The 71,168-nt window shown below is 48.0% G+C and overlaps 2 long non-coding RNA genes across 2 annotated transcripts; one reads left to right on the top strand and one right to left on the bottom strand.

The window, feature by feature from the left end:
* The first annotated feature begins 41,962 nt into the window (after positions 1-41,962).
* Positions 41,963-60,908, top strand: LOC114805468. Its single transcript, XR_003753444.2, has 3 exons — positions 41,963-42,064; positions 47,629-47,753; positions 60,398-60,908. It is a non-coding gene; the product is annotated as an uncharacterized LOC114805468 (long non-coding RNA).
* LOC114805467 lies at positions 45,570-46,522 on the bottom strand. The gene is made up of 2 exons (XR_003753443.2): positions 46,349-46,522; positions 45,570-45,729 (listed from the first exon to the last, which is right to left on the bottom strand). It is a non-coding gene; the product is annotated as an uncharacterized LOC114805467 (long non-coding RNA).
* Positions 60,909-71,168: the final 10,260 nt, after the last annotated feature.

The raw sequence follows: 71,168 nt of genomic DNA, 5'->3' as shown, positions 1-71,168 counted from the left end.
CTAGGGGAACGTATCAGTCCCTGCAAAAAGGTTAGCTCAGGGAAAAAGGTTAGGTTAGGGGTAAGGGTTAGCTTGAGGAAAACAATAGACTAGGGGAAAGGTTAGAGTAGGAGAAAACATTAGGCTAGGGGAAAAAGTTAGGCTAGGGGAAAAGGTTAAGCTAAGGCAAAAGGTTAGACCTGGGGAAAAGGCTAGGCCAGGAAAAAGCTCAGGCTAGGAGAAAGTGTTTGACCAGAGAAAGGTTTAGGCTAGGGAAAAAAATTAGGCTAGGCAAAAAGGCTAAACTAGGGGAAACATTTTGGCTAGGGGAATAGGTTAGGCCATTGGAAAAGTTTTATCCGGGGAAAAGGATATGCTAGGGGTAAAGGTTTGGCCAGGGAAAAGGTGAGACCAAAGGAATAGTTAGGCTATGGGAAAAGTTTAGGCTAAGTGCAAAGGTTAGGATTGGAGAGAAGCTTAAGCTTGGGGAAAGGGTTAGACTAGGGGAAAAGGTTTGGCAAAGGGTAAAGTTTAGGCCAGAAAAAAGGTTAGGCTAGGCAAAAAGTTTTAGCATAGGGGAAAGGTTGAGCTACGGAAAAGGTTATGCTAGGGGAAAAGGTTAGAATGGGGGAAAAGGTTAGGCTGGGGAAACGGTTCGACCTCAGGAAAAGGTTAAGCTTTGGGAAAAGGTAGGTGAGGAGAAAGGTTAGGATAAAGGAAAAGGTTAGGCTAGGGGAAAAGTTAAGGGTAGGTGAAAAGGTTAGGGTAGGCAAAAAGGTTATGCTAGCAGAAAAAGGTAGGGTATGGGAAAAGGTTAGGCCAGGGGAAAGGTTTGGACAAGGGGAAATGTTAAGGTTAGGGGAAAAGGCTAGGGTAGGGGAAAAGGCTATGCTAGTGGAAAATGTTAGGCCAGGGAGAAAGGTTAGGCTAGGGGAAAAGGTTAGGGTAAAGGAAAAGGTTAGGCCAGAGAAAAGCTTAGGCCTTGGGAAAAGATTAGACTCAGGGAAAAGTTTAGGCCAGGGGAAGAGGTTAGGCCAGAGGACAAGGGTAGCCTATGGGAAATGCTTAGGCACGGGAAAAGGTTGGGCAAGGAGCAAAGGTTAGGCCGGGGAAAAGGTTAGGCTATGGTAAATGATTAGGCTAGGGGAAACAGTTAGGCTAGGTGAAAAGGTTAGGCCAGGTAGAAGTTTAAGCCAGGAAAAATGTCATGCTAGTTGTAAAGGTTAGGTAAGGGGAAAAGGTTAGGCTACAGGAAAGGCTTAGGCTAGGGGAAGTGGTTAGGTTGGGAGAAAAGGTTAGGCTAGGGAAAAAGGTTATGCTATGGGAAAAGGTTAGGCTAGGTGTAAATTTTAGGCCGGGGAAAAGTTTAAGTCGGGGAAAAAGTTAGGCTAGGGGAAAAGGTTAGGCCAGGAGAAGAGATTAAGCTAGGTTTACAGTTTAGTTTAGGGGAAAAGGTTAGGCTAGGGGAAAGGTTAGGCCAAGGAAAAGGTTAAGCTAGGAGAAAAGGTAAGGCTAGGGGAAAAGGTTAGGCTAGGGGAAAGGGTTAGCTTGAGGAAAAGAATAGGCTGGGGGAAAGGTTAGGGTAGGGGAAAAGATTAGGAAAAGTTTAGGCCTTGGGAAAAGATTAAGCTCAGGGAAAGGTTTAAGTCAGGGGAAAAGGTTAGGCCAGGGGAAAAGGTTACTTATAGGACAAGGTTAGGCTAGTGAAGAAGATTAGGCCAGGGAAAAGGGTAGGCTGTCGTAAAAGGTTAGGCTAGGGGAAATGGTTAGGCTAGGTGAAAAGGTTAGGCCCCTGAGAAGATTAGGCCAAGTAGAAGTTTAAGCCAGGAAAAACTAGTTGTAAAGGTTAGGTTAGGGGAAAAGCTTAGGCTATGGGAAACCCTTAGACTAGTAGACATAGGCTAGCAGAAAAGGTTAGGCTAGGGAAAAAGTTTAGGTTAGTGAAAATGTTTAGGCTATGGTAAATGGTTACATTAGGGAAAAAGGTTAGAATAGAGGAAAAGCTTAAGCAAGGGGAAAAGACTTGGTTAGGGGAGAAGGTTAGGCCAGGGAAAAGCTTAGGCCATTGGAAAAGGTTAGGCTAGGTGAAATATTTAGGCCCGGGGAAAAGGTTAGGCGAGAGGAAAGGTCATGCTATGGGAAAAGGTTAGGTTAGGTGGAAAAGTTTAGGCCAGGGGAAAAGTTAAGCTAGGAGAAAACGTTAGGCTATGGAAAAGGTTTGGCCAAGGGTAAAGTTTAGGCCAGGGAAAAGGTTAGGCTAGGCGAAAAAGTGTAGGGTAGGGGAAAAGGTTAGGGTAGGGGAAAAGGTTAGGGTAGGGGAATAGGTTAGGTTAGCCCAAACTTTTCCCATACCCTAACCATTCCTTTGGTCTCACCTTTTCCCTGGCCAAACCTTTACCCCTAGCATATCCTTTTCCCCAGATTAAACTTTTCCAATAGGTTAGGTTAGAGTAAAGCTTAACCTTTTCCTGGCTTAAACTGCTACCAGGCCTAATATTCTCAGGGGCCTAACCTTTTCATCTAGCCTAAACGTTTCCCCAGCCTAAATGTTTCCCCTAGCCTAACCATTTACCATAGCCTAACCATTTACCATAGCCTAACCTTTGGACAAGGGGAAAAGATAAGCCTAGGGGAAAAGGCTAGGGTAGGGGAAAGGGCTATGCTAGTGGAAAATGTTATGCCGGGGGAAAGTTTAGGCTAGGGGAAAAGGTTAGGGTAAAGAACAAGGTTAGGCCAGACAACAGCTTAATCCTTGGGAAAAGATTAGGCTCAGGGAAAGGTTTAGGCCAGGGGAGAAGGTTAGGCCAGGGAAAAGGTTAGGCTAGGGGAAATGGTTAGGTTAGGTGAAAGGGTTAGGCCCCCAAGAAGATTAGGCCTGGTAGACATTTAAACTAGGAAATATGTCATACTAGTTGTAAAGTTTAAGTTAGGGGGAAAGCTTAGACTACGGGAAAGGGTTATACTAGGGGAAATGGTTAGGCTAGGAGAAAAGTTTAGGCTAGGGAAAAAGATTAGGCTAAGGGAAACAGTTAGGCTATGGTAAATGTTTAAGCTAGGGGAAAAGGTTAGAATAGTGGAAAAACTTAAGAAAGGGGAAAAGGCTAGGTTAGGGGAAAAGGTTAGGCCAGGGAAAAGCTTAGGCCATGGGTAAAGATTAGGCTAGGTGAAATATTTAAGCCAGGGGAAAAGGTTAGCCTAGGGGAAAAGTTTAGGCCAGGGGAAAGGTTATGCTGTGGGAAAAGGTTAGGCTAGGTGTAAATTTTAGGCCGGGGAACAGTTTAAATAGGCGAAAACATGCTAGTGGAAAAGGTTAGGCCAGGGGAAATGGTTAGGCCAGGGGAAATGGTTAGGCTAGAGGAATAGGTTAGCCTGAGGGAAAGAATAGGCTAGGGGAAAGGTTATAGTAGGGGAAAACATTAGGCTAGAGGAAAGGTTAGGCTAAGGGAAAAGGTTAGGCCTAGGGAAAAGGCTAGGCCGGGAAAAAGCTGAGGCCAGGAGAAAAGGCTTGACCAGAGGAAAAGTTTAGGCCAGGAGAAAAGTTTAGGCTAGGGGAAAAGATTAAGCTAGGCAAAAAGACTAGATGAGGGGAAAGTATTAGGCTAGGGGAATGGGTTAGACCATTGGAAAAGTTTAATCTGGGGAAAAGGATATGCTGGGTGTAAAGGTTTGGCCAGGGAAAAGGTGAGACCAAAGGAATGATTAGGGTATGGGAAAAGTTTAGGCTAGGTGTAAAAGTTAGGATTGGAGAAAAGCTTAAGCTTGGGGAAAGGGTTAGACTAGGGGAAAAGGTTTGGCCAAGGGTAAAGGTTAAGCCAGGGAAAAGGTAAGGCTAGGAGAAAAAGTTTAGGGTAGGGGAAAAGGTTCGGCTAGGGGAATACGTTAGGTTACGGGAAAGGTTAGGCTATGGAAAAGGTCGGGCTAGGGGAAAAGTTTGGAATAGGGGAAAAGGTTAGGCTAGGGGAAAAGGTTAGATGAGGGGAAAAGGATAAGCCAGGGAAAAGGTTAAGCTAGGGGAAAAGTTTTGACTACAGAAAAAGGTTAGTGTAGGGGAATGTTAGATGAGGAGAAAGGTTAGGATAAGGGGAAAGGTTAGGCTAGGGGGAAAGGGTAGGTTATGGGAAAAGCTTAGGCCAGGAGAAAAGGTTAGCCCAGGGGAAATGGTTAGGCCAAGGGAAACGTTTAGGCCAGGGGAAAAGGTTAGGCCACGGAAAAAGGTTAGACTAGTGGAATAGGTAAGCCTGAGTGAAAAAATAGGTTAGGGGAAAGGTTAATGTAGGTTAGGCTAGGTGAAACAGGCTAGAGGAAAAAGTTAGGCCCGGGGAAAAGGTTAGGCCAGGGGAAAGATTAGCCAAGGGAAAGATCAGTCTAGGGGAAAAAGGCTAGGAGAAAAGGTTTTCCTATGGGAAATGGTCAGGCCAGAGGAAAACTTTAAGCTTGGGAAAAAGTTATGCTAGGGTAAAAGTTCAGGCTAGGGAAAAACGGTTGGGTTAGGGGAAATGGTTAGGCTAGGGGAAAAGATTAGGCTAGGGGAAAAGGTTAGACCAGGGAAAAGGTTTAGCTACAGGAATAGGTTCGGGTAGGGTAAAAGGTTCAGCAGGGGAAAAGTTTAAGCCATGGAAAAATTTAGGATAGTGTTAAAAGTTAGGACAGGGCAAAGTTTAGGACAGGAGAAAATATTAGGACAGGGGAAATGGTTAGCTCGGGAAAAGGTTATGCAAACTGAAAACTTTAGGTTAGGGGAAAAGGTTAGGATAGGGGAAAAGGTTAGTTTAGGGAAAAGTTTAGGCTATGGGTAAAGTTCAATCCAGGGAAAAAGGTGTGCAAGGGGAAACGGTTAGGCTAGGGGGAAAGGTTAGGCCAGGGGAAAAGATAAGACCAGGGGAAAAAATAGGCTAGGCAAAGGTTAAGCCAGGGGGAAAAGGCTAGGGGAAATGGTTAGGTTAGGGGAAAGGTTAGGTTATGGTAAAGGTTGGGCTATGGGAAATGGTTACAATAGGGGATAAGTTAAGGCTAGAGGAAAAGCTTAGGCTAGAGGAAAGTTTAGGCGAGGCAAAAGGTTAGTTTACGGGAAAAGGTCAGGCTTAGTGTAAGGTTAGGTTAGGAGAAAAGCTTAGGCTAGGGGATACGGTTAGGCCAGGGTAAACGGTTAGGCTAGGGGGTAAGATTAGGCTGGGGAAAAGCTTAGGCCGGGGACAAGGTTAGGCCAGGGGAAAAGGTTAGCCTAGAGAAAAGGTTAGTCCAGAGGAAATGGTTAGGCTCTGGGAAAAGGTTAGGCCAGGGAAAAGTTTAAGTTAGGAGGAAAGGTTAACCTATGCGAAATGGTTAGGTTAGGGCAAAAGTTAGAATAGGGGAAACGTTTAAGGCTAGAGAAAAGGTTAGGCTAGGGGAAAAGGTTAGGCCAGGGAAAATGTTAGGCTAAGGAAAAGGAGAGACCAAGGGAATGGTTAAGGCATGGGAAAAGGTTAGGCTAGGTGTAAAGCTTAGGATAGAGGGAAAGCTTAGGCTAGGGGAAAGGGGTAGGCCAGGGGAAAAGTTTAGGCTATGGGAAAGGTTATGCTAGGGAAAAGGTAAGCCAGGGAAAAGTTTAGGCTGGGGAAAAGGTTCGGCCAGAGGACAAGATTAGGCTGGGGAAAAGGTTAGGCCAAGGACAAAGGTTAGTGTATGGGAAATGGTTAGGTCAGGGGAAGAGGTTAGGTTAGGGTAAAGGTTAGGCCAGGGAAAAGTTTAAGTTAGGGGGAAAGGTTAAGCTATGCGAAATGGTTAGGTTAGGGCATAGGTTAGAATAGGGGAAAAGCTTAGGGCTAGAGGAAAAGATTAGGCTACACGTTAGGCTAGGGGAAAAGCTCAGGTGTAAAGGTTAGGCCAAGGGAAAAGGTTAGGTAAGGGGAAAAGGTTAGGCCAAAGGCAAAGTTAGTCTATGAGAAATGGTTAAGCTAGGGAAAAAGGTTAGGCTATGGGAAAAACCTGGAACCAGAAGAGTTTGGGGCCAGTCCGAGGAGGCAAAGGTGGAATGGGGGGGCAGAAAACTGGAACTAGAAGGGTTCAGGCCAGGACTGGAAGGCAAAGGAGGAGGCGAGGTGAACCTGGAACGAGAAGGGTTCAGGGCCAGGTCTGGAAGGTAAAGGCGGGGTGCCCAAAATGGAAAGAGAAGGTTTCCGGGCCAGGCCTGGAAGGCAAAGGCAGGGGGGCCCAACCTAGAACGATAAGAGTTCAGGGCCAGTAAGGAAGGCAAAGGCCAGAGGGTCAGGCCGGGAAGTGAAAGGCGGAGGGGCCCAACTAGGAAGAAGAAGGGCCAGGGCCAGGGCCAGGGCCAGGCCTGCAAGGCATAAGGGTGGGGATGGGGGGAAGGGGACCTAGAACAAGAAGGGTTCAAGCCAGGCCTGGAAGGCAAAGGCGGGGGGCCCAAACTGGAATGAGAAGAGTTCAGAGCCAGGCATGAAAGGCAAGGCGGGGAGGGGGGGCAGGCAAACTGGAATGAGAAGGGTGTTCAGGGCCAGGCCTGGAAGGCAAAAACTAGGGGGCCCAAACTGGAAAGAGAAGGGTTCGGGGCCAAGCCTGGAAAGCAAAAACTGGGGGGCCCAAACTGGAACGAGAAGGGTTCAGGACCAGGCCTGGAGGGCACAGGAAGAGGGGGCCCAATCTGGTATGAGAAGTTTTCGGGGCCAGACATGGAAGACAAATGTGGGGAGGCCCAAACTGGAACGTGAAGGGTTCGGGCCAGGCCTAGAAGGCACAGGCCAGGGGGCCCAAACTAGAACGAGAAGGGTTTGGGGTCAAGCTTGGAGGGCAAAGGTGGGAAGGCCCAAACAGGAACGAGGAGGGTATGGGGCCAGACATGCAAGGCAAAGTCCGGGGAGCCCAAACTGGAAGGCAAAGGCGGGGTGGCCCAAACTGGAACAAGAAGAGTTCAGGGCCAGGCCTAGAACGCCAAGGTGGGGGGCCCAAACTGGAAGGAAAAGGGTTCAGGCCAGGCCTGGAAGGCAAAGGCAGCGGGTCCAAACTGGAAAGAGAAGGGCCCAGGGCCAGACTTGGAAGGAAAAGGTGGGGAGATCCAAAATGGAATGAGAAGGGTTCAGGGCCAGGTCTGGAAGGCAAAGACGGGGAGGCCCGAACTGGGAAGAGAAGGGTGTCAGGGCCAAGCCTGGAAGGCCAAGGGTGTGGGTGTGGGCGGGGGGGGGGCAAACTGGAAGGTAAAGGTTGGGGGGCCCACACTAGAATGAGAAGTGTTCGGGGCCAGGACTGGAAGGCAAAGGCGGGGTGGTCCCAAACTGGAAGGAGAAGCGTTCAGTCCAAAACCTGTAGGACAAAGACTGGGTGGGGGGCAAAACTGAAACAAGATGAATTTGGGGCAAAGCCTGCAAGGCAAAGGCCGGGGGCCCAAACTAGAACAAGGTGGGTTCGGAGCCAGGCCCGGAACAAGGGTTTGGGGCCAGGTCTGGAAGGCAAATGCAGGGGGACCCAAGCTGGAATGAGAAGAATTCAGGGCCAGGCCTGGAAGGCAAAGGTGCGGGGGTGGGGGCGGGGGGGCGCAAGGGGAGAACCCAAATTGCAATGTGAAGCATTCAGAGCCAGACCTGGAAGGCAAAAACTGGGGGGGCCCAAACTGGAATGAGAAGGGTTCGGGGCCAGGCCTGGAAGGGAAGGGCACGGGAGAGGGGGGCAAACTGGAACAAGAAGGGTTCGGAGCCAGGACTGGAATGAGAAGAGTTCGGGGCAAGGACTGCAAGGCAAAGGCAGGGGAGCCCAAACTGGAATGAGAAGGTTTCGAAGTCGAGTATTACATCAGCACTCAACCAATGTATCAGAACTCTTTAGTATTTTGTCCTCGTCTAAGACCTCCTCATAGCTGGAATAAATTTTTTGTCCCTCCTTCCATCTATATTGTCCAGTTCCCTGGGACAGGGACCAAGTGTCCTGTTTCCCACCAACACCTCAACCCAACATGTCCAAAACAGAACTCCTCTTCCCACTATATCCCTGACATGGTACCTCGTTTTTTTTCCTCTACTGGTATATGTTTATAAATACTTGCTACATGCCACACACTGTACTAAGATTGGGGGTCAATTCATTAATTGGTTCATCGATTCACTCATATTTATTGAGCATTTACTGTGTGCAAAGCATTGTCCTCAGCGCTTGGGTGAGTACAATATAACAATGAACAAACACATCCCCTGCCTACAAAGAGCTCACAGTCCAGAGGAAGATTGAGACATTAATATATGTAAATAAATAGAGAAAAAATGAATAAAAAAGTATCCACTAGACCATGTTGCTTCTCTGTCCCATCACTGTAGACATTACCACTTTTCTTCCTGTCTCACAAGACTGAATGCTTGGTGTAAGCAGATAGAATGCACACAAGAACTATACCTGAAGAATAGCAGGATGCAAGAAGTATCTGAAGAAGTTCCTTATGAATTAGAACTACTAATCATGAAACCGAAGTTAGATCAGCTTTTCACTGTCTTGCCAAAAATAAGTCACCTGGTTTTGAAAGGCTTCCTACTGAGGTGTTTCAGGCAGCTGGAGAGGAATCAGTTAAAGTCCTTACCATATTATGTCAGCAGATATGGTTAACCACTCAATCGCCTTCTGATTGGAAGAGATCAGTTTATGTTCCAAAACTAAAGAGAAGAGATACAACTAAACATGACAATTATTGTACAATTTCCTTTATCTCACACTCCATCGTGGTACTGCTAAAGATTACACAGAATCAAATGGAGACCTACATGGAATGTGAATTACCCCGATGTTCAAGCAGGATTCTGAAAAGATGAGGGACACAAGATATTATTGCAGGTGCCAGTTGGATACTGGAAAGGGAAGGGAATATCAAAAGGAAGTCAGCGTGTGCTTTAATGATTATAGTATGGCCTTTGACTAGGGATCATGAGAAGCTCTGGAGCACATTAAGGAAAATGGACATGCCAGAATATTTAATTGTATTAATACGGAACCTGTATGCTAGACCAGAGGCTACATTAAGAAGAGAATATGGTCAAACTGAGATTGGTTTCCCAGTAGTAAGGGGATAAAACAAGGATATTTTAAGGATAGGGTTAAGCTTATTGTTAAGGTTACTGTGAGGTTTATGGTTGGGGTTTGGGTTACACCTAAGCTCGGGGCCAGGGAAGGTTTTAGGGTTAGAATTAGGGTTAGGGTTAAGGATAGGTTTAAGAATTGGTCATGGGTTACGGTCACGGTTAAGGTTAGTGTTAGGATTAGTTTTAGTGTAAGTGGTAGAATTAAGGCTAAAACTAAGGATAAAATTCGTGTTAGGGTTAGAATTAAGGCTATGGGTGTATTGAGGTTTAGGTTTAAGGTAAGGGTTAGGGTTAGAAATTAGGTTCAGTGCTAGGATTAGTGTTAGTGCTAGGGTGAGGGCTAAAGTTGGGGTAGGGTTAGGATTAGGGTTAGGGTGATGGTTGGGGTTATGGTAACATTTAGAATTAAGTTTAGTTTTAGGTTAAGTTAGGGTTAGGGTTAGACTTATGTTTCAGTTTAGGGTTAGGTTTAGGTCTAGGATCTGGCTAGGGTAGAGTTAGTGTTCGGGCCAAGTTTAGTGTTATATTTGGATTAGATCTAGGTTTATGGCTATGGTTTTGGGTAGGATCGGGTTAGGGTTGGGGCTAGGGCTACTCCTATGGTTATGGTTAGGGTTAGGGTGAGGGTTAGAGTTTGGGGTAGACCTAGGGTTAAGATTAACAGTTAAGGTTAGGGTTAGAGTTAGTGTTAAGTTTAGAGTTAGATTTTTAGTTAAGGTTGAGATGTGTGCAAGAGTTCATCAGGATTAAAGTTAGGTTAGGGTTAGGGGTAGGGTTGATTTAGGGTTAGATATACAGCTGGACAAAGGTTAAGTTTAGAGCTTGTGCCACTAATAGGGCTAAGGTTAAGGTTAGATTTAGGTTACATATCTGTAAGTTATTTATTTATTCATTCATTTACAATGATGCCTGTGCCTGTCTCCTCCCTCTAAACTACAAGGTCACTGAGGGCAGGGAGTTTGTCTATTATTATATGGAACTCTCCCTAGCACTTAATATAGTACTTTGTACAGAGTAAAACTCTTAATAAATATGACTGACTGAATGAATAAAGTTTAGGTTATAAGGCCTTGGGTAAGGGTTAGGAGTAGAGCTAGGGTTAGGGTTAAGGTTAGGTTGAGGGTTAAGGTAAGTGTTAGGATAAGGTTTAGGATTAGAGTTAGGTTTAGGGTTAGAGTTGGGGTTAGGATTATGGGTAGGGCTAGGGCTAGGTTTGGGGTTAGGGTTAAGGTTAGGGTTAGGGGCAAGGCTAGGATTAGAGTCAGAGATAGAGTTAGGATTGGGTTTAGGGTAGGGTTAGTGTCAGGGTTGTGGGGAAGTTAGGGTTAGGGTTAGAGTTAGCATTTCGGTGAGGTATAGGGATAGGGTTAGGACTATGCCTAGGGTTAGGCTAAGGTTAGTTTTGGGTTAGGGTAGGGTGTCATCCTTTTCCTGGGAATGAGTTAGAGAACTGGCTCAGCGAGAGAGAGAGAGAGAGAGAGGGAGAGAGAGACTGGGGTCAGAAAATATTTATACAAATTTTACTAAACACTCAACGGAACTTTCCTTTCAGAAAGGATATTATTGAATTATTATGGATATGGCAAATTCCTTTTGGGAGGAATATGATTATTTAATTATATTGGAGCTTCCCATTTGGGAGGAATATACTTATATGTTACTAATGCAGGGCAAAACACCTAGCTCCCACCCACGAGCGCTTCCCACCCAGGAATCTTATGCCTTGTTTGCACATGGCAAAACACCTAGCTCTCACTCACAGACACTTCTCATTCAGGAAAAACTCCCTTTTGTGTTATTCGCATGTGGTGAAGCACCTAACTCTCCCCTCTCTCCCGTCCCCCAACACTTTCTACTTGGGAGGGAAATATTTATGTCTTACATGTATGTGGCAAAGCACCCTAGCTTCTAGCCCCACAAGTGTTTGACGGGACACTCACCTATGCCATGGTTCCTCAACTGGTGCACACAGAGCAGACATCCCATATTTTGGGTAGAGGTTACATGCAACCAGTTGCTGCAAGTCCCATTCTGCTACTCAGAAGGTCAAAGGCCTCAACCTGTATCTCTGGGCCATTCCAGCTTTTGGCTTCCGCTTGTCCAATATCCACCCTCCCACCTCCTCAGTAACTTTTGGGATTGGCTTGGGGGCAAGGGACACCTTCTGTATTCCTGACCTGAGATGACAATCTAGCAGTTTCAGTTGTGGGGGACCTGTGATTCCAAATTCTGCTTTGCTGACTTGGGCAGTCATAAGATAGCCTTTGACTTTGACATGGTAGTTACCTTGGGATGTACGGTGTGAGATATGGCTAGACCTTGGGCTAGGTTTAGGGTTAGGGTTATGGCTTAGTCTAGGACTGGATTAGGGTTAGGTGTACTGTAGGGCTACAGTGAGGGTTAGAGATAAGATTAGAAATATTATTCATTCATTCAATAGTATTTATTGAGCGCTTACTATGTGCAGAGCACTGTACTAAGCGCTTGGAATGAACAAGTCGGCAACAGATAGAGACAGTCCCTGCCGTTTGACAGGCTTACAGTCTAATCGGGGGAGATGGACAGACAAGAACAATGGCAATAAATAGAGTCAAGGGGAAGAACATCTCATAAAAACAATGGCAACTAAATAGAATCAAGTATACTAAATATTATTAGGGTTAGTGTTAGATTCAGGAATAGGGTTAGGGTTACCTTTAGAGTTAAGGGTAGGGTTAGGCTTTAGGAGCTCATAAAGGAAAAGAATGGGCTAAAGTTCAGGGTTAGGATTCAGGTTAAGACTAAAGTTAGGTTTAAGGCTAAAGTTAACATTACTGTTAAGGGTTAGTGTCAGGACTAGGCTTGGGGTTAGGGTGAAGGTTAAGGTTAGAATTAGGGTTAAGGCTAGACTTAAGCCTCGAATTTGAGTTATGGTTAGGGCTAGGGTTAGGTCTAAGGTTAAGGTCATTCCTTGGACAAGGGTTAGTGTTAGTGTCAGGGTTAAAGTTAGGGCTATGTTAAAGTCAAGATTATGACTAGGTCTAGGCCTTGGGCTAGGTATAATATCATAGTTAGGGTCATGGCTACAGTTAAGGTTAGGGTTAGGGTTAGTTTTACTGTTAGGGTTAGCACTTTGGCTATGGGAAGGTTTAGGGTTAGCAGTAGGGTCAAGGCTAGGGTAAGGGTTAGAGCTATGGTTAGGTTTTATGAAGGATTAGGGCTGTATAGGGTTAGGGTTAGGGTTAGACCTAGGGTTTGGTTGAGATTAGGGTTAGGGCTAGGGTTTGATTTGTTAGTGTTAGGGTGAGTGTTGGGGCTAGGGCTAGGGTTAAATTTAAGGTTAGGGTTCTTGTTACCATATCCCTAAATCTAAATACCATAATTATTTACGATTAGGGATTTGGTGAGAGTAGTATCAATTTTGGGGCTCTGGTCAGAGTTACAGCTAGAGTTAGGTTGAGATTTAGGGATAGGGTCAGAGGATTAGGGTTATGACTAAGACTAGGCTTTAGGATTAAGTTCAGAGTTAGCTTGTGGATTATGATTCAGGTTGGGGTTAGGGTTTGGGCAACTGTAAGAAATAAATATAGGGTTAGGGTTAAGGGTAGGTCTAGGGCTAGGCCTAGGGCTAAGGTTAGGGTTAAGTTTAGCGTTAGGGTCATGGTTAGGGTTAGGGTTTGGATTAGAGTTGGAACTGGGCTAAATTTAGAGTTAGGGTTAGGTTTAAGTTTAAAGTTAAGGATAGTGTTAGTGTTAGGGCTAGTCCCACGGCTCGCATTAGGGTTGGTTTTAGTCTCAGGGTTAGTGTTAGGGGCAGTGTTAGGGATAACATTAGGGTTACAGTTAGGGTTAGGCCTAGGGTTAGATTTAGCACTTTGGTTAAGAGAGGGGTTAGGGTTAGTATTTGGGTTAGGGTTAAGTTTAGGTTTTGGGATAAGGCTACGGTTAGGTTTGGGGCTAGGATTAGGGTTGGGGCTAGGATTAGGGTTAGAGCTATGTTTAGAGTTTAGGATAATAGGGTGGGTTTTAGGGTAAAGGCTAGGGTTATTGTTAGTGTTTGGTTAAGGGTTAGAGCAACGCCTTTTGCTAAATTTAGGTTTAGTGTTAAGGTTAAGTGTAGGACTGGAACTAGGCCTAGTAGTGTTAAATTTAGAGTAAAGTTTATGATTGGGTTAGGCTAGATTTACATGTAGGGTTGAGATTAAGGTTAGAATTGGGGTTAGGATTATGTTTAGTGTTGGGGGTTAGGTTTAGGATTAAGTTTAGGGTTAGGACTAGAGTTAAATTTAGGTTTAGCATTAGGATTCAGGATGGAGCTAAGGTTAGGATTAGGGTTATGATTTTAGAATAGGGTCAGGTTAAGGATTTATTTTGGGGTTAGATTTAGTGTTAGTGGTAGGATTAGTGTTAAAGCTAGGACTAGAGCTGGAGCTAGGGTTAGGGTTTGGTTTAGAGTTAGGGTTAGGGTTAGGTATAGGTTACTATAGGTAATGAGTTATGGTTATTATTAGTGCTAGTGGTAGGGTAATGGTTAGAGTTAGCGTAGAAGCTAGGGTTAGGGTTAAGGTTAGGATTAGTTTTAGGGTTCCTGTGAGGTTTAGCAATAAGGCTAGGGTTAGCTATAGGATTAGAGTTATGTTAGGGTTGGACTAGTCCTAGAGCTAGGCCTAGGGTTAGGGTTAGAGCTAGAGTTAGATTAAGGGATAGAGTTAGGGATTGGACTAGGGTAGCGATAAGGTTACTATTAGGACTAGGACTAGGGTAAGGATTATGGTTACTGCTAGTGCTAGGGCTAGGGTTAGGTTTAAGGTTAGGGTTAAGTATAGAGCAAGAAATAGTGCCAGGTTTAGATTTTGATTAGGTTTAGCAATAGAGCTAGGGCTAGAGTTAAGGGAAGGTTAGGCTTAGGGTTAGAGCTAGGTTTGGGTTTAGATTTCATGTTAGGCTTAGAGTTAGAGTTAGAGGTAGACTTAAGACTAGACTTAATGATAGGGTTAGGGATATGAATAGGATTATTCATTCATTCATTCACTCAATAGTATTTATTGAGCACTTACTATGTGCAGAGCACTGTACTAAGAGCTTGAGTGTACAATTCAGCAACAGATAGAGACAGTCCTGCCCAATAATGGGCTCACAGTCTAAATGGGGGAGACAGACAGCAAAGCAAAACAGAACAAAACAAAACAAGCAGTCTAGCGCAGACATCATCAAGATAAATAGAAACATAGAGCTACACACATCATTAACAAAATAAATAGGGTAACAAATAATATATACAAATATGTGCAGTGCTGAGGGGAGGGGAGAGGGTTAGGTTTAGGGTTTGAGTTAGAGTTAGTGTTAGGAGCCACTGCCTGTGGCTCCACCAATGATTAGGTCCAGGGAGTGGTGGTGGGCATGGGTTTGGCCTGGTCGCTGTTATTCTTGGGACAGGTACAACTTTCATTTCAAAGGTATTTAAGCAGTTTCCATGTTCAGATAAGCAAAACAACTAGAAAATGATGCATAAAAAGAAGATGAACAAATAATTGGGCCCATTTTGTCAGGTCCGCAGGCCATCCAGCAATTCTGGAGAGGAGGTTCCCACTCAATTCTTCTTGGGTGTGTTTCAGGGAAAGAGTTGACCTTCCCTCCAACTCTGACTGAATTGATCAGTGTTCGAAGTCACTCTCCCAGTTTGGTCAACGTACATGCAACATGGCTGGTTTAGGAAAACGTACACACTTCCCTGTCTGGCTAGGAATTGTCCAGAGCAAGCTTATTCTGGAAGGACATCCACTATAGTCACTTACACTTCCTCTTAGAGGTCAGTGACCACATCCTTGGTCACACTGACCATCTACATCAGGGTTCAACAGGGTTATGTCTAACTCATTCTGCCCAGTTATTAGGGAGGCAACTCCCAGGAAAAGGACCCTTAGGACACCATCACTGTGTCTTTGGAAAAAGCACCTGTGGAGCATTGGCCTTGTGCTAGATTCCAGGGGAGCGGCCGATACAGAGTGAGAGTAGTATAGGTGGAAGAAACCAGGTAGGCGAGGGTGCATATGCCTGCTGCGTTGCTGGGGTGGATGGAGTATGTACGGGTTTCACACACTAGGAGTAGGCCAGGAGGTTGGGTCCATCTCGGATCCTCCGTCTTCCCAGGAAAGGTAGTCGTGAGGGCATCCTCAACCACAAATGCCAACATTGAGGTCAACATCCCTAAACTGCTGACTTGGACTAGGCTGTTGATTGAGAGTCCCTAAGTCACAGCTGGTCACGTTTGAAAAAATCCCATCAATTTGCATACATACTATGAGGTTGCCCTGGACAATCTCAAAAGTCTCTTTTGGGCTCTGACAGCCTCCCCTGCTTCCAGCACAGGGGTGCTGTGGGAGGTGCTTCAACATTTGAGTATATTTTGCCAGTTACATAATGTGATGATGAAACGGCACTCATCATACTGTCTCACTGAACAGTTACACCTTATGATGTTATAACAAAGGGGTACATCTAGAGGGGTTGTTACCTCCCAACCCCACCAAGCATCCCCCTGCAAAGTCCAATAAGATACCATAATGTTGCTCAACCGTTGTCCATTCCTCCAATGTAAAGGGAACAGCCAGAAACTGTGCACACTGCTCATGGTGATTTGAAAGGAGCAGGAAGACCAAGCAGGCTGTGTTGTTGTTGATATTACTGGGGTAAGCTTGCCTGGTGATTGTCTCAGTCAGTGACAGGGTGAGGTTCTATGTCAATGCATCGGTGTTACCCAGGCATGCCAGCCATACCAGCAGGGATCCAAGGTTGGTGAGGTCCCATTCTTGCTCCGCAGTGAATTGTCAGATTCCTGTGGAGAAGAAACAAGACCCAGCATGACCCATCCCTAATCCTACTCCGCCCTCTCAGGGTTTAAATCCATTCTGAACTGACCACACGATCAGGGTACCCCCTCCCCCAGACTCTCTGTGTTCCTTTGGAGAGGGCCTGGAGTAAGACCCCCTCAAACTTAACCCTGGGATGGATGACTGATGACTACCTGCATCCCTACCTACAGGGAGTTCTCTCATGTCCACAGGGGTGGCTCTTGCCCAGCCATACTACTAATCACTTAACCATCTGTCTCAAAGGCAGTCCATATCGGGCTCCCCTGCTACATCTCCCAGTGTTGAGTGCCCAAACTGCTCTATGCAACCTGGGTCCCCAAACCCGTTTGCCTGGCTTGGCCTGGGCCACCCCCAACTTGCCTTTAAGCATACCTTTCCACCATTCCACTGGACTGAGGGTGATAGGGGACTTGGAGGACTCACCTAATTCCCCTAACTTTGTACTTTGTACTACTACACAATTGGCAAAATGTGAGCTGTTGTCTGAATGCACTTTACTTGGCATGGATAAGTATGAAAACCAGGCATCCAATGCAACGATGACTTTCTCAGTGGTGGTGTTCGCACAAGGGTGCTAAACCATGAATAAACCAGTGACGATTTCTACACTGGTAAGGATATCGTGCCATCTTTTCTTACTCTGGGGAAGGGGTCCTATGAAGTCCAGCTGCCCTGCTGACCAGAGAGGCTTCCTTTCCCTGTGGCTCCACCACACATGACCTTGGCCAACCATCTTCTGCTTAGTTTGATGTAGTGTGCAGGATCGGACAATTGGATCATTTTTCCAAAAAAAAGTTTTGGTCACCACACCCCGCTCCTCAAAAAACTCCAGTGGTTGCCCATCCACCTTTGTGTCAAACAAAAAACTCCTCTCCATTGGTTTTAAAGCACTCCATCATCTTGCTACCTCTTACCTGAGAAGCAGGGTGGCTTAGTGGCAAGAGCATGGGCTTGGGAGTCAGAGGTCATAGGTTCTAATCCCAGCACCACAACTTGTCATCTGTGTGACTTTGGGCAAGTCACTTAACTTCTCTGTGTCTCAATTACCTCATCTGTAAAATGGGGAGCAAGACTGTGAGCCCCACATGGGGTAACCTGAAAACTTTGTATCTACCCCATTGTTTAGAACAGTGTTTAAATACCATCATCATCATTATTATTATTATCTCACCTTATTTCTCTCCTTCTACAACCCATCCAGCACACTTCGCTCCTCTAGTGCTAGCCTTCTCACTGTGCCTTGATCTCACCTGCCTCGCTGCTAACCCCTAACCCTCATCCTGCCTCTGGCCTGGAATGCCGTTCCTCCTCTAACCCATCAGACAACCACTCTCCCCTACTTCAAAGCTTTACTGAAGGCACATCTCCTCCAAGAGACTTTGCCAGATTAAGCCTTACTTTTCCTCATTTCCCACTCCCTTCTGGGTCACCCTGATTTGGTCCCTTGTCTCTTCCCTCTTCCCAGCCCTAAAGCACTTTATGTATATATCTTAAATTTTATTTATCCCTTTTGCTCTTCTCTCCTCCCAGCCCCAAAGCACTTATGTACATATCGGTAATTTTATTTATCTAGACTGTGAGCAGGGACTGTCACCGTTTGTTGTTGTATTGTACTCTCCCAAATGCTTCATACAGTGCTCTGCATACAGTAAGCACTCCATGAATACGATTGAATGAATGAATGAATATGCTTGCTTTCATGTGACTTGCTTTCATGTGACTGGCCAACTCATACACTGGCTCCAACCAACCAGGCCCTCCACTCCATCATGCCCATTCTCTTGGTTGATCCAGTCCAGCAATTTCTGGTCTGGGGTCTGGACCACCCTAGTTCAGGTCAGGAGATCCACTTCCTTATTCCACTAAGTCACTGTGAGATCAGAACCCCTGCAATGTTTTTGACCTGAAAAGACTGCTGAAATGTGATTTCCAGTAACTCTCGCTATAGCTCCTTTCCCCAGATCTCCTGACCTTGGGCTTTTCACTAGTGGGCCTCCTAGGCAGGGGTCCACGTGGTTGCACCTTTAAAAGAGGGCCATGAATCCGTGTAAATAACCTCCACACCAGCTCTGGCTGCTAACAGGGGAGCCAATAACTTGGCCATGAGGGTGGACCCTTCGACCTCCTCGGTGACCCCCTGTCCCATGACTGGGCACAAGGCTACTGCTCATGCCATCCACTGGCCATTTTCCCTGTGAGCCCTGCTATCAGTGAACCAGGTTTGGTTCCACGTCTGGGTATCTCGAAGCTGCGTGACTGTTGGTGCCTCCTTGATCACCGGATCCAGGGAAACCACAGGTGGTCCGCTAGGGTACAGAACAGCCATCTTAGTGAGGCATCCTTGCAACATGGGCCTGCTCTCTTTCCAGTCTCTATAGGTTACATATCCAACCATCCTCTGGATGGTGTAGGTGTTGACGACCCCTGGGGACACAGGAATGGCCCTCCCAATCTTCTTTGGGATATGGCAGGGTTATTTCCCATTCTCCCATAATGTCTTCAGTAGCCCAAAGAGCCTCTTACAAGGCAGTGATCATCATCTCCCAAGGAGAATAGTGACTCTAGCCTCCCTTCCATCCCGCCGATTCCAACATGAAGCGGTTCTATCCCTGACATGTAAGACAAGTGTTTTTTTTTCCTATTGAGAGGTCTGAGGGCTCAGTATTGCTTCATGGCTTGGTTGATCTCATGCAGGGCAGCCTCTCACATCTCTGTCCACTCCACTGGGCACCTTTCTTGAGCAAGGAGAACAAGAGCCAGACCCAAATCGTGAATCCTGGGTGATGGCACCTCCAAAATCCCAACATTCCCAGGACTGACCGGACATTGTCCTTAGAGATGGGGCTTGGAACTGTGGCTAGGATGGCCATATTGGTGTCTTGTCCTACTCTTTCCCATAATATTCCCATGAAAATGACAAATTGGGATAGTACCTGGCTCGTCCTGGGGGCGGGGATGAGGGTTGGGGGAGAGAGTATGTCCAGGTCCTACAAGTGTTTGATTGCCTCTGGTTCTTTGTCATGCCCCCAACTAAGATATCATCTATGCACTAGAGAATGGTAACTCTGGCTAGCAGGTTGACCTGATCCATCTCTTGTGCCAGAGTTTGGTGTGCGATGTTAGGTTCGGAATTATGGTTATAGTTAAGGTTAGGGTTAGGGTTAGGATTATGGATAAATTTAGGGTTAAGGTTAGAATTACAGTTAGGGTTAGTGTCAGGTTTAGTGCTAGTGTTAGGATTAGTGTTAAGGTTTACCCTGGGGTTAGTGTTAAGGACTTGATGAGAGGTAAGGTTAAGTTCAGAGTTATGGTTATGGTTAGGTTTAGGCTTAGGTTTAGGGTTAGGGTGGGGGCTGTGGCTAGGGATAGGGTTAAGGCGTGGCTTATGTCTAGGGTTAGGATTAGGGTTAAAGATTGGGTTTGGGGTAGGGTTAGGGCTACAGTGAGGTTGAGGGTTAGAGTTGGGGTCAGGGCATGTTTTGGGGCTAGGATTAGGGTTGGGGCTACTGACAGGGATAGGGTTAGGTTTAGATATAGGGTTAAATTTAGGACTAAGGTTAAGGTTAGTTTGAGGGTACATTTAAGATTAGGATTAGGGTTTTAGGATTAGGGTTATAGTTATGACTAGTACAAGGTTAGGATTTGGTTTGTTTGGTTGTAGGGTTATGGCCAGGGTTAGGGTGAGGTTTAGGTTTAGGATTAGCCTTATGGTTAGACACAGGCATACAGCTGGGCCTAGGGCTAGGCTTTGGGATAGGGTGGGTGTTAGGGTTATGGTGAGGTTTAGTGTTACTCTTAGGGATAACACTAGGGCAAGGTTAGAGGTAGGCCTTTGAGTAGGGATTGGGTTAGCATTAGGTCTCAGCTTCAGCTTCCTTAGGTGAACACTAAGGCTAGGCCTGGGACTAGGGCTAAGGTTGGGCTTAGTTCTAGGCCTAGGGCAATTTTTAGGAATAGGTGTAGAGATAGGGTTAGGGTTGGGGTTTGGCTTATGGTAAGGTTAGGGTTAGGGTTAGCAGTTGGGCTAGGGGTAGGGATAGGGTTAGCTTTAGCTTAAGTTTGGACCAAGGGCTAGGGTTAGAGCTTAGGGTTAGCATTTGGAGTTAGGGCTAGGGATAGTTTTAAGGTTAATGTTCAGATTGATTGTAGACTTAAGGCTAGGGCTAGGGCTAGGGTTATGCTGACGGTTAGGGCTAGGTCTAGGGTTAACTTTGGGATTAGGTGTAGAGATGGGGTTAGGGTTGCGGTTGGGGTTGGTTGGTGAGGTTTAGTGTTATGGTCAGGGTTAGCAATTGGGCTAGAGCTGGGGGTAGAGATAGGGTTAACATTAGGTATAAGTTTGGACCTTGGGTTAGGGTTAAGGTTAAGGTTAGAACTAAGGTTAGGGTTAGGGTCAGGCATATGGCTAGGCTTAATTTTAGCATTAGGACTAGAGGCAGGGCAATGGCTAATGCTAGAAATAGGGGTAGAGTTAGTCTTAAGGTTGGGGTTAAAGGCTGAACTAGGTTTAGAGTTATGGATAGGATTATAGGGTTGGGGCTAGTGTTCGGGCTTGAGCTGGCAGTATTTCTTTCAGTTTGTGGTTGTTTTATGGCTAGTGCTAGAGATAGGGGGAGGTGTTAGCCTTAAGGTTGGGTTTAGGGCTGAGCTAGGGTTAGGGTTATAGATAAGACTGGGATTAGAGCTAGGGCTGGGATTAGAATTCAGACTAGGACTAGCAGTAGTGTTAGGGATAGTGTTAGTTTTATGGTTAAGGTTATGGCTAGGCCTAGGGGTAGGCCACAGGTTAGGGTTAGGGTTTTGTTAGAGTTACAGTTACTGGTAGAATTTGGATTAAGGCTAGGGTTTGAGTTAGAATGAGGGTTAGGGATAGTGTAAGTGATAATTATTGGTTTGGTAGAGTTGCAAGATGAGTGAAATACTAGAGGATAGAAAGGCCTACCTACACGGGCTCCCAGAAATGTTTCCAGAACCTGGGGGAGTTAGGGTTGGGTTATTGTTTGCATGAAGGTTAGGGATAGGGTTAGGGTTGGATTAGTGTTAGATTTAGGGTTTGGGTTAGATTTAGAGTTAGGGCTAGGCCTAGTGTTAGGGTTAGGGCTAGCACTATGGGCTAGGGTTAGGGTTAGGTTTAACGCTGGAGTTAGGATTAGGATTAAGATTAGCAATAGTGTTAGGTGTAGGTTAGGGTTAGTGGTAGGTTTAAGGATAGTACTAGGGCTATGGCTAGGGTTCAGGTTTAGGCTAAACCCAGTATTACCATTAAAGGGAAGTGCAGAGATAGTGTTAGAGTTTGGGATTAGGTGTTATGGTGAGGTTTAGGGTTATTGTTAAGGTTAACACTAGTGTTAGGGACTGGGTTAGGTTTAGGATTAGGTTTAGGTTTAGCATTAGTACTGGTTTGGAGTTTGGTTAGTATTAGTGTTAGTGTTAATCTAGCTAGTGTTAATCAGTTTAATCACTAACACTAAACAAAGTTAGTGTTCATTCATTCAATCGCATTTACTGAGAGCTTACTTTGTACAGAGCACTGTACTAAACTCTTGGAAAGTACAATTCAGCAACAAATAGAGACAATCCCTGCCCACAACAGGCTCGCAGTCTACAGGGGGTGGGGGGTGGGGGAGGGGGGAGACAGACAGGAAAACAAGTAAAAAGGCATTAATAACATCAATATAAATAGAATTATAGATACATTACATATTAATAAAATAAAGAATTATAAATATGTACATATATACACACAGGTGCTGTGGGGCAGGGAGGGTGGTAGAGCAGAGGGAGTTGGTGGGGGTGTTGGGGAAGGGAGGGGGAGCAGAGGAAAAGGGGGGTTTAGTCTGGGAAGGCTGCCTGGAGTAGGTGAGATTTCAGTAGTGCTTTGAAGGGGGAAGTGTGCTAATTTGGTGGATTTGACGAAGAAGGACTCCAGGCCAGAGGCCTGAGTTAGTGTTAATCTAGTGTTAATGTTAGTGCTAATCTCAGGGTTATGGTTTGGTTTAGTCAGAGAATTGAGTCTACGCCAAGGCTACGGTTAGTGTTGGGGTTGGGGCTAGGGCTAGGATTTGGGTTAAGATTAGGTATATAAAGAGGTTTAGGGTTAGTGTTAGGGTTAAGATTAGGGTTATATTTAGGGGTGAGGTTATATTTAGGGTTAGAGTTAGGGTAAATGGTAGGCGTAAGAATAGGTCTGGGGTAGGGTTAATGTTAGGGATGAGGCTAAGAATAGGATTAGCTTTAGGATTAGGTTTAGAGAGAGGGTTAGGGTTTATAATTATTATTATCATTATTGTTATTATTATGTGCCGTTGAGTCGATTCCAATTCATAGCGACTCCATAGATAAACTTTTGCCAGAATGTCCAGTCCTCTGTCATAACCTTTCTAATGGTTCTTCCGGTATCGTTGTTTTGGTCTCGATCTAGCTGCTGGTCTGCCTCTTCCACGTTTTCCCTGGACCTTTCATAGCATTAGTGTCTTCTCCAGAGAAATAGTCCTCCTGATTATGTGTCCAAAATATGCTAACCTAAGTTGAGTCATTTGGCCTTCTAAAGACCACTTAGGGGTAATTTGCTCTAAAATCCATTTATTTGTCTTTTGGGCAGTCCATGGTATTTGCAAAAGCCTTCTCCAACACCACTTTTCAAAAGAATAGATGTTCTTTCTATCCTGTTTTTTCATTGTCCAGCTATCGGATCCACACATTGTCACTGGAAATACCATAGAGTTGACAATTTGTATTTTTGTGGCAACTGTTACATCAGCACATTTCAAGACTTTTTCCAGGCTCTTCATAGCTAGTCTTCCTAACATTAATCTTCTGCATATTTCTTGGCTACTATTTCCTTTATTATTGATTATCCATCCCAGGAGAGAAGAAAATCAGCTTGTGCTTTATTGATTATAGTAAGGCCTTTGACTACGTAGATCACGAGAATCTATGGAGCACATTAAGGAAAATGGGCTTACTGGACTATTTAATTGCATTAATATGGATCCTGTATGACAATAAGAGGCTACAATCAGAATAGAATATGGAGAAACAGATTGGTTTCCCATTAGTAAAGGAGTAAGACAAGGATGTATCTCACCGCCTTATCTATTCATCCTTTACACCAAATACCTAATAAGAGAAGCTGGATTGGATGAAGATGAACAGGGAGTAAAGATCAAAGGGAAGAATATAAACAACCTTTGTTATGCTGATGAAACAACCCTACTAGCAGAAAGTGAAGAAAACTTGAAGGGTTTATTTTCATAAATTGAGGAACAGAGCAAAAAGATAGGCCTATATTTGAACGTCAAGAAAACAAAAATCATGACAACTGGGTTAGGGTTGAGGTTAGGATTTTGGTGAGATTTAGGGTTATGGTCAGGGTTGTGGTTAGGGTTAGAGATAGACTTAGGGTCAGGGTTAAATTTAGGGTTAGGGATTGGTTTAGGGTTAGGGTTTGGGATAGGGTTAGGGTTAAGGTAATGCAAGATTTAGGGACCCATCCCGGGGTTAGGGTTACAGTTAGGGTTAGGGTTAGGGATTGCATGAGGGTTAGGATTAGGGGTAGGACTAAGTCTTTGGGTTAGGGTTATGGTTGGGGTTAGGGTTATGGCTAGGCTCATGCTTAGGTTTAGGATTACGACTCATCCTAGTGTTAGGGTTACAGTTAGGGCTAGGGCTAGTCCTAGGTTTATGATTAAGGTTAGGTTTAGGATTTGGAACAGTCGTAAGGCTTGGGCTAAATTTAAGGTTAGGATTAGTGTTAGTATTAGTGTTTGGCCTAGGTAGGGTTAGGGTTAAGATTAGGATTAGGATTACTGTTAGCACTAGGGCTAGGGCTAGAGCTAGGGGTAGTATAGGAATAAAGTTAGGGTTTGGTTTGGGTTTAAGGATTAGCATTATGATTAGATTTAGGGTTAGGATTACAGTTAGGCTGAGGGTTAGGGTTAGTGTTAGGTTTAGGGCTAGGGTTAGGATTAGGATTAGTGTTAGGGTTTGCCCTAGAGTTAGTGTTAAGGATTTGGTTAGTGGTAGGGTTAAGTTTAGGGTTATGGTTAGGTTTAGAGCTAGGTTTGGGTTTAGGATTGGGGTTAGGTTTAGGGTTAGCCTTATGATTAGCTACAGGCTGGGCCTAGGGCTAGGTTTTGGGATAGGGTTAGGGTTAGGGCTAGGTTTTGGGATAGGGTTGGTGTTAGGGTTACGGTGAGGTTTAGTGTCACACTGGGGGTTAACACTAGGGCCAGGGCTAAAGTTAGGTCTTTGGGTATGGAAAGGGTTAGCATTAGGTCTCAGCTTGGGCTTACTTTAAGGGTATGGGTTAATGTTAGGGTTAGGGATAGGTGTAGACTAAGGTTAGGCATGGGGCTAGGGTTTTGGTTAAGTTTAGGGATAGGCCTAGGGCTAGTTTTAAGATTAGGTGTAGAGATAGGGCTAGGGTTGAGGTCTTGTTTATGGTAAGGTTAAGTGTTATGGTTAGGATTAGCAGTTGGGCTTGGGCTAGGGGTTCGGTTAGGGTTAGTTTCATGTCTAGGTTTGGGTTTAGGGTTAGGGTTAGAGTTTAGGGTTCTGGTTAGGGTTAGAGCTAGGTATAGTTTTAAAATTAGTGTTCTGATTAGCTGTAAATTTAAGGCTAGGCCTAGGGCTAGGTTTAAACTGAAGGTTAGGGCTAGGCTTAGGGTTAGCTTTAGGATTAGGTGTAGAGATCGGGTTAGGGTTGGGAGTTGGGTTATGGTGAGATTCATTGTTATGTTTAGGGTTAGCAATGGGGCTGAAGTTAAGTGATCAGGTTAGCGTTAGGTCTAGGTTTGGGCCTAGGGTTAGGGTTAAAGTTAGGGTTAGAGCTCAGGTTAGGGTTAGGGTTAGGTATACAGTTAGGCTTAAAGTTAGCATTAGGACTAGGGGCAAGAGACAGGGGAAGAGTTAGCCCTAGGGTTGGATTTAGGTCTGAGCTAGGGTTAGGGTTACGGATAGGATTGGGGTTACAGCTAGGGTTGGGATTAGTGTTCGGGCTAGGGCTAGCAGTAGCGTTAGGGCTGGTGTTAGTTTTATAGCTAAGGTTATGGCTAGGGCTAGCTAGAGCTAGGGCTAGACCCCAGGTTAGGGTTAGGGTTTTGTATTAGAGTTACAATTAGTGATAGAATTAGGGTTAGGGCTAGGGTTTGATTTAGAATGAGGGTTAGGGATAGTGTTAGAGCTACCTATTGGTTTGGGAGAGTTGCAGAGTTGGTAGAGTTGCAGAGTTACTATCCACACAGGCTCCCAGAAATGTTTCCACAACCTGGGGGAGTTAGGGATAGGGTTAGTGTTTGCATGAAGACTAGGGCTAGCCCTAGGGATAGGGTTAGGGTTAGTATTAGCTTTGAGGTTTGTGTTAAGGTTAGTTTTAAAGATAGACTTGGTGCTTAGAGTTAGGGCTGGGGTTAGGGTTAGAGCTAGATTTGGGGTTGGGTTTAGGATTAGTCTTAGGGTTAACTTTATGGATAGGCACAGGTGTAAGGCCGGGCCTAGGGCTAGGTTTTGGGATAGGGTTATGGGAAGACTAAGTGTTATAGTTAGGGTTAACACTAGGGCTAGGACTAGGGTTAGGTCTTGGGGTAGGGATAGGGTTAGCATTAGGTCTCAGCTTGGGTTTACTTTTAGGTTAGGGTTAGTGTTAGGGTTAGGTGTAGACTGATGCTAAACCTGGGGCTAGGGTTATGGTTAGGTTTAGGGCCTGGTTTAGGGCTAGTTTTAGGATAAGGGGTGGAGATAGGGCTAGGGTTGGGGTTTGGTTTATGGTAAAGTTTAGTGTTATGGTTGGGATTAGCAGTTGGGCTAGGGCTAGGGGTAGGGATAGGGTTAGTGTTAAATCTAGGTTTGGGCTTAGGGTTAGGTTAGGGCTAGGGATTGCTTTAAAGTTAATGTCCTGATTAGTTGTAGATTTAAGGCTAGGCCTAGGGCTAGGGTTATGGTAAGGATTAGAGCTAGGCCTAGGGTTAGTTTTAGGATTAGGTGTAGAGTTCGGGTTAGGGTTGGGATTTGAATTAAGGTGACGTTTAGTGTTAGTCAGGGCTAGCAATTGGGCTAGAGCTAAAATTAGAGATAGGGTTAGCATTGGGTCTAAATTTGGGCCTAAACTCAGGGTTAAATTTAAGGTTAGAGCTAAAATTAGGGTTAGAGTTAGGGATATGGTTAGACTTAATGTTAGCATTAGGACTAGGCCCAGGGAAATGGCTAGTGTCAGATATAGAGGTAGAGTTAGCCTTAAGGTTGGGGTTAGGGCTGAGCTAGGATTAGGGTTATGGATAGGATTGGGGTTGGAGTTGGGGTTGGGGTTAGGGTTAGGGTTGGAGTTAGTGTTCAGGCTAGGGCTACCAGTTATGTTAGTGCTAATGGTTGTTTTATGGCTAAGGTTATGGCTAGGGCTAGGGGAAGGGTTAGGGTTAAGATTAGGATTAGTGTTAACAGTAGGGCTAAGGCTAGCCATAAATTATTGTTTGATTTTGGGTTAGTATTAAATTTGAGAATAGGGTTATGGTTAGGGTTAGTAATGGGATTAGGTTTAGGGTTGAGATTATGGTTAGGCTGAGGATTAGGGTTACTGTTAGGCATAGGGCTAGGGTTAGGGTTAATTTTAGGGTTTTCCTTAGGGTTAGTGCTAAGAATTTGTTTAGAGGTAGGGTTATATTTATGGTTATTGTTAGGGTCAAGTTTAGCCTTCAGTTTAGGGTTAGGATTAGGGTGAGGGTTGTGGAAAAGGCTGGGCCCAATAGTACCAGCACTATCATTAAAAGGAAGTTCAGAGATAGGGTTAGGTTTGAGGATTAGAGTTATTTATGGTAAGGTTTAGGTTTATTGTTTGGGTTAGCATCTGAGTTAGGACCTGGGAGTTTTAGGATTAGGTTTAGGTTTAGCATTAGGGCTCAGTTTGGGGTTAGGTTAAGGTTAGGGTTAGTGTTAATTTTAAGGTTATGGTTTGGTTTAGTGGTAGGGTTAAGGTTACGCCTAGGGCTAAGATTAGGGTTTGGGTTGGGGCTAGGCCTAGGATTTGGGTTAGGATTAGGTATATGGAAAGGATTAAGGTTAATGTTAGGGTTAGGATTAGGGTTATATTTAGTGTTGAAGTTAGGGTTAGAGTTAGTTGAGTTAGTGGTAGGTAGATGTAAGACCTACCTAAGGGTAAGGGTAGTGTTAGGGATAGGGCTAGAAATAGGACTAAGGTTGGGATTAGGTTTAGATAGAGGATTAGAGTTAGGATAAGGATTTTGGTGAGGGATTTTGGTGAGGTTTAGGGTCAGGGTTAGGGTTCGGGTTAAGGTTAAGGTTAGAATTAGAGTTAAGGTTAGAATTAGGGATCAGCTAAGGCTAGGACTCATGTTAGGTTTTAGGGGTAGGGTTGGGGTTTGTTGTAGTGTTAGTGTTAGTGCTGAGGCTAAACATAAGGTTATGAATAGATCCGGGGGTTGGTTTAGGGTCAGAACTAGGGTTAGAGCTAGAGTTAAGATAAGGGATGGGCTAGCGTTAGGCTTAAGGCTAGGGTTGTGGTTAAGGGTAAAGCACAGGGCTAGAATTAGGGTTAAGGTTAGGTCTAGAATTAGGTTAGATTTGGGAAGTGTTTGCATTACAGCTAGGCTTAGAGCTAGGCCTTGGTTTAGGATTAGGGCTATGGACAGATTTAGGATTTGGAGTTAGGTGAGAGTTATGGTTATGGTTAGTTTTAGCATTAGGGTTGCAGTTAGAGTTGGGGTTAGGGTTAGTATTAAGGTGTTAGGATTAGGGTTAGGATTAGGGTTAAGATTAGATTTTGAGTTAAGGCTTAGGTTAGGGGCGGGGTTAGTGTTAGGGCTAGTGTTTAGATTATGGTTAGTTTTTCAGGTAAATATAGCATCAGGTTTAGGGTTAGGGTTAGGCATAAATTGGGGTTAGGTTTATGGGTAGATTCAAGGTTAGGGCAATATGGTGCCCTGGAAGAGTTACAGGGTGATTGACACTCTTGGGGCTGAAAACATCCCCCTTACAGATCTCCAGACATACATTTGCAGCCCTGAGGATGTGGGGTTAGTTAAATGTTACGGCAAAGGTGAGATTTAGTTTTAAGGTTAAACCAGGGTTAGGTTTAGGGTTAAGATTAAGGTTAGGGTTAGGATTAGGGGTAGATTTGGGGTCAAGTTTAGGGCCAAGGTTAGGGTTAGGGCACTTTGTAGCTCTGAGTTACAGGATGAGTGACATTCTTGGGGTGGAAAATTTTCTCCCATAAAGGCACCCAGATACATCTCTGGGAGTTAGGGTTAGGGTAGATTTAGTGTTAGGGATTGGGCTAGCTAGGTCAATTTGCTACCCTAGTAAATTTACAGGGTAAATGTCATTTTCAAGGTTGGAAGAGACCACTCACATAGACTCCCAGACTCACTTCCACAGCCCTGGGAAATTACAATTAGGGTACTGGTGGGGTCAGGGTTAGGTTTAGGACCCATGTGCCAGGACTAAGGTTAAGGTGAAGGTTAGAGTTAGGACTAGGGTTATGGTTAGGTAGTTAGGATTATGGTTAGGATTAGAAGTAGCATTAGGGTTATGGCTAGGCCTAGAGCTAGTGTTAGGGAAAGAGTTAGGGCTAGGCCCAGGGCTAAAATTAATGGTGGACTTGGGGTTAGGACTAGGACTAGACTAGGGCTAGGGTTAGGTTTAGAGTTAAGAGGTTGATTGGGGGTTACAGTTAGGGCTAGACCTCTCAAAGGTCTCCAAGGATCTCTTTCATGTTAAATCCAATGGCCTCTACTCCATCCCAGTCCTCCTTGACCTCTCAGTTGCCTTCGAAACAGTCGACTATCCCCTTCTCCTGGAAATATTATCCAACCTTGGCCTCGCTGACACTACCCTCTCCAAATTCTCCTCTTAGCTCTCTGGCCATACTTTGTTAGGGGACTCCTTCTCCACCTTCTACCCTCTAGCTGTGTGAGTCCCTCAAGGTTCTGTTCTGGGTCCCCTTCTATTCTCCATCTACACCCACTTTTTTGGAGAACTCATTCGCTAGCATAGCTTCAACAACCACCTTTATGCAGATGATACCCAAATCTACATCTCCAGCCCTGATCTCTCTCCCTCTCTGCAATCTCACATTTACTCCTGCCTTCAAGACATCTCTACTTGGATGTCCTTCCATCACCTCAAACTTAACATCTCCAAAACAAAACTTATTTTCGCACCCAAACCCTGTCCTCCCCATGACTTTCCCATCACTGTAGACTGCAGCACCATCCTTCCTGTCTGGCAAGCCCATAACCTTGGCATTATCCTTGACTCCTCTTTCTCATTCAACCCACATATTCAATTCATCACTAAATCCTGTTGGCCCCACCTTCATGAAATTGCTAAACTCTGATCTTTCCTCTCTATCCAAACTGTTACCATGTTAATACAGTAACTCATCTTATCTCACCAGTATTACTGCGTCAGCCTCCTTGCTGGCCTGCCAGCCCCCTGTCTCTCCCCACTCCAGTCCATACTTCACTCTGCTGCACAGATCATTTTTCTACAAAAACGTTCAGGACATGTTTCTCCACTCCTCAGAAAACTCCAGTGGTTGCCCACCCCCCCTTGCAGCAAACAAAAACTACTCACCTTTAACTTTAAAGCACTCAATCACCTTGACCCTTCTACCTCACCTTGCTACTCTCCTGCTACAACCCAGTCCACACTCCGTTCCTCTAATGTTAACCTTCACACTGTACGTCAATCTCGTCTATTTCATGGCAGACCCCTCACTCACATCCTGCCTCTGGCCTGGAACTCCCTCCCTCCTCAAATCTGACAGAACACTGCTGTTCCCCACTTCAAAGCTTTATTAAAGGTGCACCTCCTCCAAGAGGTCTTCTCTGACTAAACCACCTCTCCTCTTCCCTCAGTCCCTCTGTGTCACCCTGACTTGCTCCCTTTGTTGTCCCCCTCCACAGCCTCACAGCACTTACATAGATATCTGTCACTTATTTATTTATATTACTGTCTGTCTCTCCCCTCTCTAGACTGTCAGATCATTGTGGGTAGGGAATATGATGTCTGTTTATTGTTATCTTGTATTCTCCTAAGTGCTTAGTACAGTGCTTGGCACACAGTAAGCACTCAATAAATATGATTGATTGAATGAATGAATGAAAGAATAGTTAGGATTATGGTTAGATGTGGTTAAATTTATGGTTTGAGTTAGAATAAGAGTTATGGCTAGAGTTAGAGTTAGGTTTAGCTATAGGGCTAGTTTCCAGGGATAGGGTTAGGGTTAGAGTTAGGGCTATTTTCCAGGGATAGGGTTAGGGTTAGAGTTAGGGCTAATAGTAAGGTTACAGTTATGGTCAAGGTTAGTGTTGGGTACAGGATTAGGTTTAGGGTTAGGAGAAAGGGGGCAAGGACTGGGGGAAGGAAGAGGTCCAGAACCAGGAGGCAGAGGAGAACTGGATTTGGGGGAGGAAGTGGGCCAGGGCAGGGCAGATGAGGAGGGCCAGCATCAGGGGGAGGAGGGAAAGGACCAGGCAGAGGAGGTAGGCCAGGATCAGACAGAGGAGAAAGCCCTTGAACAACCAAAGGAGGAAGGCCACTAGCAAGCAGAGGAGAAGTGTCAAGACTGGATGGTGCAGAGAATCCAGTGCCAGGCGAATGAGGAGGGCCAGGACCAGACAAAGGAGGAGGACCATTAGCAGGCAGAGGAAGTGGGCTAGGACCAGGTAGTGGAGGGTGGATCAAGACAATCTGAAGGAGGAATACAAAGACCAGACGGAGAGGAAAGCCAGGATCAAGGGCAGGAGGAGTATTAGGACCACGGTGAGAGGTGGGCCAGGACCAGGAGGAGGTGAAGGGCCAAGTAGAGGCAGAGGAAGAGGGCCAGGACCAGGCATAGGACTTGGGCCAGGATCAGGTGGAGGTGGAGGACCAGGAACAGATGGAGGAGGATGGCCAGGACCAGGTGGAGGAGGAGGGGCAGGACCAGGTGGAGGAGGAGGGGCAGGACCAGGCAGAAGAGGAGAGCCAGGACCAGGTCGATTAGGAAGGCCAGGACCAGGTGGAAGAAGGGGGCCAGGAAGAGGGGGGCCAGGACCAAGTGGAGGAGGAGGACCAGAACTGAGTGGAGGAGGGCCAGGACTGGGTGGAGGAGGGCCAGGACCAGGCAGAGGAGGAGAGCCAGGACCAGGTGGAGGAGGAGGAGGTCTAGGACCAAGATGAGGAGGTGGTCCAGGAAGAGGGGGAGGAGGACCAGAACCAGGGAGAGGTGGAGGGCCAGAATGAGGTTGTTCTGGCCGTTTTCCTATTAATAATGATGGTAATTATGGTATTTCTTAAGTACTTGTTACCACTCCCCATGAGGTGTAGTATGAAGAACACTGATATCCCAAACTCACAATTAATCAGACACCTTTGAATCACACTCCCTCCCCAGAGTGCTTAGCACACAACCGCCAGTCCAGGCACTGAGCCGGACCACATACCAAGTGCTGGTCGCTTCCCCTGGCGTGGTGAGAACACCCCTTCAAAGCCTGAGAGCTCACCTCCACCAGGAAGCCTTCCCAGATTAAACCCCCCTCTTCCTCTGCTCCTCCTCCCCTCCCCATCGCCCCTACTCCCTCCCTCTGCTCTACCCCCCCCGCCCCACAGCACTTGTGTATATATGTACACATTTATTATTCTATTTATTTTATTAATGGTGTGTATATATCTATAAATCTATTGATTTATATTGATGCTATCGAAGCCTATCTGCTTGTTTTGTTTTGTTGTCTGTCTCCCCCCTTATAGACTGAGACCATCCCTAGCCAACAATGGGCTCAATCTGTTGCCAAATTGTACTTTCCAATCACTTAGGACAGTGCTCTGCGCACACTAAGCGCTCAATAAATTGAGCCAACTCATTAACCAACTCAAAGCTGACCCATGCAGATCTGCATTAGCTCTCCCGAAGATGCTCCCGCAGGAATGAACCTTCATTAGTCCCCACACTGTCCGTCTGTTTCCCATGGAGCCCAGCCCAGGTACCCATCCTGTACCTCAGCCAAGTGGACCCTGTTGCGAGGGGAGGGCGGTTCCGTGAATCTTAGGGCACCAAGACTTCTGGGAGTCTGTAGCTCGCTCTTGACAGCGTTCGCCTCCACCTCCCAAACTACCAGTCCCGTCGCATCCCGCGGGCTCAGTAAATACGATTGAATAATTGAATGAATGAGTAAGTACGATTGAATAAATGAATGAATGATCTGGTCCTCCGTTACATCATCTGTAAAAGAGAAGTTTAAGCCCGTGAACCCCATGAGGGACAGGATTGTATACACCTAGATTAGCTTGAATCTACCCCAGCACTTTGTAAAGTGCCTGGCATGGAACAAGCATTTATGAAAACATACCAGGAGAATATGCAAACAGATAAGAATTATTATTTTTTAAAAAAAGCAGGTGCCAGGCAGGGTTTGAGTGGGACAGAAGGAATTCTGATTTGGACAACTAGATATGTTGGAGCTGTCGGCAGGATGTAGTAAACGTGGTCCCTGCCCCAAGGAACCGGACAATGTAGATGGGAGGAGGTACAAAAGATATATTCACGGTAGATGGATGTCATAGATGCGGATGAAATACTAGAGTACTGATAAATAATGATGGTATTTGTTAAGGGCTTCCCCCAGACTCACCGGGAAAGAAGGTGTCGGCTTCCTTCTCGCACCCCAATGCCGCTTCCGCACTATCCCTCCCCACCCTTCTTCTCCTTCCCCTTCTTTGAAGCCCATATCATTCGCCTCTACCACCCCCTCCAGATTCTTATAGCTGTCATCTACCGCTCCCCTGGTCCCACCTCCAACTTCTTTAACCACCTTGAACCCTTTCTCACCTTCCTTCTCTTCTTCTCTCTTTCCACTCTGATCTTTGGAGACTTCAACATCCACATTGATGTACCAGATGACTCCTCTGCCGCCCGACTGCTATCACTCCTTGACTCTGCCAACCTCCTGCTCCACCACACCTCGCCCACTCACCAACTTGGTCACACCCTCGATCTCATCACCTCTTACCAATGCACTATCTCCACCCTCACCAACTCTGAAATCCCTCTTTCTGACCATAACCTTCTCACTTGCCTCCTCTCTCACACTCTCTCCCCCTGCAAATCTATATTACTCCTCCACAGAGACCTCTGTTCTCTTGATCCCATCTGTCTCTCCCAAAGCATCTCACCCCTCCTTGCCTCCCTATCCTCTCTTCTCACTTTCAATGATCAGGTTATTGCTCTCAACTCCACCCTCTCTACTCATCTCAATTCACTTGCCCCCCTTTCCCTCCGCCGGTCTCACTCCACTAACCCACAGCCCTGGATCCTGCCTCTGCCCGCTTCTTCCACTCTTATGCTTGAGCTGCTGAGCGCTGCTGGCGAAGGTTCAAGCACCAAGCCAACCTTATTCACCTCAAGTTTGTCCTTTCCTGCCTTAACTCTGCCCTCTCCTCTGCCAGGCAAAACTACTTTTCTTCCCTCATTGACGCCCATGTCCATCATCCCCGCCAATTGTTCCAGATTGTTCTGGACTTTTAACTCTCTCCCCAGGCCCCCTGTTCTTCCCCCTCCCCCATCCCTCACCCCCAATGATCTGGCCACCTACTTCATCACAAAAATTAACACAATCAGGTCTTAGCTCCCCAAAGTCACCCCTCCCCCTCCCCCCCAACCCTCCCCTACTTTCCCATCCTTCCCTGCAGTATTCTCAGAGGTCTCCTCCCTCCTTGCAAGTGCAACACCCTCCACCTGTGTTTTGGACCCCAATCCCGCTCACCTTATAAAATCTATCACCCCTTCCCTCCTTAACTTCTATCTTTCTATCTTTAACCACTCATTCTCCAATGGTTTCTTCCCCTCTACCTTCAAACATGCCCATGTCTCCCCCATGTCTCCATCCTAAAAAAATCCTCTCTCGACTCCACTTCCCCTTCCAGTTATTGTCCTATCTCCCTTCTACCCTTCCTTTCCAAACTCCTAGAACGAGTCATCTACACTCGCTGCCTTGAATTTCTCAACTCCAACTCTCTTCGGGCCCCCTCCAATCTGGCTTCTGAGCCTTCCACTCCACCGAGACTGCTCTCTCAAAGGTCACCCATGACCTCCCTCTTGCCAAATCCAATGGCTTCTACTCTATCCTAATCCTTCTCGACCTCTCAGCTGCCTTTAACACTGTCGACCATCCCTTTCTCCTCCACACCTTATCTCACCTTGGCTTCACGGACTCTGTCCTCTCCTGGTTTTCCTCTTACCTTTCTGGACATTCATTCTTGGTCTCCTTCGCGGGTTCCTCCTCCCCCTTCCATCAGCTAACTGTAGGGGTTCCTCAAGGGTCAGTTGGCCCTCTTCTGTTCTCCATCTATACTCACTCCCTTGGTGAACTCATTTGCTCCCACGGCTTCAACTATCATCTCTATGCAGAAGACACCCAAATCTACATCTCCTCCCCTGTTCTCTCCTTCTCCCTTCAGGCTCGTATCTCCTCCTACCTCCAGGAGGTCTCCACCTGGATGTCTTCCCGCCACCTAAAACTCAACATAACCAAAACTGAGCTCCTTATCTTTCCTTCCAAACCCTGTTCTCTCCCTGACTTCCCTGTCACTGTGGACGGCACGACCATCCTTCTCATCCCACAGGCCTGCAACCTTGGTGTCAAAAGAAGCAGCATGCTCAGTGGAAAGAGCCCGGGCTTGGGAGACAGAGGTCGTGAGTTCTAATCCCAGCTCTGCCAGTTGTCAGCTGTGTGACCTTGGGTAAGTCACTTCACTTCTCTGGACCTCAGTTCCCTCATCTGTCTAATGGGGATGAAGACTGTGAGCCCCACGTGGGACAACCTGATTACCTTGTATCTACCCCACCGCTTAGAACAGTGCTTGGCACATAGTAAGCACTTAACAAATACCAACATTATTATTATTATTAACCTTGACTCAGCTCTCTCATTCACCCCACTCATCCAATCCGTCACCAACACCTGAGGTCTGAGCTCCCCAAAGTCACCCCTCCCCCTTCTCCTTCCCCCCAGCTCCCAACCCTCTCCCCTACTTTCCCATCCTTCCCTGCAGTATCCTCAGAGGAGATCTCCTCCCTCTTCGCAAGTGCCATCCCCTCCACCTGTGCTTCGGACTCCATTCCTGCTCACCTTATAAAAACTATCACCCCTTCCCTCCTCCCCTCCTTAACTTCTATCTTTAACCACTCACTCTCCAATAGCTTCTTCCCCTCTGTCTTTACAATAGCTCACCTTTGCAATATCGCCAAGATCCGCCCTTATCATCCATATGGCTATCTTACTTGTACAAGCTCTCATAATATCCTGACTGGATTATTGTGTCAGCCTCTTCTCGGATCGTGCTTCCTTCTGTCTCTCCCCACTCCAGTCTATTCTTCATTCCGCTGCCCGGATCATCTCCCTATAAAAACGCTCTGGGCATGTCACTCCTCTCCTTAAAAAGCTCCAGTGGTTGCCTGTCAACTTCCGCATGAAGCAAAAACTCCTCTTGGCTTCAAAGTTCTCCATCACCTTGCCCCCTCCTACCTTACCTCCCTTCTCTCTTTCTACTGCCCACCCCGTACACTCCGCTTCTCTGCCACTCACCTCCCTACTGTCCCCCGTTCACATCTATCCTACCGTCGACCTCTGGCCCACCTTCCCCCGTTGTCCTGGAATGCCCTCCCTCCTCACATCCGCCAAACTAACTCTCTTCCCCTCTTCAAAGCCCTACTGAGTGCTCACCTCCTCCAAGAGGCCTTCCCGGGCTGAGCTCCCCCCCTTTTCCCTCTGCTCTCCCTCCACCCTCTGCTCTTCCCCCTTCACCTCCCCTCAGATGAGCCCCCTTTCCCTCTGCTCACCCTCCCCTCCTTCTACTTCTCCCCCTCCCCCTTAACCCTCCCTTCTGCACTCTGCTCATTTGTATATATTATTTATTACCCTATTCATTTTGTTAATGAGGTGTACATCCCCTTGATTCTATTTATCGTGATAATGTTGTCTTGCTTTCTTGTTTTTGTTTCGTTCTGTTTTGCTCTGCCGTCTCTCTCCCCCGATTAGACTGTGAGCCCGTCATTGGGCAGGGATTATGTCGATCTGTTGCCGAATTGTACATTCCACGCGCTTAGTTCAGTGCTCACTATTGAATGAATATGTGCAAAGCACAGTTCTAAACGCTAGGGGGGTACAAGGTAATCGGGTTGTCCCACGTGGGGCTCACAGTTTTAATCCCCATTTTACAGATGAGGACACTGAGGCACAGAGAAGTGAAGTGACTTGCCTAAAGTCACACAGCTGGCAAGCAGTGGAGCCGGGCTTAGAACCCACGACCTCTGACTCTCAAGCCCGGGCTCTTTCCTCTGAGCTACGCTGCTGTATCGGTTGAGCGCTGATGTGAGACTCCAGAGTTGCCGCAAGAGACCACCTGCCCGGATTCCCCTGGCCACGGCCGCCTTCCCAGCCACCCCGCACAACCCTCGGGAAGCAGCGAAACGAGCAGAAAAGTGCACAGGGCTGGGAGGCGGGAGACCCGCTCCTAGTCCTGGCCCCGCCACTTGGGCAAGGCGATTTGGAATCTGTGTGCCTCTGCTGCCACACCTGTAAAGCTCAGTGAAGTACCGCCCGGCCCCTTGGATCCATTGCCACGTGGGCTCGGGATCTCCGCTCCCTTGGGGCTGAGCATTGGACCGCCGGTCCCCTTATTCCCGACTGAATCGGCCGCCACATGGACTCGGGAGCTCCTCTCCCTTGCAGCGGAGCCTTGGACCCGCCGGCCCCTATTCCAGCCAAACCCTTCGGCTGCCGATAGCTGACTCATCCGCACCGCCACCGCCTCTCCCGGGAAGCTGCGCCTTGGGCTGCCCGGCCCCACCCCCGGCTGAACCTTTCGCAACCCGGACCTCTGGACCTCTGCACCCCTGCTCAAGGACTCCGCCACTAAGGATTCCCCCTCCCGCCCCCCCCGTCCCCGCAGACCCCCCCAGCCACCAGCTCCCATTGTGCTCCCCTGCTCGGGCCCGGGGACATTGTGCTCCCCTGCTCGGCCTTGGGGACATTGTGCTCCCCTGTTCGGCCCTGGGGACATTGTGCTCCCCTGCTCGGCCCTGGGGACATTGTGCTCCCCTGCTCGGGCCCGGGGACATTGTGCTCCCCAACCGCCCTCCCCCAACTCCGCCCGAAGCGGCCATCTTGGGAAGCCCTCACTCCCTCTTCCCCCGTGAGGTGATTCATCTCCCCCACGCCGGGCGACGATGTCCTTGTTCTCACTGTGTTATCTTACCTTAGCTGCCACCTATGCCCGCAACCTACCCCGGACATCCTCCCGCTGCCGCCTCAGAGACATTTGGACATGAGCCCCGGGACTCTCCTTGCCGCTGGCCTTTTGACTTTAACTTTGACCAGGTCGACCCTTAGTCAAGTCAACCCCCGCTTATATTATATCATGTTACTATATTACCGATTTCGCATGCTATCGTTAATTGTTCTCAGTGCTGCCACCTACCTCTCTGGCCTCACCATGTCCCTCCACCCCCCCTTCCTCCCATCTGCCCCTCCCAATCCTCTCCCTCCCCTTCCCCTCTCTCGCCCAGCTGTTTCCCGCTCTCTCCTCTGCCTCCTCCCGCCCCCCCGTCCCCCGCCCTAGAACCCCACTTTACCAGCGCCACCCCTATTCCCCCTCCCCTCCACCAAACCCCCTCCTCCCACCCTCCCCTTTCCCCACCCACGCCCCTCCTGTCCCACCGCCACCCCTCCTCCCCCGCTCCCCGTCCAGGGCCCTGCCACCTCAGTCCCATCCAAATCCTCCCCTCCCCCCGCTCTCCCCCCTCTCTCCGCTTGCACTCCCAGCTACTTTCAAGTGTGGCCCCTGGAACCCCCGCTCCATTACAGGTAAACTACCTTTCATCCTTGACCTTTTCCTTTCCCGCCCTCTCCTCCTCCTCGCCCTTACGGAAACCTGGCTCACTCCTGAAGACACGGTCTCCACCGCTGCTCTCTCCAGCGGAGGCCTCTCCTTCTCCCACTCCCCCAGACTCACCAGAAAGGGAGGAGGCATCGGCTTCCTTCTCTCACCCCGATGCCGCTTCCCCACTACCCCTCCTCCCCCATCCCTCTCCTTCCCCTCCTTTGAAGCCCATATCATTCGCCTCTACCACCCCCTCCAGATACTTGTAGCTGTCATCTACCGCCCTCCTGGTCCCACCACCGACTTCTTCAACCACCTAGACCTCTTTCTCACCTTCCTTCTCTCCTTCTCTCTGCCCACTCTGATCCTCGGAGACTTCAACATCCACATCGATGTACCCGGTGACTCCTCGGCCGCCCGCCTGCTATCGTTCCTCGACTCTGCCGACCTCCTGCTCCACCATACCGCGCCCACTCACCGACTCAGTCACACCCTCGATCTCGTCATCTCCTACCGCTGCACTATCACCTCCCCCACCAACTCTGAAATCCCTCTCTCAGACCATAACCTTCTCACCTGCCTCATCTCTCACACCCTCTCCCCCTGCAAATCTATACTACTGTCCCGCAGAGACCTCAGCTCTCTTGATCCCATCTATCTCTCCAAAAGCATCTCTCCCCACCTTGCCCCCCGTCCTCTCTTCCCACTCTCGATGATTCATTCATTCATTCATTCAATAGTATTTATTGAGCGCTTACTATGTGCAGAGCACTGTACTAAGCGCTTGGAATGTACAAATCGGCAACAGTCAGAGACAGTCCCTATCCTTTGACGGGCTTACAGTCTAATCGGGGGAGACGGACAGACAAGAACAATAGCAATAAATAGAATCAAGGGGATGAACATCTCATTAAAACAATAGCAAATAAATAGAATCAAGGCGATGTACATTTCATTAACAAAATAAATAGGGTAATGAAAATATATACAGTTGAGCAGACGAGTACAGTGCTGAGGGGATGGGAAGGGAGAGGGGGAGGAGCAGAGGGAAATGGGGGGAGTAGAGGGTTTAGCTGCGGACAGGTGAAGGGGGTGGTAGAGGGAGAAGGGGAGCTCAGTCTGGGAAGGCCTCTTGGAGAAGGCGAGCTGTAAGTAGGGTTTTGAAGAGGGGAAGAGAATTAGTTTGGCGGAGGTGAGGAGGGAGGGCATTCCAGGACCGCGGGAGGGCGTGGCCCAGGGGTCGACGGCGGGATAGGCGAGAACGGGGGACGGTGAGGAGGTGGGCGGCAGAGGAGCGGAGCGTGCGGGGTGGGCAGTGGAAAGAGAGAAGGGAGGAGAGGTAGGAGGGGGCAAGGTGATGGAGACCCTTGAAGCCTGATCAGGTCACCGCTCTCAACCCTACCCTCTCTACTCATCTCAACTCTCTCGCCCCCCCTTCCCTCCGCCGCTCTCGCTCCACAAACCCACAGCCCTAGTTCACTGCCTCTGTCCGCCTCCTACGTTCCTATGCTCGAGCTGCAGAGCGTTGCTGGAGAAGGTCCAAGCACCAAGCCGACCTTATCCATGTCAAATGTATCCTTTCCTGCCTTAACTCTGTCCTCTCCTCCGCCAGGCAAAACTTCTTTTCTTCCCTCATTGACACCCATGCCCATCACCCCAGCCAATTGTTCCGGACCTTTAATTCTCTCCTTAGGCCCCCTGTTCCTCCCTCTCCCCCATCCCTCATCCCTCCCCCCCCAATGATCTGGTCACCTACTTCATCACGAAAATTAACACAAACAGGTCTGAGCTCCCCAAAGTCACCCCTACTCCTTTTACCTCCCCCCACAAGCTTCTCTCCTACTTTCCCATCCTTCCCTGCAGTATCCTCAGAGGAGATCTTCTCCCTCCTCGCAAGTGCCACCCTCTCCACCTGTGCTTCGGAACCCATTCCCGCTCACCTTATAAAAACCATCGCCCCTGCCCTCCTCCTCCCCTTAACTTCTATCTTTAACCGCTCACTCTCCAATGGCTTCTTCCCCTCTGCCTTCAAACATGGCCATGTCTCCCCCATCCTAAAAAAAACCCCTCTCTCGACCCCACTTCCCCTTCCAGTTATCGCCCTATCTCTCTACTACCCTTCCTTTCCAAGATCCTAGAACGAGTCGTCTACACTCGCTGCCTAGAATCCCTTAACTCCCATTCTCTCCTGGACCCCCTTCAATCTGGCTTCCGTCCCCTCCACTCTACCGAGATTGCTCTCTCTTAAGGTCACCCACGACCTCCTTCTTGCCAAATCCAATGGCTCCTACTCTATCCTAATCCTCTTTGACCTCTCAGATGCCTTTGACACTGCTGACCATCCCCTTCTCCTCCACACCTTATCTCAGCTTGGCTTCACGGACTCCGTCCTCTCTTGGTTCTCCTCTTATCTCTCTGGCCGCTCATCCTCCGTCTCCTTCGCAGGCTCTTCCTCCCCCTCCCATCCTCTAACTGTTGGAGTTCCTCAAGGGTCAGTTCTTGGCCCTCTTCTGTTCTCCATATACACTCACTCCCTGCTCTCACGGCTTCAACTATCATCTCTACGCAGATGACACACAGATCTACATCTCTGCCCCTGTCCTCTCCCCCTCCCTTCGGGCTCGTATCTCCTCCTGCCTCCAGAACGTCTCTACCTGGATGTTTGCCCGCCACCTAAAACTCAACATGAGCAAGACTGAGCTCCTCATCTTCCCTCCCAAGCCCGGTCCTCTCCCTGACTTCCCTATCACCATGGATGGTACGACCATCCTTCCCGTCTCTCAGGCCCACAACCTCGGTGTCATCTTTGATTCAGCTCTCTCGTTCACCCCATACATCCAATCCGTCACCAAAACCTACCGGTCTCACCTTTATAATATCGCCAAGATCCGCCCTTTCCTCTCCACCCAAATGGCTACTTTACTGCTACAGGCTCTCGTAATATCCCGGCTAGACTACTGTGTCAGCCTTGTCTCTGATCTCCCTTCCTCCTCTCTCTCCCCGCTCCAGTCTATTCTTCACTCCGCTGCCTGGCTCATCTTCCTGCAGAAACGCTCTGGGCATGTCACTCCCCTCCTTAAAAACCTCCAGTTGTTGCCTATCAACCTCCGCACGAAACAAAAACTTCTCACTCTAGGCTTCTAGGCTCTCCATCCCCTTGCCCCCTCCTATCTCTCCTCCCTTCTCTCTTTCTCCTGCCCACTCCGCACGCTCCGCTCCTCTGCCGTCCACCTCCTCACCCTCCCCCGTTCTCACCTATGCCCCCGTCGACCCCTGGGCCACGTCCTCCCACCGTCCTGGAATGCCCTCCCTCCTCACCTCCGCCAAACTAATTCTCTTCCCCTCTTCAAAACCCTACTTAAAGCTCACCTCCTCCAAGGGGCCTTCCCAGACTGAGCTCTCCCCTTTTCCCTCTGCTTCCCCTTTACCCCCCCTTCACCTCTCCTCAGCTAAGCCCTCTTTTCCCTCCTTTCCCTCTGCTCCTCCCCCCTCCTTTCCCCTCCCCTCAGCACTGTACTCGTCTGCTCAACTGTATATATTTTCATTACCCTATTTATTTTGTTAATGAGATGTACATCACCTTGATTCTATTTATTTGCTATTGTTTTAATGAGACGCTCATCCCCTTGAATCTATTCATTGCTATTGTTTTTGCCTGTCTGTCTCCCCCGATTAGACCGTAAGCCCGTTAAAGGGCAGGGACTGTCTCTGTTACCGATTTGTACATTCCAAGCGCTTAGTACAGTGCTCGGCACATAGTAAGCGCTCAATAAATACTATTGAATGAATGAATACCTGTTGTCCCTCTTCCACAGTCTGCGAGCCCCGATGGGGGCCTCGGGCTACCTCTGCTCTCGTCGCCCAGTCCCCAAGCCGGCAATTAACTAAGTGTAATAGCTGAACCCACACCACCCCAATAATATGGGGAAGAGGTACTCAGCTCAGCTACCGACCCAGCCAATCAGCAGCGGTCGCGGGGAGAGGGTGGGTGGCGTGTGTGGCCTGACGAGACACAAAGACTGCTGGGAATCGGAGTCTGACGTTCGCTCTTAACGGCGTTCACCTCCGCCTACCGAACTACCACTCCCTTCGTGCCCCGCGGAGGGGCACGCGGCCACCGGCCAGTATGCGGTCGGGGCGCGTGGCGGTTTCATAATGATAGTTATTATGGTATTCGTTGAGTACTTGCTACCGCTCCCCGTGAGGGGGAGCGTAGAGAACATAGAGACCCCAAACTCGCTCAAAATCAGGCAGCTTTAATCCCATTCCCTCCCGGAAGAGTTGGGCGCACAACCTCCGGTGCAGGTACTGAGCGACTCCATGGACTGAATTCGGGCGGTGTTAGAACACATAATTAGTCCCTGCGCCATCCATCGGGTTCCCATGGAGCCCAGCCGAGGCAACAACATACCCAATCGGACCCTGTCGCGAAGAGAGGGAGGCTCGGTGGAGGCTCGGGGCACAGAGGCTTCTGGGAGTTGTAGTCTGACTCTCGCTCTTGATGGCGCGCCTCGGCCTACCGAACTACCAGTCCCATCGTGCCCCGCGCGGGAGGGAGGGATAGTCAGCCTGGAAAAGGGTGGTGTTTCCCCACAACCCCCAGCCTCCCAGCAAGTCCATTTGTAGCCGTAATTAATTTATTTATATTGGTGTCTGTCTCCCCTTGTGAGCAGGGACTGTGTTTGTGATATTGTTGTGTTGTCCTTCCCCGAGCGCTTGATACAGCGCTCTGCACACAGGATGTGCTCAATCAAGACAGTTGATTGATTGAACGAGTCCAGCACAATACCAAGGATTCAGGCTTGTTTGACAGGAAGAAAAGTGGTATTGTCTACAGTGATGGGAAAGAGAAACAGCGTAATCTATTGGATAGACCTCTAATAGCCTTCTAATTGGGGGGGAGCGGTGGCAGCATGGCTCAGTGGAAAGAGTACGGGCTTGGGAGTCAGAGGTCTCAGGTTCTATTCCCAGCTTCCGCTGCTTGTCAGCTGTGTGACCTTGGGCAAGTCACTTAGTTTCTCTGTGCCTCAGTTTCCTCATCTATAAAATGGGGATGAAGACTGAGCCCTACGGGGGACAACCTGATTACCTTGTATCCACTCCAGCTCTTAGAACAGTGCTTGGCACATAGTAAGTGCTTAACAAATACCAACATTATTGTTATTAATCTTGGCTCTGCCTCATCTCGACTATGTGAGCCTGTGGGCAAGTCACCTCTGTAATTTACTTAGTCACATTTTTCTTTCTCTATTTATGCATATTTGTGCCTGTCTATCCCTCTAGACTGAGCTCATTGTAGACAGGGAACATGTCCATTTAGTGTTTACCATGCCTTGAGGACAGGAGGCGGTCAAAAGGAACTTGAGTAATCTCTGTAGTTGCACATCTACAAACCCAACCCAGCCCATCTGCACCTGCCCCCCGGCCCCGTTCACTCACAATTCCCAGAGGAATAGGCCCTCGGGACAGTCATAAGCTCCCAGATTACATCACAGAGTGAGCCGTTGCCATTCCTGCTGAACCGCCTGACACACAGGCAATTTTTCAGGATATGGACGGAATAGGGTTTGTCCGAAGAACCTAGTGCTGTCTGGCACAATGCCCGGTCTGTACCTGGGAAGATAAATCCCTGCCCCACCCCTCAAGGCACTCCACTGCCCTCAGAACCGGTTCTGAGAAGTGGACAGGAGGTGTGGAGATGGCCTGGACCACCAGAGGAAGGGCTGCGGGTGGCAGGGAGAGGACTGGGGTCTGACTTCCCAGCAGAGAATAGGGAAGGAGACCATTCCCAGAGCCCCCTTCAGTCGCCACGCATAAAACCTTCTGCACACTCCTCTCCAGAGATGGTGTCCATTCCGGCCACCAGCCAGTCTGACCAGCCCCTATCGAGCAATGTATTCCTGGCCATCCTGGGGTCTCTGTAGTGCCTGTGGCTTGGCTTGCTCCCCATGATTGGAGGAGAGCATGGAACAATTGCTTTTGACCATGTGAAGGGTTTACTTGAGATCGATGTTGTCTGTTTGGATTCCGTGTCCACAAAGGACTGATTATCATCAGTGGTACTTATTGAGCACTTATTGTGTACAGAATACATGGACGTTATCTGAGAATGCAGCAAGACGGTTGGAAGCATTAACAAAAAGGATTTCAGAACCATCCAAAGAGCAGTGAATTGGATGAGCGGGTGTCTGAATGAAACCATGATTGTTAGGGCCCTGCAGAGTAGATTTTTTTATGCCTCTGCTTTCGCCTACTGGGAAAACTTCACTTTCACAGTTGGTTGTGTTACTCCGCAGCTAAGGCTTTTCTGCTTTTCAGACGCCCCGCCCCCAGCCCCCCAACCTCTTCCCTAGTGTTGGTAGTAAGAACTGCCAAGTTCTGTAAATCCAGCAGCCACTGTCTCTCTAGGCCAGAGGATCGGGCTGTTTGGTGTGTCTGGGCTGTCCAGGGAGGAGCTCTGACCTTGGGCACACTAACCCTGGTTCAGACAGACTTCAGTGCAAGGGCCCCCGGCGCTCAGGGAAAGAGTTCTTCCAGTAGGGCGTGTTCTAAGCTGTCCTTCTGCCATTAGTAAATAGGTAAAGACGTAGCCTGCCTGCACATGGGGAAGCGGTGGGTGAGTACAATCACTCATAGATTCTGGACCCAGGTTGGGCCCTGCTTGGCACAGCTGTCTACATTCAGTGTGAAGCAGCATTAATCCCCACTCCACCAGCCCCAGCGTCCCTGGGGCTGCACCCGACAGCGAAATGAATCTCACTGTTATCATTATTGCTGCTGACAAAGCACTGGCTGAAGTGCTGATGCACACACTGCAAAGTCAATGAAGACACAGTCCCTGGCCATATAAGAGGCTTCTGTGTTGGGAGGGTGATGGCGTTGGCCCGTCCTGATGCTGCAGGTTGCCAAATCTTGCCCATATGGCCCTCCACCTCCTCCCCAACAGGGTGTGCTCCTTAGCCAGTGCAAACTGGGGGACCCTTGAGAGCTTGTGCCTTTGGGACTTCCTCACTGATTCCCAGATCAGTAGGGTTTCAACCATTCCCCTTCAGCCCAGAGTCTCACTAATCTTCAACAGTATTTATTGGGTACCCACGTTACCCCCCTCCTAAAAGATCTCCAGTGGTTGCCTATCAACCTCTATATCAAGCAAAAACTCCTCGCTAATGGCTTCAAAGCTCTCCATCACCTTGCCCCCTCCTACCTCACTTCCCTTCTCAGTCAGTCACGCAGTCCACAAACTCAACTCCTCTGCCGTTAACCTCCTCATTGTGCCTCGTTCTCATCTGTCCCACCATCCACCCCTGGTCCAAGTCCTACCTCTGGCTTGGAATGCCCTCCTTCCTCACAATCACCAAAACTAGCTCTCTTCCCCTCTTCAAAGCCCTACTGAGAACTCACCTCCTCCAGAAGGCCTTCCCAGACTGAGCCCCCCTTTTCCTCTGCTCCTCCTCCCCGTCCCATCACCCCTACTCCCTCCTTCTTCTCTACTCCCTTCTCCTCCCCATAGCACTCGTGTATATTTGCACATATTTATCACTCTATTTTATTAATGATGTGTATATGTCTATAATTCTATTTATCTACTTTGATGGTATTGATGCCTGTCTACTTGTTTTGTTGTCTGTCTCCCCCTTCTAGACTGTGAGCCCGTTGTTGGGTAGGGATTGTCTTTATCTGTTAACAAATTGTATTTTCCAAGCGCTTAGTACAGTGCTCTGCACACAGTAAGCCCTCAGTAAATATTGAATGAATGAAATGCAGAGCACTGTACTTCGGAACATTCAATAAAGGCAGAAGACTCGCTCCAAACACTTGAACTTTCAGTCTAATAATAAAGGGATAAAGCTTCTCTCGCTGCCCTGCAAGGGGCCTCTGAACCATTTTGGCTGCAGAGTCCAATGGGAGGGAGGCTCAGCGACCGGTCACTTCCAGACGATGATGTTCAGCAAGATTCAGGCCCGCCATCTCTGCGGAATGGAAAATGTGGATGGATTCAGTCTCACTTTCCGACCATATTCAATCCATTAATCGTTTTTATTGAGTGCTTACTAAGTGCAGAGCACTGTAGCCATTCATCCTCTCCTGAGCCCAAACTTGGGCCTAACCTTTTACACTGGACTGCCTCGCTCCACTAACTCCATTCCTCCTTCCTGAACATCCTACATCAAGGCTGCTTCCTCCAAGAAGTCTCCCCTGATTTACCCACCCACTCTCCACATACCAGAAACATCCTAGACCCCTCAAACCTCTGACTCTCTTGTCATGGATCTTGTCAGCTGCCCATATACAAGGGACTGTAGGTGACTCTGTATGACTGGGAGCCTCTAAGGGCAGCGGCTGACTGTCTCCCCTGTAACACTGGGAACTACCTAAGGCCACGGACAGTGTCCGTTCTCTAGCACAGATCCAGATTACATCTCTTTCCCCTCAGAGCGATCAGGACAGGCTGAGGGATACCCTAACTTAGGACCCCTTGGCTTCGGGGGAAGCAGAGTAGGGGCCCAGGAAACTGGCTTTTCCCCGAGAGAATACAGCCTCCAACCCTGAAGCCAAGGCACAACGGACATGGAACCCAGGGTCACTCACCCTCTAGAACAGCAAACTGGCGTCTTTTGGGATCTGAAGCAAAAATGAAGGGAAACAGTCATCACCCCTCTGGCTGGAGGGACCATTTCAACTATCCCCCTGCCTAGTTTTGGTAGGCCTGCACCAAAATCAACCCAGACAGAGGTAGTAAAGTCAGGACAGAGAGAAACTCCACATTCTTTTCTGCTCCATTCCAGAATTGACAAATGTTCTCTGTTGGGAATGTTGGGAATGTTCTGGGTGCCTCTGTTAAATTCTTCCTGCTGTAGATTAAACCAACTTCCCCTTGTTATGTCATCCTGTCAAGTCTCCTTTCCTGAAAGACACAGTGTCCCCATCAGGACCCATTTCTCACTCAAAGTCTCACCTGAGTCCTTTCCCCCAAATATTCTTCACAAGACTCAATCCCCCCAAAAGTCTTTCCTATGCTCCCTCCCTTCCAGAGCCTCTCATTAATTAATTAATTAATTCATTAAATCATATTTATTAAGCACTTATTCTGTGCAGAGTATTGTACTAAGCATTTGGGAGAGTACAATGCAACAGTAAACAGATACATTCCCTGCCCACAACTAGCTTGTAGTCTAGAGAAGCAGCATGGCTCAGTGGAAAGAGCATGAGCTTGGGAGTCAGAGGTCGTGGGTTCTAATCCCAGCTCCTGCACTTATCAGCTGACTTTGTGCAAGTCACTTAACTTCTCTGTGTCTCAGTTGCCTCATCTGTAAAATGGGGATTAAGACTGTGAGCCCCACGTGGGACAACCTGATTACCTTGTATCTCTCCCAGGGCTTAGAACAGTGCTTGGCACATGGTAAGCACTTAACAAATACTATTATTATTATTACTATTAGAGGGGGAGACAGACATTAATATAAATAAATTACAGATATGTACTTCAGAGCTATGGGGCTGGGAGGGGAGGAGAATGAAGAGAGCAAGTTGGGGTAGTGCAGAAGGGAGTGGGGGAAGAGGAAAAGAGGAGTTAGGGAAAGACTTATGTGACTTCAGTTAGGCTTTGATGCAGGGGGAGAGTAATTGTCTGGCAGATTTGAGGAGGGAGGGCATTCTGGGCCAGAGGTAGGACGTGGGCAAGTGGTCGGCGGTGAGATAGGCAAGATCTCACAGAACCCTCATTCCCAAGGCCCCAAAATACTCCTCTGAGCAAAGGAACACATGGTTCCTCTGACCAGCCCCCATCAATCCCTCTGCGGTTTTCACCCTTCCCATCCAATCCCCTCTCCCTCATCTGTCCCTGCACCTGTTTTCTTCTTCCTCCATAGGATGAAGCCCATGGCCGGGCTCAGCACCAGCACGGTGGCAGCCATCATACCCAGTGCCAGCCTCCAAGGCATCCTTCACTTGGGTTTCCATGGGGCTGTGGAAGTGAGAGGATCAGCAGGGAGAGGTGAGACAGCCTGACCCCCAGTGGCATGCTCTTTCTACCTAATGGTTACTGGGATCGTTTACATCTCATTTCCATATCATTTGCCTGGTAGTTTGTGTCATTTGCACTTCACCTTCTTGATATTCACTCCATTTCTTTAAACAAATAGTGTTAGCAGAGTCTAGCTTTAGTCATATTTAGTCCCCATATTAAAGGGGGAATCTACCCAGGGGGTAATTGAAGGAGAAATGGGAAATTTATTCCTATAATCCCCTCCTTCCAGGAACTATGTGTCCCAAGTTCTGAAATGACTATATTTTCCAGAATCCTCTGGAAGATTCAATATAACATTGTTTTTCTGCATGTATGCCTCAAGAAATTTTGTTTATTGAAGTTTTTTGGAGCTGTTGAATTTTGTACAGTGAGGGAAGGCTTGGTTTTAGCTCTGTTCCCTCCTCTGCCCTCTCTGCATTAATATTAAACTCCTGTGTCTGAGGCTCTTCTGGTAGTTTGAGAGAGGCTAGGGCAGACATAAAGATTTGTCCCAGTTCCTCCAAAATTAGTTTCACAAAATGTTCCATGGATTGTAAGCTGCAATCCATTACATGGAACTGACTTTTGAGAGACATTTAAGTGGTCAATATCTATCACAAGATTATGGATACACCAACTCCTCCTAATATCCTTATGCCTATAGCCTTTCCCCTCTTCAGGGTCCAGCCTGGAAAACCTGCAGATTCGACTCCACATCAGTCTTCTCCATGGGGTATTCAGTCTCAGCAAAGGCCTCAGGGGAGACCCGATTTCTCCTTCCCCTTCCCACCAGCACCCATACGTGGGTAGGCAGTGGGTACCCCCAGCGTGCTGTGCTCCACCAGGCAGGCATAGCTGAGGTTCCCAGCCTCTGCCAGCAACTGCAGGGTCTGGCAGAGGTAGAAGGTGTCTTCATGTTGGGGAGGGTCCCACTGGAGCTCTCCTCCCCCACAGCCCCTCCTCCCCATCCTTCACCCAGCACAGCAGGATGGAGCTGGGATAGAATTTGGTGGCCAGGCAGAAGAGGGTCAGGCTGCCATCTGGGCCATCATGGCGGGTCACGGTCACCTCCGGAGGTGCTGGGGAATGTCAGAGAAATAGTGTGACCAATGGTCCGGGGAAAGAGAGAGGCAAAGGTAAGACTCTCAATATCAGGACTTTTACTATGAAAAACACCTTTTCTAAATCTGTGTATCTTTCCCTCTCACTTTCCTTATTACATCACAGTTCATAAAAGTTATTCCACAAAGTTTTCCCTGATTATCTCTTGCCTTTTTCCCCACTTCCTGCTACTAGCCAGACAGGGAAGAAAATCTGGAGAAAAATAAAGAAACCTCAGGACACTCCTACTATAGCACCCAGAAAGCAGCCTTCCTGGAAAGTTTGGGTAAGCAGAGTTAGCAATCCCAGGCTGGAGTCACATAGTCCTGAAAATAGTTGTGTAGAGAGGAGGACTACCCTCTCAGGGTCGCACCTGGAGAGTTTCCAGTACTCTACCAGTCTTGACTATGGGAAAGAGAGTCAAGCAAAGGCATACCCATTACATTCCTAGCTTGGCCAGTGGCTAGCCAGTGGTAGGAAATCTGCCACAAGTCAAGACTCCCCTGTGTTGGGCAGCAGCAGCATGAGAAAGAGTCGGGGGCAGAGACTCAATTTTATTTCATTGAAGGAGGCATTGGTACACCAATTCCATATTTTTACTAAGAGAACTCTATGGATACACTCACAGAACGATGGTAGATGGAGGTGGGGCATTCTAGGAGAACTATGTCCATCGTGTCGCTAATGGGTCGGAGATGACTCGACAGTATAAGGCAAAACAAATGAGGAGGACATAAATGATGGAATTTGTCCTGAGCATTATTAGTACTATTATTACTGCATTTGTAAAGCGCTCACTATGTACCAAGCACTGTTCTAAGTGCTGAGGTAGAAACAAGTCAAGCAGGTTGGACACAGTCCTTGTTCCACATGGGGATCACACTCTTATCCCGTTTTACAGATGAGGTAACGGAAGCACAAAGAAGCAAAGTTACTTGCCCAAGGTCACATACCACAAATGGGCAAAGCCAGGATTAGAAGCCAGGTCTTCCTGACTCCCATGCCTGTGCTCTATCCACTGAGTAACATTGCTTCTCCATGAAAATGTCCTGTGATTCCTCTGCCTCACTGGGCCCAGGCTTCTTGGGAAAATTGATCTGTAACTCAGTTTTCACTCAGTAGCTCACTTCCTAAAGCTATATCCTCTCCCCATCCCTGAAAGTGAGGGAGCAAAGTTCAGAACAAAGAGAATTAGCTCCATTTGGCAGAAGCTGAGACTCAGAGAGGTTTATCACTGCCCCTGTCACACAGCAGTTCTCGAGCATTGGACTAGAATGCCTTGAACTCCAAGCCCAGAGCTTCATACTTTAGATCTTGCTGCCTCTGGTTCAGACTCACTGCTCTCTATGAGGTGCCAGTATTGTAGGGTGCTCTTTAGCATGGAGGCATAATCCTCTTTCATGTAACGACGTACAACCTCGGGCCAGAAAAGACTGCCTTCCCAGAAGGGCAGGTAGCAATCTGCAGCCGGACCAAAAGTTATCCAGACCCCAGGCTGCTCATCCAGCCAGCGAAGTCTTTTCCATCATAGGCAAACTGGAAGATGCTGCTGACCTGGATGTCTCAGTTCAGTTCACAGCCCAGGATGAGCTGCAGTGTGTGGGTTCCCGTAGGAGGGCAGATAGAGGAGGCAGGGGGTGAGGCAGTCGCTAAGATATTCCAGAACAGGGATCTCGGGGAATCATGAAGCACCATGGTCTCCCCAGGACTCTCAGGCTTGGACTTGCCCTAGGAAGGCCTAGAACTAGGGGGCTCCTGGCCCGTGGATGGATCCCCAGCAGGGTCAGGACTGATGGATAACTGAATCCACGCCAGAGCGATCCCTAAGTCTCTTGCTGCTTCAGGCCCACAATTGGGTACCTGGACTGACAAAGTGAGGAGGCAAAGGGGACAAGGAAGAAGGGAATCCAGGGCTAGGAGTCTTGACACTCACCCCCTCTGCAGTTTTGGAAGTGCATCCAGTTCTCCACTCCCCAGTGGAAATCCTTCTCGTAACTTATCAGCTCCTCTGTCTTCTTCTGGATCAGCTTCCTGCCCACAGCCTGGTACAGCCAGCTCAGACAGACAACCAGCTCCTGCACTGTGTTGTTGTAGGATGTCACCTGCTTCCTGTCCACCAGCATGACCATTGACAGACCAAAGGGGATGCCCTCGCCCCCCACAGCCGTGAAGCAGGCTTCTCGTGTGTGAAGGAAGGCCTGAGGGCCGGGGAGAGAAATGAGGAGAGAGGGAGTGAAAAAGGGAGATAAGGAGGCTTTGACTGGATCAGCTCACTTCACTCACTTTCAGATCTTCCCCTGACTCCTGTCTCTTCCTGGATAAACTGTCTCTTACTTAGTAAGCCCCATTCTGAACTCAACTCCTTCCAAACTCTCCTTAAAATCTGCCTTCTCTGGGAAGTCTTCCCAGAGTCATCCCCCGGCTCCAGCCACTTCAGTAGCCTCAGCTCTCATGTCTACCTCCTTTAATCAATCAATCAATCAATAGCATTTTTGAGCCCAGTCAATCAATCAATGGTATTTACACTTGTAAGAGTACAATGCAGTAGAGTAGGTCAGCATAAGCACTTAGTACAGTGCTCTGCACATAGTAAGTGCTCAAATACTATTGAATGAATGTAGCTTACAAACTAGAGGGTAGAAATGGCACAGTATACGGATTTGTTCATAAATGCTCTTACTGTAAGCATACACTGTACTAAGTGCTTGGGAAAGTAAAGAATTAGAAGATATAATCCTTGCCCTCAGGGAGTTTATAATCCAGAACAAAATAAATTATAGATAGGAGGAAGAAAAGAATAGAAAAATGAATATGTAGACAAGAAAGGTCTTAAAAAGCAGTGTGCGTAAGACTATAAATACAGAAGTACCATGGTCTGCTGTGAGAACATAACTGGCACAAAACTGTTTAGTAGTTGGGAAGATATAACCTGAGGAGAAGAAAAATGAACTGGGAAAACCTCCCTGGATGGGGGTGGAATTTCATAAGGGCTTTAAAGATGGGTAGAGCTGGACTGGAGTGATTTACCTTGGGCCAGACTTTCAGGTCTAGATATTTGTTATTTTCAATTCTTATGTAACTTTGTATGGGTTTATCAATGAGCCAGTAAAAACAGCAGTCTGGGTCTTTCCCACCTTCGGGATACACAGAATGCTAAGAGAAGGCTAGGAAGCAGGATATAGGGCTTGTGGTAACTGGCCCTGGAGTTTCACCAGTCCTCAGTCCTGAGCTACATCACACACTCCCCAGACCCACACTGTGTAACATCTGTGGCTCTGGGGCTGGAAGTGCCAATCCTGAGCCTGGAAACTCATTCCAAGGGCTCTCCCTTCTTCTCATGCCCCCTCCCCGCCGCCCCCCCCCCCGACCCAGGCCTACATGGAAATCAGGTAAACGCCCAAGAGAAAATGGGGCCCTGCCATTTTCACCACAAGGATTACCAAGGGAAAAGGAACTGGTGATGATCACCAGCTGAGAGAGTTGGATGCTCCGTGAGCCACAGCTGGAAGTAGGGGCAGTCTGGAAGAGGAAGAGAAGTTGGGGAAGTAGGGTGGGAAAGAGTTGGAAAGCCTGAAGGTTCTGGCACTTGGGCTCTGCTGCTCGCTTCTCCTCCTGAGTCATTAGGGGTCTGCAGGGTGGTCATAGCCTCATAGGTCTGGCTGAGATCGGTAGGGTCAGTCTGGATCCCTGGCCCAGGTGCAGGTCCATTAGTTTGGGGCAGAAAGGGGTGAGATATGCAACACCTCGCTGGGCAGAGGGATTGGTGATTGTCCCATCCATCCCTCCCCCCCCCCCATCACCGGGGTGTGTCATCTCTGAGGCTATCAGTGGGGCGTGTGTGACCTCTCTGTCCTTCCCCTACCCCACTGTACCTGGCCTCCCCCTTGCAGGGCAGAGAGTGTCAGTCTGGATTATCAGATCCATCCTCCCACTGACCCTGGGTCTGCACTGAAAGCCCCATGTTCCAGAATCAACTTTTCAACTGCAGGTCAATCTTGTGTCCTTCATTTCTATTCTGCATGGATGTAGGTCATTCGGTGACACCTTCCTTAGAGTTGCTTCCTCCACCCAGGCTGCTCTGGGGGTGTTTGGGAACTCCAAACTCCTAAATGTAAGGCTCATGGAGAACCAGAAATCTCCAAACAGTATTTAAGCACTTTTTTATGGTATTTGTCAAGCATGTGGTATGTGCCAATCACTATTCTAAGCCCTGGGATAGATACAAGCTAATGAGGTCAGACCCAGTCCCTGTCCAGCATGCTGTTTACCATTTAAGAGGAAGAACAGGTATCCCCGTTTTGCAGTGAGGAAAGTGAGGCTCAGAGAAGTTAAGTGACTTGTGAGGCACAGAGAAGTTAAGCGACTTGCCCAAGGTCACACAACAAGCAATTGGCAGAGCCAGGCCTATGCTCCCTCCACTAGGCCATGCTGCTGTGTGATCTTGGACAAGTCACTTAACTTCTCAAGTCACTTTTCCTCATTTGTAAAATGGGGATGAAATATCTGCTCTCCCTTCCTCTTAAGACTGTGAGTCCCATGTAAAACAGGGATTGTACCTGATGTGAGTATCTTGTAATTTACTCCAGAGTTTAGCACCATGCTTGACACAATGTAAGTGCTTAATAAGTACCACAATTAAGATTAAATTCCACAGTGTCAGCCAGGTGGCCAGTGCGCTGGACACCACCAGACTCTGAGGCCCTGTCTTGAGAACACAGTCTCCTCTGGCCTCCTGCAGGTAATGTAGCACTAACATTTACTAGCTCCCATGCCCCCCGCCCCCAGTCTACTCTAACCCTCTTCTCCTCCAGACTCACCTGCCAGAGCTTGCTGCCAGATGTCTGTGCCCATGATGAGCAAGAGCAGGGCCAAGCTGCCCCTAACCTTTGCGACTCCATCCCAACATGCCAATGCCAATTCTGAGACCTTGATCCTCGATACCACCCCAGCCCAAGGTCCCATACTACAGTGTCTGGGTGCTCCTCCCCAAAATCAGATGCCTGGGCATCAGGCCAATGGGGGTCCTTGTGCCTCTGAATGATGCAGCGAGGTTCGTTCACATGAGATAGAGATCACACAGAGACAGACACCTACTTCCTCAGCCCTGCCCCGCCTCCAGGTTTGACTTGCCCACCCGACTCACAGACTCCCAGCCTCAGTCCTGGCATCGGGCACAGGGAAGTGAAACTGAGCCCACTAGGGCAGGAAATGACCTCACTGCTGGTTTGTGTCCAGCCCCAGCAGACAAGGCCTCCTGCAGCTACCGTCAGCTGTGCCTGTGATCTCTAGCCCGTTGCCCCATCACCACAGGAAATCCCCTAAAATCCACGCAGAGAGTGATAAGGATATCTACAGACAAAGGCACACACACACTCACAGCATACAGGTAAACACAAACAGACACAAACACACACACAGTGGGTTGGTCATCTAAGCAGGTGTTGAATGTGGGACCCAATGATCTTTACACCCACTCCCTTGGAGAACTCATTTACTCACATCCTTCAACTACCACCTCTATGCTCATGATACCCAAACCTACATCATCAGTCCTGAGCTCTCTCCCTCTCTGCAGACTCACATTTCCTCCTGCCTTCAAGACATCTCTACTTGGGTGTCCCCCCATTACATCCAACTTAGCATATCTAAAACTGAACTTATCTTCCCACCCAAGCCTTTCCCTTCCCCTGATTTACCATCACTGTAGATAGCACCACCATCCTTTCTGTCTCACAGGCCCATAACCTTGACATTATCTATGACTCCTCTCTCTCTCTTTCAACCCATATATTCAATCCACCATTAAATCCTGTTGGTTTGACCTTCACAGCACTGCTAAAATATCTTCTGCATCCAAACTGCTACCACCTTAATCCAATCAGTTATCCTATTCCACCATGATTACTGTATCAGCTTCCTTGCTGACCTCCCTGCTTCCTGTCTCTCCTCACTCCAGTCCATACTTCACTTTGCTGCCTGGATTGTTTTTCTACAAAAAACATTCAGGACAAATTTTCCCACTCCTCAAGAAAGTCCAGGTGCTGCCCATCTGACTCTGCATCAAACAGAAACTCCTCACCATTTCCTTTAAAGCACTCATTTACCTTGCCCCCTTCTATCTCATCTCCCTACTCTCCTACTAGGATGCAGCCCATATACTTTGCTGCTCTAATGCTAACTTCACTTTATCTTGATCTCATCTACCTGGCCACTGACCCCTCACCCATGTCCTGCCTCTGACCTGGAACACCCTCCCTCCTCAACTCCAAAAGACAATCGCTCTCTCCACCTTCAAAAGCTTATTGAGGGCACATCTCCTCCAAGAGTTCTTCCCTAAGCTCCCCTTTGCTCTTCTCCCACTCCCTTCTGCATCACCCTTTATTCATCCCCCACATCCAACCTCACAGCACTAATGTACATATCTGCAATTTATTTATTTATTTATTTATTTAAAGTCTCCCCCTCTGGACTGTAAGCTCGTTGTGGCCAGGGAATGTGTCTGTTTATTGTAGTATAGTACTCTCCACAGCACTTAGTACAGTTGGAGAGTGGGTTAGATGGGGTGCAGCAGGAGGTTGGTGGAGTCAAGGAGTGATAAAAGGCAGGCAGCATTCATTCAATAATATTTATTGAGTGCTTACTATGTGCAAAGCACTGTACTAAGTGCTTGGAATGTGCAATTTGGCAACAGATAGAGACAATCCCTGCCCAATAACGAGCTCACAGTCTAAAGGGGGAGACAGCAAAGCAAAACAAAGCAGGACAAAACCATCAAGATAAATAGAATCATAGATATATACTCATCATTAACAAAATAATAAATAAAATATATAAATGTGCACAGTGCTGAGGGGAGGGGAAGGGAGAAGAGCAGAGGGTGAGAGAAGGGGGAAATGGGGAGTTGTATTTTCCAAGCACTTAGTACAGTGCTCTGCACAGAGTAAGTGCTCAGTAAATACGATTGAATGGATGAATGAATGAATCTCCTACTAAAATCCCCATAACAATTTCTCAGCAGAGGATGAAGTAGACAGTGGCAACCCTTGACTTTTTCCTGACAAAGAACCATCTAAATGGCTTCCTTAGAAGCCATTGTCAGACACAGAGGAATCCCTTCTTTGGGGAATGAGGATGTGCATGGGGACTCTCAAGGCAAGATTTTGACCTGTCAAGAGAATTAAGGGCCCTGGGTCTTCAGTCCCATCATCAAATCAAAAAGAACCAGCACCCTGCACAGACATCCAAACCCCATTTCCAGGACCAGCTTCTATGTCCATAGGGGCAACTACTGTTTTATGCACCACCCAACTAGCCTCCCCACCACCACCATCTTTTGTGAGCACACGTGTACACACACACACACACGCACATACACAAATGCCATTTAAAAAACTATTGAGTGCTTACTGTACGCAGAGCACTTTACTGAAATCTTGGGAGGATACAATGCAACTCTGTCAGTAAATATAATTCCTGCCAATAAGTGCTTGTGACTACCCTAGCTCTCAATTCAAGTGCCGGGCACATGGAAAGTGCTTAAATACCATAAAAAAGTGCTTGGTACAGCGGCCTGTACACAGTAAGCACTGAATAAATACCACTGATGTTTGATGAAGAAGCTTACAGTCCAGAGGAGCATCTTACAGGGCCCAGCTAAATCCCCATCAGCAACAAGTAAGGAGGGTATCCCCTTTTCAAAACACACTAATTAAATAACAAATGAGGCAGACATCCCTTTGATTTCCATTCATTTCTTCCTCGTATTTAACCCCATTAGCCCTAGCAACGGTCCCCTCCTGTTGCAAGGCTCCACAGCTAGGAAGATCGGTTCTTTCAGAAAGCCAAAGGGGACAATGACAATGCAAATGGACTCAAAACAAGCCAGGTGACTCCTCTGGTGGATGGGAATTATCTCTCCCCCGCCACCTCTGCCTGAGGAGATGACCCGCTCCTCACACCACCCCTACATTCTCCCCGGCTTACGACTGAGATATATTTCAGTCAGTCAGTCCTTACTGTGGGGAGAGCACTTGACTAAGTGCTTAGAAGAGTACAATACAATAAACAGACACATTCCCTGCCAACAACAAGCTTACTTTTGCCACTTCCTCAATGGGCTTCAGAGTGATGCAGGACCCGAGCAGTCACTATCGTTCTAAGAGTTCCAGTATTCAGCCTGCCCTATGTATATATGGGTCTTTCGCTGGCCAATTCAGGTCTCTGAAGCATCCGGCTGTTCCATCGGCCTTCCCGATAGCCAACCACAGCCATGGACACTACACGTCCTCCAGTCTGGGCTACATCCCTTGAAATGAGGGTTCGTCACCAAATAACACCCGAGGACATTGACTTGGAGCTTATTATTGGCAGGCGCTGTGTCGACGCTGGGGTAGGATAATCTCATCGGGCACAGTCTCTGTTCCACATGGGACTTACATTCTAAGGGGAAGGGAACAGACATATCTTGGCCCCATTTTATAGAGGAGGAAACTGAGGCCCAGAGAGGTCAAGTGACTTGATCAAGATCATATGGCAGATCAAGTGTCAGGCTCAGAATTCAAACCCAAAGCCTGACAACACAATAATAATAATAATGTTGGTATTTGTTAAGCGCTTACTATGTGCAAAGCACTGTTCTAAGCGCTGGGGTAGACACAGGGGAATCGGGTTGTCCCACGTGGGGCTCACAGTCTTAATCCCCATTTTACAGATGAGCTAACTGAGGCCCAGAGAAGTGAAGTGACTTGCCCACAGTCACACAGCTGACAAGTGGCAGACCCAGGATTCGAACCCATGACCTCTGTCTCCAAAGCCCGTGCTCTTTCCACTGAGCCACACTGCTTCTCCACAAACGCTATATAGCTCACCACGCAAGCCCACAAGATGATCAGCTTCGGTGCCTGGGTGTTGGCCAAACGCTTGGGACCATACAACCCGTCTCGACTATGTGGCTTCCACCCTCCAGCAGCCTACGATCGAATGACAAGATGACTGCAATAATGATAATAATTGTGGTATTTGTTAAGTTCTTACTATGTGCCAGGAACTCTACTAAGTGCTGGGATAATACAAGGCAATTGGATTGGAAATAGTTCCTGTCCCACGTGGGGCTTACAGTTTTAATCTCCATTACATAGATGAGGTAACCGAGGCACAGAGAAATTAAGTGATTTGCCCAAGGTCACACAGCAGGCAAGTGGCAGAGCTGGGATTAGAACCTAGGTCCTTCTGGTGCCCAGGCCCGTGCTCTATCACCAGGCCATGCTGCTTCTCACACTCCCATCACACTCTCATCTAGCTTGGACATATAAAACTGCATTCTTCAACCCACCGAGGGCTCGTCACCATCCTTCCATTTCCTGCACCCAATTCTTGCTTGATGTAGGCAAGAAATGGGTCTACCGGCTCTATTGCATTGCAATCTCCTAAACCCAGCTCTGCGACTTGTCTGCTGTGGATCTTGGGCAAGTCACTTCACTTCTTACCACTTACCTCACTGCCACACTTACCTCATCTGTAAAATGGTGATTGAGACTGTGATCCCCTGTGGGACAGGGGCTTTGTCTAACCCCAGTGCTTAGTACAGTGCCCAACACATAGTAAGCACTTAACAGATACTACTATTATTATTATTCGTCCAGTGCTCTGCACACAGTAAGTGCTCAATAAATCCCACAGATGAATACGGTCTACCAAAGGAGCAGATTTGGGACACCTTCAATGAATTCCATGTTTCAGAAGGTTCGGAGGAGAGGGGCAGAACCGTGATGGGGTTCACCCAGAGAGCCTCTCCCCACCTCGCCAACTTACACAGCTGCTGAGGGGGCAGGGCTCTAGTTCTGTTCCCTCCATCTCAATGTTTGGAGTGGAAGTGGTGTGGCCTAGAGGATAAAACCCAGGCCTGGGAGTCAGAAGGACCTAGGTTCTAATCCCAGCTCCATCACTTGTCTGGTGTGTGACTTCGGGCTAGTCACTTCACTTCTCTGGGCCTCTGTTACCTCGTATGTAAAATGGGGAGTAAGACTGTGAGCCCCATGTGGGACAAGGACTTTGTCCAACCTGAATAGCTTGTATCTACCCCAGGGCTTAGTACAGTGCCTGGCACATGGTAATAATTTAGCAAATACAAAAAAAAAAAAAAGCGGTAAGTAGGCTTCACTCCCCTGAAATAAGCAGCTCCACCTCTGAAAGACAAAAGGAGTCTCTAACCTCTAGAAATCAAGGGGAGCAGGAAATGAACTACTATTGGGACATTAGTGCCCAATAGTAGTAATAGTAATATTAGGTTCCCCTCTAGAATTATCCATTATCCGGCCATTATCCATTGCCTGGAGAAGCAGCGTGGCTCAGTGGAAAGAGCACGGGCTTTGGAGTCAGAGTTCACGGGTTCGAATCCCAGCTCGGCCACTTGTCAGCTGTGTGACTTTGGGCAAGTCACTTCACTTCTCGGTGCCTCAGTTACCTCATCTGTAAAATGGGGATTAAGACTGTGAGCCCCACGTGGGACAACCTGATTCCCCTGTGTCTACCCCAGCGCTTAGAACAGTGCTCGGCACATAGTAAGCGCTTAACAAATACCAACATTATTAGAATGAAGCTCTTTAAGAGGAAGGAACATGTCTGCTAATTCTATTGTACTGTCCTAGGGGCTAGTACACTGCTCTGCAGCATATTAAATGCTGAATAAATTCATTTGACTGATTGACAGAGCAGCTGTTCCACGTCTGCTAAGAGCCCTTGGGCAGTGATCAAAAGACACCTGTCTGGAAGAGTACTCTTGACTTTGGGTGTGATCAGCAGGGAGAACTCACTGGATGAGAGTGCAGGCAGGCCAGACTTCACAGAGGTATTCAATCCTTCATTCCATCATTTATATTGAGCAATTACTGTGTGCAGAGCACTGTACTATGCACTTGGGAAAGTACAATAATAAACTGACACATTCCCTATCCACAGAGAACTTAGAGGGGAGACAGACATTAATATAAACACATAACTTACAGCTATGGACATAAGTGCTTGGAGCTGGGAGGGGGTGATGCATGAAGAGAGCAAGATGGCAACGCCGAAGGGAGAGGGACGAGAGAAAAGGAGGGTTTAGTGGGGGAAGGCCAGTTGGCAGAATGGTGGCAGGATCCTAAGCCAACTTCATGAGGGATGTGGCATTTAGATTCAATTTCTTTTTTTTTTAATGGTATTTGTTAAGCACTCACTATGTATCAGGTACTATACTAAGAGCTATGGTAGATACAAGTTCATCAGCTCCTACACAGTCCCCGTCCCACATGGGGCTCTCAGTCTTAATTACTGTTGCAGAGAAGAGGTAACTGGAGCCCAGAGAAGTGAAGTGACTTGCTTCACTTATGTCACTCAGCAGACCAGAGGTGGAGCCAGGATGAGAACCCAGGTCCTTCTGAATTCCAGACCTGTGCTCTAACCGCTAAACCACACTGCTCTAGACGTGTCATGGAATGAGGCAAGGGTTTCCTCATTTGAAGCTGATGTCAGGTCCGATTTGTTTCCTTCTGCAGGTATCCAACATGTTTGTACACGACTGCCGGCATGGCTGCCCACCACGTGAGGAAACACAAAGGAGTTTCACATTTCAAAAGCTTAGCATAGTCACTTCATTTCTTCCATCTCCTCACTTTACCCAAATCTGGACATGCAATGGAGCCCCTTCAACCTTATAACCCAATGGCACTGGCCTTATGGTTCCCTCTACAGGTGATTACTCTTCAATGGTTGTGTCATTGTGCAGAGAGACAATTTAAAACACAACCCAATGTTTACCAAAGCAACAAACATTTTTTTTTTCCTCAGGATTTTGCGACCTGAGTGAGATGCCTCTGGACCCATTTATCCACAAGTGGAAAAAAAAAGTATAGATTTAAGTCAACACAGAATGATCCCACCCTTGATTCTAAGGCAAGATAGATTGTGTGATTGGTGATGTTGCCTGAAAAAGCAAGCCAAACTTTCAGGTTCCTGTCTGAAGGTCACCCACCCTGGGGGCAGGGGTGTAGAATGGGTTTGAACACAAGAAAGAATGGGGGTTTGGACACAAGAAACTGCGTGATAGGTGGTGGTGTCTGCTTCTCAGCCCACTCGGGCTCCCTCAGGGAAAGCAGTGTTACCAGAGAGCAATGCAGGCTATCTAGCGCTTGGAACCTCAGAGTGGTGGCACCTTTCAGACAGGACATCCACTTAACTCTTGTCTGGAAGCAGCAGAACTACTCTCAAAGACCCTCTCTGGACTCTGGCATGGGTTTAATTCCTCAATCTCCCTCCCGAGTACTCTTTCTTTGAGTTTATCTTGGAAGGTCTTTCTCAATCGTATTTATTGAGCTCTGTGTGCAGAGCACTGTACTTCCTAAGTGTTTGGGAGAGTACAATATAATAGAGTTGGTGGACAGGTTTCCTGCCCACAACTTTCATTCATGCATTCATTCATTTAATTGTATTTATGGAGTATTCACTCTGTGCAAAGCACTGTACTAAGCACTTGGGACAGTACAATATAACACTAAACAGGCACATTCCCTGCCCACAAGAAGCTTACAAACTAGCTTCTAACTAGAAGCTCCAAGCTGGAGAGAGTCCTCCCATTTTCACCGCAGCCTGGTTGCACTGGCCAATTCCCACAGCCGTGTGGGGTGGACTGGTGATTGGGAAGGGACACTGAGGGAAATGGGGTAACAAGGGGAATGGAAGGACCAGGTCCCACCCCTCAATCCCCCATGGGGTCTACTAGGTCCCTCTTCAGAAATGAAGCCTGCTGGGAAAAGAGGCTCTGAGGCCCAGTTCTGTTGCCCCGGGGCCGTGAGGTCCGGTTCTGTCCCCCCTGGAACACAGAAAGCTGAGAATTCCTCTGAGTGAGGCCATTCCTGTGAGAGATAGCAGAAAATCAGGCCACCTAATGGAGAGAGTGCTGACCTGGGAGTCAGAAGAGCTGGATTCCAACCTGCCTCTGCCACTTGCCTGCTGTGTACACTTGGGTTAAGTGACATCCACTCTGTGCCTCAGTTTCTTCATCTGGAGGATGGGGATTCAATACCTGTTTTCCCTTCTTTTTTATGGTATTTGTTAAGCACTTTATTATGTATCAGGGACCTGTACTAAGCACTGGGATACATAACAAGATAATTAAGTTGGTCCATGTCCCACAGGGGGCTCACAGTCTTCATCGCCATTACCACAGATGAGGTAACTGAGGCACAGAGAAGTGAAGTGGCCTGGCCAAGGTCACACAGTATACATGTAGCAGAGCTGGGATTAGAAGCCACGTCCTCCGACTCCCAAACCCATGCTTTTTCCACTAAGACACGCGGCTTCTCTATGTCACCACACATTATTATTATGCAGGAGGAGGTAGGAGCCTGCTGGTTTCTCAACAGATTTCTGTTCTCTTTCTCCTCCCCCTGTCTTGTTAACTAGAGGAGGGTGGTTTAGCTTGGCAGGCTGGACACCGCTGAAGAGGGCACATGGGAGATTAGATGACTGCATCAGGCTCCTTTCTGACCTCCCAACCTCCTGCCTCTCCCCACTCCAATCCATACTTCACTCCACTTCCTGCATTATCTTTCTATGGAAACGTTCAGGACATCACCCCCCTCTTCAAAAATCTCCTGTGGTTGCCCATCCACCTCCGTATCAAATAAAAACTCCTCACCTTGGGCTTTCAAGCACTCCATCATCTTGCCTCCTCCTTATTCACCCTGCTTCTCTCCTTCTACAACCCAGCCTGCACACGTCACTCCTCTGGTGCTAACCTTCTCACTGTTCCTTAATCTTGCCTGTCTGGCTGCCAACCCAAGAGCCACATCTTACTGGGCCTGGAACACTCTCCCTCCTCAAATCTGCCAATTACCTTCCCCCACTTCAAAACCTTACTGAAAGCACATATCCTCCAAGAGGCCTTGCCCGACTAAGCCTCATTTTTCCTCATGTCCCACTCCTTTCTGCATCACCCTGACTTGCTCCCTTTGCTCTCCCCCCCGCCCCACCCCACCTCCCTGCCCCACAGCACTTAGCTCTGTATGTGTCATTTTATTTATAGTGATGTCTATTTGTACTGATGTCTAGCTCCCTTCCTCTAGACTGTGAGCTCACTGCAGGCAGGGATTGCGTCTTTATTGCTGTATTGTAGCTTACCACATGCTTACTACAGTGTTCTGCCCACAGTAAGCACTCAACAAATATGTTTGAATGAATGATTTATTTTACGCAGCCCACTTTACCAAGTACTTGGAAGAGTTCAACAGAGCAGGTGGACACCATCCCTGCCCTCAAGCATCTTATGTTCTAGTGGGGAAGGTGGACACTAAAATAAAATTACAGGTAGGGGGATATCTGGGACACATGTATATTTGTGCATTTGTGCACCCACACTTGTACACATCTCAGCTATCTGGGCATGGGTGTGTAGTTCTATATTTTGAGTCATCTGCTTTAAGGTGCTTGTATATTCCCACCTACAGTGTCTCCGGGCTGTGTGTGTGTTGGGTGACAATTCTGTGGCAGGGGCCTGGGAGTCTGAATAATAATTATGGTATTTGCTAAGTGCTTATTACAGACCAGGCACTATACTAAGCAAGGTCATGCGTTCTCATCCCGGTTCCACCCTTGGTCTGGTGTGTGACCTTGGGCAAGTCACTTCGCTTTTCTGTGCCTTAGTTACCTCATCTGTAAAATGGAGATTCAGACCATGACCCCAGTGTGGGTCAGGGAGTGTGTCCACCCTGATTTGCTTGTGTTTCCCTCGTGCAAAATGGGGAGGGAGACCGTGTGTCCTGTGTGGGATAGGTACCACGTCCAATCTGATCGCTTTGCATTGACTCCAGTGCTTGGTGCACTGCCTGAAACATGGTAGGTATTTTACAGATACCCCATTCATCAGTACTTTTATTACAATAAAACATAGGTAGTAGACATTCCCTGCACACAAGGAGTTTAGAGATTAGAGGGGCAGATGAATATAAATAAATGATGGATATCCTGGAACTTTATACAGCACTTATTGTGATGATGATTATTAGATAAGCGGGATGGGAAAGCAGAGATCCAGAGAAATTGAGGACACCCCTAAGGTCACACAACAAGTCACTTAAGTACAACTGATTGACTCATTGACTGACTGGGTAGTTGAACCTGGGACAACCTCCAGTCAGAGCTACTGCCCATCCCCACCCTATATTGCCCTCTCCCTAGCTCTTAGGCCTTATGGATCCTGCCTCCCCACCACAGCCTAGCCCAACAAAGTTGACAGGGGCAGGGAGAAATCTGAGTCTCTCCCACCCATGAGAGCCACACTCTGCTGGGCCATTTCTCTAGAGACCCTCAGGCTGGACAGGGGGAGAGGGAAGGAGAAACAGAGGGAATCCTCAACCCTCTCTTCAAACTCTCAAGATTTGTCCCCCCTTACCCTGCCTGGGTGAAACTGAAGGAATGAGATCTAGTGGTGGGGAGGGAAGAGGGAGGGTGCTAGGTTGTCATCTCTAAGTTAAAAGCACATGACATCCCCGCTGCTTTGAGTACATAGCTGGTGTGCCCAAATTATAACCTCCTGTGGGGCAGGGCCAGCTGCCAGTGGCTCAAGGAGGCTCAGGAGTGATGAAGACTGTATACACATTTTATTCCAGATACATTTGGCCTTACAGAGCCCAGGTGGGCAAGGGGAGACAGAGGGGAGGAAGAAAGGAGAGGGCCAGACTGTGCCTTTTCCTTCTGAGGTGGGGGGGAGCCATTTTGCATCTTCCCACTCTAGGATTTGTTACTACTCCCCCTCATCCCTCATTCGACTCCTCCAGGAGGGATGGATGACACATGGCAGTCACACACACACCCCTGACTACTCCTGTCCCTATACCCCCCAGGGGTACCCCTCTCAGGCAGAAAAGAGAATCTGCACTCTTGAAGCTAGAGCTGGGCAGATAACACCCAAGGGACCAGACCAGGAGGAAGTTGCACTGACTATAGAATTAAGGACCCCAGGCGACTTTACACCTACTCTTGAGGTCCATCTTCGGGGACCTCTTTCCAGAACTCTAGACCCCTGTTTCCAGAACCCTCTCCCAGTCCAAAGCAGGATGGACCCTCTCACCCTGCTCTGGTCCCAGCCCTTGTTCTCACACCAAACACACCAGACACACATATGCACACATCCATCATCTCTAGGAATTGCCAGAAATTGGTGTGGCAGCCATGATGCCAGTGTTTGACCCTTGACCACCAAAGGAAATGGCATTGTCTGGAGGGAGGGGATAGAGTTGTGGACTGAGGAGGTGAGGGGGAGAGGGGATGGTGACCAGGTGACAGCAGCATGGTACTAACTGACTCCCTCTCAGTGGGGCTGGTGCAGTGTCTGTGGCATCCTGTGAGTGGGAGGGTAGTCCTCCACCGCCACAGGACCAGATGGTCTGGGTCAGGTCAGGGTTGTGGCTTCCTGGGGATAGATATGACCATTGGTTGGCTGATGCTGTGCCCTAGCCCGCCCATAGGGAAAGTGTCAACCAATGATGGTTGGAAAGGAGGGGTTGGGGGGAAAGAGAGAAGAGAAGGCTTGGATAGGTCTCCAATGGGGAACCCATTCCTCCAGCCAGGGAGAAGGAAATTGGATGTTCGGGAAGACCCGGGTCCGGGGGTCACTACTGGGCCAGGTGGGACTTGGGCATTGCTCTCATTTGTGAACTATGAGCATGCAGAAGATGGTGTGTATGAGTAATGGAGGATAAGGATCCTCTCCCTATACTGTCTCAAACACTTAATGTAGTACTCAATATATTCCATTGATTCCTCCCACTCGTCCCAGAGCTCCAATGACCCCAGGCTTGGGGCATGACACGCGCCGTCCTGTCCACACAAAGATGTCCTCAGGGAGGCTGGGTCTGGCATGGTCTGGTCTCCCATGATGCATCTGGGGCTCAGGCTTCTTCCTTGACCCTAAGGATGCAGCTGGTCACGTCTCAGGGTACTCTTGCTCTGGCCCCCTGCTTGGGTCGGGGGTGCTAAGAGTGAAAGAGAGAGTAAGAGCAAAAGAAGAGAAAGAGAGAGAAAGAAAAGAGAAAAGAGAGAAAACAGTTAGCGAGAGAAAAGAGGGAGAAAGAGAGAGAGAGAGAGAGAGAAATTAGAGAGGAGAGAAAAAAAAAGAGAGACCCCTCTGCCAAAACAGAGATAGGCAGAGATGCTAAGAGCTCCGGCCACCATTCACACACCCTGCAGGGGACACACTGGCTGGCTTTACCACCCCAAGGCAGGATATGTTCAGCAGTCTGGATTTCCCATGACTAGAGTCTTATCCCCTGCAAACCCCCTCCCCAAAGACACCCCTCACACCCAGGTCCCCAAGGTCTTACCTCTAAGCAGGGTTGATTGGGAGACTTTTCCAGGGGTGCAGAAAGAAGCTGGGCTTCTGCCTTTTCTCCTCCTGCAGCCAAGTCCCTGAACACTTATTCAGTGCCGGTCTCCCCCACTCCACCACCAGTAGAGCCCGACTGGGGCAGCTGACCCCAAATTTGGTCTGACTTGAGCCAGACCACACCCCATTAAGCACCTTCTTTGGCAAACTGGGTTTAGGAGACACAGCCCCTGCCCTCTGGGAGCTTTTAATTTATGTCAATCAGTCAATTGTATTTGAGCTCTGTGTGCAGAGCACTATACTAAACCCCTAGAAAAGTACATGAGAACAATCTAATAGACACATGCCCTGCCTACAGCGAGCTTATGGTCTCCAGGGAGAAAAGCACTGACTCGGTACAAATGCTTCGACGAGTTCAACACTAATAATAATGTTAATAATGTTGGTATTTGTTAAGCGCTTACTATGTGCCAAGCACTGTTCTAAACACTACACAGCATACATGGTCCCTACTCTGAAGCAGCTTTCAGGCTATGTGACAGACATTAAAATTGAGTTACACACAGGTGGAATAGCATATACGAGGTCGGTACATGAAGTTGGGCACGCTGAATCCCAGGTAAAAGGCAGTACGAGTACATAAAAAACAGTAAATCAGTACAGAGACCAAAGAGTGGCAGTTCTGCATTAAGACAGTAATGGTAATTATTGAAGGCTCTTTGACAGGTCACTGTACAAAGAACACGATGTGGGTGAGAGACCTCAATTGCTAAGGACACCCAGTTCAGTCAGTCGTATTTATCCAGCACTTTGAGGGCAGAGCACAATATCACAATCAGACAGATTTCCTGACCACTGTGAGCTTACAGTGTAGAGGGGGAGACAGACATTAATAGAAGTTACACCCATTTCAATAGGAGCCATGATGCACGGAGGGAGAAGTCATCTGAAATATTCTGCAGATTATGTTCTGACTCAGTTTCCCAGTTGCTCGCTATCTATTAAGTACTCAATGAATTCTGGTGGTGACTCAATTTCTGCTACTACAACCACACCTCGACTCAGTCTGTCATATTTACTGAGCGCAGCGACTTGCCCAGGGTCGTGCAGCAGATTGGTAGCAGAGATACCCAGGGAACTCCATTTTAGCTCCCCAAAAGCTCAGGAATGAGTTAGGGTTCAGTAGCCGTACCTCTGTGGAGTAGACTATAAGCTCAGGTAATGTAGTATCAACTTGCACCTTGGGGTACAATGATTGGGAAGCCCAAAAGGAGAGTCCCCAGACAGACAGATGAGGTTGGCACAATCAAGCCCTCGAGGGGTTTCCAGTTTGAGCTCTTGAGGGGCGCACGACAGAACCGCCACCCCTCCCCTCAGCTGGCAACGGGTCTTGGGTCCTACCCCTGGAGGTTCACAGTCTGATACCCCTATACTGATGCTTCCAGGACTCTCCCACGGCGCTGAATCTAAGAGTGCAGGAAAGGGAGGACAAAAGGGCACAGAAAGGGGCACGCAAAGGGATGCACTAAAGAGTGCAGGATGACTGGATTCCCTTGGGAATAATGGGGCACAAATCTTACAAAAGCAGCCTCTCGCCTTCTAGCACATTCCAGGCACAGGATGCAGTGTTGAGAATGTGGAAGGTCACTGGCCTTGGTGACGTTATAGTTAAGTAGGAACATTCCAGCTAACTGGCAAGAGCACAAGGAGAAGGGCACACAGAGAGAGACAGTGAGCATGCATACCCATGCACCACATGGTTTCTGCCCCAGCCCTTTCTCCAAACGTCTCTCCTAAAAATACACTTCATAGCACCACAACCCCTCAACTTGTGCTCCACAGATATTTTCTTGTCCCAGTTGGACACTTCTCTTCCTGGATTGCAGACTTGACTCCCAGTCAGCAAAAACCAAAATCTGAGTCTCCTGGGGCATGCCCTGTACTGTAGCCAAATCAGAGGCTAGGCCTCAAACACTGTTACCCCACACATCATGGTTCAATCTGATTACCGTGTGCCTACCACCACACTGGGAACAGTGCTTGACACATAATAAGCCCTTAGCAAATGCCATCACCACCACATCTCCAATATAGACAATTCAGTGGTATCAAACACATTCCTCAGACCCCACCTCATCCCTCTCCACAGTCCACATATCATTAATGCAGTCGACACTGCCTATGCAGCCCTCATTCCACCCCCAACATACCAACTCCAGCTTTCTCCACATTCTCCTGGATATCCGTTTTCCCAGCCCTATGTAATAATAAAAAATATACTATGTGTTAAGTGCTTATGATGTGCCAGGCGCTATTCTAACAGCGGGGTAGATACAAGAAAATCATGGCCCTAGATTATCAACCCAAATCTTTGCCTCCTTCTAAACCGTAGAACCGTTAAGGGAGGGGATGGTCTCTCTTTATTGCCGTACTGTACTTTCCAAGCACTTAGTACAGTGCCCTGCACACAGTAAGCACTCTAAGATGACTGAATGACCGAATGATATCAATGCACACCCAAACTCAATCATATTGATGGAGCACAATGTGGGCAGAGTACTAGACTAAGCACTTGGGGGAATACAATGTAACTCCCAACTACAGCCCCCTCCCACCACCCCCAAGGGGCCACCACCACTATTTCAATTACCCCGAGACTTAGGTCTCCCCTTCCCATCTTCAAACCCTTAAGACCAGCACATTCCTCAACCCTCTCCATCACCATAATAAATTAAATAACCAAGTATCCAAACCCTAACCCCCAAGAAGCAGCGTGGCTTAGTGGAGAAAGGACAGGCTTGGGAGTCAGAGGTCGTGAGTTCTAATCCTGGCTCCACTACTTGTCAACTCTGTGACTTTGGGCAACTCAACTTCTTTGGGCTTCAGTTACCTCATCTGTAAAATGGGGATTAAGACTATGAGCCTCACTTGCGACAACCTTGTATCTCCCCAGTGTTTAGAACAGTGCTTGGCATATAGTAAACACTTAACAGATACCATCATCATTAAGAGCACAGGCTTGGGAGTCAGAAAGCTTGGGTTCTAATCCTTGCTCCAACTCCTGTCTACTGTATGACCTCGGGCAAGCCACTTAACCTCTCTGTACCTTAGTTACCCAACCTGTAAAATGGGGATCAAGACTGTGAGCCCCAAAAGGGACAGCTGATACCCTTGTAACTACCCCAGTGCTAAAACAGGGCATGTCACATAATAAGCACTTAACAAGTACCATAATAATTATCATGATTATTAAGCAACCACATCAGCCCCAATTCATTTCTCAGTCATCCATATAAAACCAATTTCCCCCACACCCCACCCCAACACCAGCATAGACAACATCAATAAGCCCAACCTTAAGTTGCCCCCAAAAGCACCAACCCAAATCACTACTGAGCCATCAAAACCGATCTATCTCCACAAAACCCCTCAGCACCACCAAACCAAAAGGCATCAATTAACATAACTGAATCGAAGAGAAGCTAACCCAGGGCCCTGCTTACCAACCCTCCACAAGAACATACTCCATCTCTTCTCCACAACCTACAGGAAGAGCAACCATGGGCCCTATATGGGGAAGGGAAAGACCCAGCAGCCGCTGGGGCTTGAAAAGGGTCATGCCACTTGCCCCAATGAAGGGCACCTAATGGAGAGACTGGGTTTCTTGGGGTGGGGCTGTACAATCAAGGAAGGAAGAGGCAGAAGACAATTAGAAGAGCAGAAGAGGATTTGCAGCTGCCCATCATTAAAAGGATCTGGAAATACAACCTTAATTATAGACACCTGCAACCCATTCACATACTCCTTGAAGATTGGGTCTAATTCTCATCTTGTGCTATCCCAGCGCTTAGTACCATGCTTTGCACCCAGGAGGATAGTCAGTAAATAAGAATGAATGAATCAATCAAGCAGTGAATGAACTCAAGCTCTTCCCTGGGGCCTCCCCAGTCTCCAGGCCCCACTGTCCCCTCCACTTTGTCTCCTTTTCCTTTTTTCTTTCCTATTTAATGGCATTTGTTAAGTGCTTTCTCTGTGCCAAGCACTGTGCTGGGCGCCACGGTGGATACAAGATAGTCGGGTTGGACATGGTCCCTGTCCCACATGGGGCTCGCACTCCTGATCCCCCATTTTACAGATGAGGTGACTGAGGCCCATAGAAGTGAAGCGACTTGCCCAGGATCATGCAGAAGATTGGTAGTGGAGTCAGGGTTGGAACCCAGGTCCTCAGACTCCCAGGCCTGGGCCCTTTCCATTAGGCATTGCTGCTTCTCTCCAGTTCAGCTTCCTGGATTGTTGATGTAAGTAGGGAGAGGAGGCCAATTTGCGGGGGCTTTTAACCCAAGAGGCTGGGGAGAGTTGAGGAAAAACACAGGCAAGGGAGCTAGGAGGGGCAGAAACAGGAATGAAGGGTGAGTCAGCTTTAAGGCTAGCTACGAGAATGGCCAGTGATGGCCCTTGCAGACCTTGGACCAACAAATGACAATAATGGTATTGGTTAAGCACTTGCTATGTGCCAAGCACTGTACTAAGTGCTGATTTCCGTGGTTTAACGTGTCTCATGGAACACTTTTTTAGGTTATTTGTAAAGCGCTTTCCATGTGTTCCACACCATTCTAAGCACTGAGTCAGATACAAGTGAATTAGGTCGGACACAGTCCCTGTCCCGTTTGGGGCTCACAGTCTAAGTAGGAGGGGAGGAGAACCAAGGCCCAGAGAAGTAGAGCCACTTGCCCAAGGTCACACAGCGGGTTTTTGGCAGAGCCTGGATTGCAACTCACATCCTTTGACTCCTAGGCCTCTTTCCACAAGGCCACTTTGCTTCTCGGAAGCCCGCCCGAATCCTGGGGGTTTCTCTCTGGAAGCACGAGCACCGCTTCCGAGCTGTGGAACTCGGAAGTCAGAGAAAAGGAGCAGAGGGAGTTTGGGTGTGGAAAATAAAAACGGTA

Source organism: Ornithorhynchus anatinus, chromosome 18, assembly GCF_004115215.2.
Source record: "Ornithorhynchus anatinus isolate Pmale09 chromosome 18, mOrnAna1.pri.v4, whole genome shotgun sequence".
NCBI lineage: Eukaryota > Metazoa > Chordata > Mammalia > Monotremata > Ornithorhynchidae > Ornithorhynchus > Ornithorhynchus anatinus.
The sequence above is the reverse complement of the archived record's forward strand: the minus strand, read 5'-3'. Positions and strand labels throughout refer to the sequence as shown.